The 70,990-nt window shown below is 51.4% G+C and overlaps 2 pseudogenes; both read left to right on the forward strand.

The window, feature by feature from the left end:
* Positions 1-11,949: 11,949 nt before the first annotated feature.
* LOC105707576 (potassium/sodium hyperpolarization-activated cyclic nucleotide-gated channel 4-like) lies at positions 11,950-55,849 on the forward strand (annotated as a pseudogene).
* On the forward strand, positions 13,927-14,909 carry LOC135271953 (rab-like protein 6; annotated as a pseudogene).
* Positions 55,850-70,990: the final 15,141 nt, after the last annotated feature.

Consider the following 70,990-nt stretch of genomic DNA (forward strand, 5'->3'; position numbering starts at 1 on the left):
CTTCTGAATTGACGGGATGTTCGGGGCAGAGGAAGGAGTCAGGAATAATGCCAGAGTTTCTGGCCTCAGCCACAGGATGATGGTGATCTCATTCATTAATCAGGAAGAGCAGAGGTCTTTGGAGAAGAGTGTGAGTGTTTAGAGGTTTGGAGTGTGTGCTGCTCATAATACATCCAAGAAGCAAAATAAACAGGTCTGGAGCCCACAGGAGAGATCTGGGTGAAGGCATGAATGGTAACTGAAGCCAAGGGTCTGGATAAGAGGGTTCAAGGAGAGAGATCCTGTGGAGGAAAAATAAGAGCATACAATAGAGTCAGAAATACCATCCATATGTGAGGGGCCAGTATAGGAGGATGGGACACAAAGGATTCTGAGGACTGGCCAGAGATGTAGAAAGAAATCAGAAGAGTGTGTGTCCCTGAAACCAAGGGAAGGGGGTATTTCAAGAAGTGGGAGAGTGTCAGCAGCATCGCATGCTGCTCTGAGGTCAATAAGGAAAGGAATAAAAGCTGGACTTTGTACTCAGGAGGACATTTGTAGCCTTGCTAAAGACACTATGGGTAGTGAAGCCTGACTGCGTGGCTGAGGAATGAGTGGGAGTTGAGAAAGGAAGGCAAATGAAGTCCACCCTCTTGCGAGGTTTAGATGTGATGGGAAGAAGAGAAAGAGACAGTGAAGTTCAAGGAGGACCCCTTTTATTTTTGATAGCTGAGATTTGATCAGGTTTATATGCTGATGGGAAGGATTCTGTAGGAAGAGGCTGAAATTTGGGGAGAAGTTTTAATTGGTTGCTATGGTTTGAATGTGTGCCCTTTAAGTTTGTGTGTTGGAAACTTAATTGCCGTTGTATTAAGAGATGGGGTCTTTAAGAGGTGATTAGGTCATGGGAGCTACTCCTTCACGAATGGATTCATGCCATTATTGCAGGAATGGGCTCCTGATAAGTTTGGTCCCCTTCCTCTCTCTGTTTCACATGCTTGCTTCTGCCCTCCACCCCTCCACAACAGGATGACCCTTACCAGATGCTATTGCCATGCTCTTGGACTTCCCAGGCCCCAGAACCATGAGCCAACTAAATCTCTTTTCTTTAAAAATTACCCAGTCTGCGGTATTCTGTCATAGCAACACTGTGCAGACTCAGACACCGACATAACAGAAGGAAGACATGGCAGATAAGGAAAACACAGTCAGATCACCAGGCACAGAGGCACATCAGAGACAGTGAACAAATCTGTGTGGCTGTGTGATTTTCTCTGGCTGCCTCTTAGGCTTGCTATAGCTGGTGTGCCTGCAGAGAAGGTCAGAGTTGAAGTTTCTAGGTTGACAGACAAAAAGAACTGTGAGGCAAGGAAATTGAGGACACCGGCAAGATAAGGTTGTGGTGTTAGATCTTGGGATCTAAACTGGGAAGGGAAGGGACTGAAGGCAGGAGGGGTGGATGTGCAGAACTTGTTACTGTCAACAGTTAATGAAGCTGGGCAGTAGTTGAAGTGCCAAGGAGAGATTTTATTCGGTGAAAACTATTGCAATAGGGAAAAGGGTTCTGCATGAACTTAGCTCAGCTTCTTCAGAACAAAAGGGAAGAGACCTTTTTAAAGTGGGGTGAGCCAGGTAACAGGCACTGAAGGGCAAAAACAGGGGTTTGCTCTATATGACCAGGCAAGCTAGGTTTGGTGGCTGGAACTTATCAAAGTTATGTGCTCTCCCACAGAGACTGGGAGACAGGGGCCTTCGACTGGAACAGACAATATATTCTTTTGGCCACCTTGAGCTTTCCCAGGAAGGGAATTTAAGGGGCTGGCGTCATCATCTAGTGGTCCTGCTTTGAGCTGTTAGAAACTTTGAGTTGTTAGAAACTAAACTTCTACCAAGTCTCTGGGCAAGGGTTCAGATGGAGTCATTCTGTGCTGAGAGTTCTTTTGCAGCTATCACTGCCCTTGATGAGCAGGTGTAAAGGGAGGGCCCAGAGAGCAGGTAGAAGGGGCAGAGGCTGAGGTCAGCCTAAATTTTAGATTTGAGATATAGAGCACCTCTAGGTTGAGGCCATGGGAGTGGGTGGCTGGAGGTGAGAAGAAGGCCACTGAAACCAGAAGCCAGGGCGAGGTTCACGTGGAGCGCCCTCCATGAGGGCAGGATTCAGTGGGAAAGATGGCTAGGTGACAGCCACAAGGGGACTGGCTGTGGGAGCCTCAGAGGATCAGGTAGGTGAAGAGGTTTTTGTTTTGTTTTGTTTTGTTTGAGACTGAGCCTTGCTCTGTCCCCCAGGGCTGGAGTGCAATGGTGTGGTCTCTGCTCACTGCAACCTCCGCCTCCCAGGTTCAAGTGATTCTTCTGCCTTAACCTCCCAAATAGTCAGGATTACAGGTACCCACTACCACACCCAGCTAATTTTTGTATTTTTAGTAAAGGCAGGGTTTCACCATGTTGGCCAGGCTGGTCTCGAACTCCTGACCTCAGGTGATCCACATGCCTCAGCCTTCCAAAGTGCTGGAATTACAGGTGTGAGCCACTGCACCCGACTGGGTGAAGAGTTTTATGGGAAGGTAGAAGAGAGATGGTCTGGGAGGAGTCATAGGGTGTTCCCACCTCAATTCCTGATCAAGGAACATCTGGGAGAATGAGGATCCATCCCTCAAGGACAGCAGGGGGCGAGGGCCTTCTCTGCACAGCCCAAAGTGGGATCCTGACCACAAGGTACCAAAACAACCCCAGTCTTTGAAATCGTTACAGCTATTCTGTGCTCTCTTAGGGCAGAAAATCATATCCTGCTTATCCCCAACTTAGTGACTCAGGGAGGGCAGAGAGAAGACAGAGTTCCAGAAATGCCAGAAGTGCCCACGGACTGAAGGAACGCTTCCCTGTGGGTCCCAGTCAATTCAAGTGTGAAGACCCCTTTTTCAGCGAAAACATGTTTGACTTTGAACTTCAAATGTATCTGACACAATAGTAGTTGTGATTCAAGAGAGTTGCTCATGGTGAGTGAGGACAAGCACCCAGACTGGGTCAGACAGAAGCGTCTTCAAACCCTGGCTCTTCGTCTAGCCTTGGGGGCTTGGGCAACTCAGTCGGCCTCTTTAAGCCTCAATTTAATCATCTGTAAAATCGGGAAAATATCACTTACATGACAGAGACCTAGTGAGGATTCCATGAGCTAATCCGTGCAAGGAATTGGCGTGGTACCTTGCACAGACCAAGTGCTCCATAAATGTTAGTTCCCATCATGACTATGAGTTCTCTTACGTTTTAAAACAAACTTGTGTTTCATTCTTCGCAAGAGCACTGCACACATGGGGGCGATGGTTGTTCGTATGTGTGGGAGGCGCATTACAGATTCAATCAGCCGGCTGTGCCTGGGGAGGCTCTGGAGATTCAGAGACCCCTGACAGTAACTTGGGACCCTCAGTCGGTCCACGTTTGCACTTACCACACTCTAATCTGATCTGTGCCCATGGTAAGCATTATCAAGGAACCTGAGACCCAGAGAGGGCCAGGAACCTGCCTGTGGACACACAGGCATCCATGGCAGAGCTAGGTGGGCGCCGGCCTCGCTCACCTCCCTCTTGCTGTCTTCCCACGGCAGCTGTAGCCTGCTGGCATCCCCACAAATGCCTGGGTCTGGCTGGGCCTGCGTGTTTGCTGTGTTGCTGCTGTCACTGCCAACTGCTCTGTCGACCGAGGGAGTGTAGGCCCGGGCTCCAGGAACTCTTGTCCCAGCTCTAAGTGTGGTTCCAGATTTAGTCACATTTCTGTCTCAGTCCCCATCGCAGTGCCTGTCACTGTCCTTATGAGACTGTCTGTCCCCAGTCTCTATCACAGCCTCTGTCACAGCCTCTGTCACAGCCTCTATCACAGCCTCTGTCACAGCCTCTGTCACAGCCTCCATCACAGCCTCTATCACAGTCTCTATCACAGCCTCTGTCACAGCCTCTGTCACAGTCCCTGTCACAGTCTCTGTCACAGTCTCTATCACAGCCTCTATCTTAGCCTCTATCACAGCCTCTATCACAGCCTCTGTCACAGCCCCTGTCACAGCCTCTATCACAGTCTCTATCACAGCCTCTATCACAGCCTCTGTCACAGTCCCTGTCACAGTCTCTATAACAGCCTCTATCCTAGCCTCTATCACAGCCTCTATCACAGCCTCTGTCACAGCCTCCGTCACAGCCTCTGTCACAGCCTCCGTCACAACCTCCATCACAGTCTCTATCACAGCCTCTGTCACAGTCCCTGTCACAGTCTCTGTCACAGCCTCTATCACAGCCTCTATCCTAGCCTCTGTCGCAGCCTCTATCCTAGCCTCTGTCGCAGCCTCTATCACAGTCTCTGTCACAGCCTCTGTCACAGCCTGTCACAGCCTCTATCACAGTCTCTATCACAGCCTCTGTCACAGCCTCTGTCACAGCCTCCGTCACAGCCTCCATCACAGCCTCTATCGCAGCCTCTATCATAGTCTCTATCACAGCCTCTATCACAGCCTCTGTCACAGTCCCTGTCACAGTCTCTATCACAGTCTCTATCACGGCCTCTATCCTAGCCTCTATCACAGTCTCTATCACAGCCTCTATCACAGCCTCTATCACAGCCTCTGTCACAGCCTCTATCACAGCCTCTATCACAGCCTCTGTCACAGTCTCTATCACAGCCTCTATCACAGCCTCTGTCACAGTCTCTGTCACAGTCTCTATCACAGCCTCTATCACAGCCTCTGTCACAGTCTCTGTCACAGTCTCTGTCACAGCCTCTATCCTAGCCTCTGTCACAGTCTCTATCACAGCCTCTATCACAGCCTCTGTCACAGTCCCTGTCACAGTCTCTATCACAGTCTCTGTCATAGCCTCTATCCTAGCCTCTATCACAGCCTGTCACAGCCTCTATCACAGTCCCTGTCAGTCTCTATCACAGTCTCTATCCTAGCCTCTATCACAGTCTCTATCACAGCCTCTATCACAGCCTCTGTCACAGCCTCTATCACAGCCTCTGTCACAGCCTCTATCCTAGCCTCTATCACAGCCTGTCACAGCCTCTATCACAGCCTCTATCACAGTCTCTATCACATATCACAGCCCTTGTCACGGAGTGTGTTGCAATCCACCCCAGTCTCTATCACAGCCTCTATGACTGCCCCTGTCACCACATCTGTCATAGCTTATGTGGCAATCTCCATTGCCCTCTCCCTGGCTCTGCCTCTTCTCTGGGTCCTGCAGGGTGGCCTGGGGGTACAGCCCTCATTACACTGTGGAGCTGTCTCTTTCTAGAAGACATCCAGCTGAAGGCTCATGTAATAGCAGGTCACTCAGATGCATGGGGCTTGTGGGAGGGAGGCTGGGCCATGGGGCCTGTACAAAGATGTGCTTTGCAGGGAGCCAGAGAAAGCAGATCTCTCAAACTCGAGCCCGGCTGTGGCTCAGTCCCTGTCCCTGTGGCAGTCAGAAGTCCAGGACCCTCCCTCTGGCAGGTTGTCTGAAATCATTTCAAAGCATTACTTTCATCTCTGTCACCCCACTGTGAGCTTCCAGGGGTGAGGACTGTGTTTTATTCTTTTCTTGCTCACTCTGAGCAGGGCTGAGTACAATGCTGGGCTCCCAGGTCACAACGCAATGGTCCTTCCCAAAGTCCTGGCCTGTCTTCAGTCGTTCTCAGCATTCCCCACTGCTTCCAGAGCCGACCCACCCTCCTGTCCTCACATTCCCCATGCCTCGACGCCCTGGGGCTGCGGTCTCCCAGGGCGCTCACCCACTCCAGGGCAGTGACTTCTCTTGGCCGCTCTTCTGCTCACTCTGGGCCTTGTGCCTGGCATGCCCCACCTCCCTGCCTCCACTTCTCCAAGTCACACCTGCTTGCTTCAAGACCACTTCAGACATGAGCCTCTCCCCTGCTCCTTCCTCACGCTCGCCCTCCTACCCCTCAGCTCTCTAGCCTCTTGTCCACATCCCGTGCTCCTCGTCCCTGGCTTTCTTATGTGAAGTCTTGAGTCTGTCTTATCCTTCCACAGCTGGAGGTGCCTGGAGATTAGGGACTGGGTCATATAGCATCAGATAATAGGTACTCCAGATGTTGAACAGAGAAAAGGGATGATGTGAAATTGGGGGAGGAAGAAAACGTAGATAAGTTGGGGAGAGGACTGAGGGCATGCCAGGGAAGGCTGCCTGAGCCAGGCTGTGTGGAGTGGAGGAGCCCAGTGTTAGTGGGGAACTGAGCCAAGTCCAGTCCCTGGGCCATCTCAGGGTCCCAGGAAAAGCCCCACTTCTCCAGCTGTCCACCGCCCCTCCTTCTACCACCACGCCCAGCCCCATTTGCAGAGCCCCTTGCCCCTCTCACAGTCCATTCTGTCTCTTCCCTCTTTCCCTCCCTGGTGCCTCCAGCCCAAACTGTGAAACCACCCCCAGAGGCCCCTGTCTGAACCCACTTCAACTCTGATATATCATAAATTCCAGACTTCAGACAGAGGAGTCTCTGGTCCTTATTTCTTGGCAGCTCTGCTCAGCTAGCACCTTGGGGCCTCCCGCTCCCAGTACCCCCTTCTCTGGCCTGGCTCTGAGTCCAGGTGGCCCAGACATCCTGGAGCCCCAGCAGGACACAGAGACACAGTCCAGACCTGGCTGAGCTGTCAGCACATCTTTCTCCAGGCTCCCTGGGGCTGGAAGGGGGAAGAGGTCCCACCTGGTGCCCTGGCAGAGTCCCCAGGGAAGAGCCACGTGTGCAGGATGCTGGGGAGGAGAGAGATCAAGGGCAATGCAGCTGGGGCTGGCCTGGAGATGAAAGGGCTTTGGCCTCTGCTGGGGTCCAGGTGTTCACGGGTGGAGTCCTGCACAGAGGCAAGGGATAGAGAAGAGGACAGTACAATAGCTCATGCTCCTAGATCCTAAAGAAACCAGGCAGAGAGAGCAATGGAGCGATCTCGGCTCATTACAACCTCTGCCTCCTGGGTTCAAGCGATTCTCCTGCCTCAACCTCCTGAGTAGCTGGGATTACAGGCATGCGCCACCATGCCAGACTAATTTTGTATTTTTAGTAGAGATGGGGTTTCTCCATGTTGGTCAGGCTGGTCTCGAACTCCCGACCTCAGGTGATCCACCCGCCTCAGCCTCCCAAAGTGCTGGGATTACAGGCGTGAGCCACTGCGCCCGGCCCCCTTCCAGTTTCTTTATCAGGAAGCCTCAGGACAGGAAACCTGAGAGCCTGCTGCTGGTTCCAATATTCTTTCTTGGAGGCCTTGTTTCCAGTTCAGGACTCCTAGCAGACTCCAGTCTCTATGTACCTGATCCCTGTCCAGCCCTGCAGAGCAGACCCGCCTTGGGGCAGAGGAGAAGGGCAGGACTATATCTACACTGAATGAAAAGATGAAGTGCCATGTATGTGTGGATACCACGCCCACCACCCCCAGACCTTCTCAGAGGGTCTTGAGCACAGGGTCAACAGTGTGGCCTCTGAGTCAGCGGCTGCCTATACAGCAGGAGTGTCCAATCTCTTGGCTTCCCTGGGCCACACTGGAGGGAGAATTGTCTTGGGCCACACAAAAAATACACTAACACTAACGATAGCTGATGAGTCCAAAAAAATCTCAAAAAAAAAAAAAAAAAATCTCATAATGTTTTAAGAAAGTTTGCAAGTTTTTTTTGGGCCGCATTCACAGCTGTCCTGGGCTGCATGTGGTCTGTGGGCTGTGGGTTGAACAAGCTTGCTGTAAAGCTTGGGACCAGGGCAAGTTCCTGTCCCAGAGAGAAGGAAGTCTGCCTTCCGGAGACCCAGTCAGGGTTTGTCAGGGATGGAGAGTTCAAAGGAAGAAATCTTGTATAAAACATCCCTTTCACCACAACAGAAAGTTTTAAGATGACGACATGACCTAAATTGGATTCCAAAGGCCAGGTGCCTTCCTCTCCATTGGGTAATGCAGGTTTCATACCATCATTTGATCGTTCATTCTCTTTACTGAGAATTTACTACAAAAGAGATGCCATGCTAGGTGCATTCATTTTCTCATTTAGTCTTAGCAATAACTTTTGAGATACATATCATTAAACCTATTTCACACGTGAGGAAGACTGAGGCATACACAGGGAGTAACTGAGAGAGAAGTATTTAATTCTCCAGCTTTTGCTTTTAGTCTCATGCTCTTGTTTACAACAAGGGTTCCCAGACTTTTGGAACTTACAGACCAATCACATTTCAAAAATGATTTTTGGGAACAAACACAGAACCCAGTGCCAACTTTTTATTTAGCCAACGACATTGCAAAACCTCCATCTTCCAGCACCAGGATTTCATAAAAGGGCATTTTAACACAGAGAATGTGGCAAGGATATAACCCTAAAATAAAGGCGGCCTTCTAAGAAAGGACAGTTGGCAACCTTATCCTAAAATAGCCTACATTGTTCTCTCTCCCTCTCTGTTTTTTGTTTCTTTTCTTCATTTCATTTCAAGCAGAACTGGCCAAAACTTTGGCATTGCAGGTTGTGGGAGCCACTGCCTTACCCCAGAGCTACCTCTTCAAGCAAGAAAAACGTCCTCTGCCCATAAGTAAATAAGCTTCCTGAATTTCCCATCCTCCTCTCAGGTTGATTTATACAATCAATTACAATCTCCACTCCTACTCCTAGCAAGTCTTCTAACTTTCCTTGATATCCAGTGTCCCTTCCAGGGAAGGAAACCCATCCTCCCCAATCCCTTCTCTCTTAGACTCAGATGTTTTTTAGGTTTGCATTCCAGGAATACCCAAGCCCATCTGTCTCCAAAGTCCCCTAGTCCCCACCCATGGTAAGAGTAGCAGGTCTTCTCCATATTTCAGTCGTAAGCCAGGGCCTTTCCCTTGCTGGGGTCCCCAGGTCCTGGCTACTGTGTTATCAGAGGAACCAGAGCAGACCCCAGGCCTCCTAGGCAGTGCTGGAAAGGAGAGGGTGTGAGACCCGGGTGGAACAATGGGGAGATTACAGAATGTGGGGGTCCTATTTATTCTCTCTCCATTCTTCACCTTCTCTCTCCTTCTTCCTCCACCTCTGCCTGTCCCCCAACCACCTCCATGAGCAGATGGGAAGTAGAGCAGAGCCTGACCTGTAGAGCCCTTGGTTGGAATTCCAGCTTCACCATTTTCTTGCTGTGGGGCATTTGGCAAGTCACTTAACCTCTCTGTGCTTTAGTTCTCTTGCCTGCAAATGGGAGTAAGAATGTTAGGTTGACCCATGTGAAATTGCTAAAATTTGACGATATTGGGCTCACAAAAATCAAAATTTCATGTGGTTTAACAACTACATTGTAAAGTGTTGGCTATATGTCTCTCATCAAGTCTGGCCCCCTCGTCCAGGAAGCCCTCCCTAGCTACTCCAAGGCCAGCAATAGCTCCCTCAAATCTCTCCTGGTTGGGGGCACGATTTAGTACACATTTCTTTCCTGTCTTGAGTTTTCCTGCTCTATTTTCATGCCCTATTCCTGAAAGTGAGTCTAGCTTCCTCACAACTTAAAGCCCACTAAGGGCAAGACCTGGGGCTCCACTTCGTCTGTCCCTTGGACTGCTGGCAAACCACCAATGTCCTCTATTAGGGTTTCCACATAAAGGAGACAGGAGAAGCCAGACCTCATCAGAGTTTATTTACCAAGGGCCTGATTTATCTAATAGTCATGGCTGCACACAAAGTTGGTCCTAGATGGTCGTGAATGGGTGCCACTAATGAAATTGAGGGTGAATGAGGTGCTGATGGGGAGAACTTAAGAGACCCTGACCCCTGGCCAGCCTGCTGTAGCACTACCCCAGGAAGCAGAATTTTAGTCTTATCCACCATCTCCTCCAAGCATCCCCTCCAATGCCATTAGCTAACTTCTGGAGTCCCTCACTCATCGGTAGAGTTAGCACTTACTGATCTGCTTTCTGTCCACCCTTGTGTTGGTGAAGAGGTCCCTGAGATAAGGCAGACCTGCTCTACCTGTGTAATCAGTGCTCAGGGTCACAGGAGCTAATGGGCCATGGGAACCACAGGCAGGGACAAGACCAAGGTTTTGGTGGTTAGGAAAGGGTTCCCAGAGGAGGAGATGTCTCTACCATAGGTCATGGGGAAGCCTTTATGGGCTGACTTCCTGAACGGAGTTAGGGCAGACTAACTCCCAGCTAGACAAAGAAGCCCAAAGAAGTGAGTTAAATGCAGATCTCTCCTGGGGCTGGTGGACCAGGATGGGCTGGGCTCATAGCTCTTTAAGAACACTCCTTCTCAAGGAGACCCAAGGACACTCAGGGATTAGGCCTCCAGCATCTGTGCAGAGAACTGTCAGCTCAGAGCTGCTCAAAAGTAAAAATGCCAGCTACCAGTGATGTCATCACCCTAGTCATTCCTCCCCTTGTGGGAGGTCCTGTGGTCCAGTGGGTAGACCAAAAGAGCCCCTGCTAGGCTGCCTGCCCCCCATCCTGCCTTCCAAATTCCTACTCTGCATGGGGGAAAGTGGTCACATTGGGCTAAGAATGAGAGTAAGAAAATCATTTGAAAAAAACTTGATGTTATTTCTCAGAGAGATGGCAGAGCCAGGGGACAGTTTTGCCTCCCTCCTGTGATACTTTGCTGTGGGTCCGCTCCAGCATGAATCCCGCCTCCAGCCTTTCCTGGACATCCCCCTCCGTGTTTCTGAGCTAATCTAGGTATCAGGCTGTCCTGGGTGTTGCAGACGGGTAGGGCTATACCGTAGGCTGAGCTGGTGAAATCTGTCCATAAGTCCAGACACTGTACACTTGGGAGAGACTGGGAGAGGACACACAGCTGGATCCTTGGCTAGGGGTAGGGAGCTGGGCTGCAGACTCGAACGGAGTGGGGGCTGTGCAGCTGCTTGGGGGTGGAGGTGGGGGTCTGGGTGGAGCAGAAACTCTCCCAGCGTGGGTCCACATAGGAGGTGTCATAATTTGGATGGGAATACAGGGAGAAGGGGCTCCAAAGCCAGTTCCAGAGTGCCAGGGGCGTTCGAGGAGACGGCCAACCGGCTCCCCGCTGCAGCCGGCTCGTCCCTCTCTGAGAACAATCCAGGGAGAGGTGCGTGCGGAGATCCGCATTCGCATCTCGCATCCGTAAATGTTGCTGGCGCATTTCCTCCAAGTCTTACCTCGAAGGGGTGTCTACCTGTTTCCCCACGCCCTCCTTGCCTGGCTGCTCCGAGACTTTGCAGGTGAAAGACTGGCGCGGGGTTCGCCCCCGTCCACGTCACTGGAAAACCCCTGGAACCTCCCAGACGCAGCGCATTTCCCGGAAACCGCCTCTCCAAGCAGGTTGCGGGAAGGCCGGGACGACTCTGCAGCCAGACACCCAGTCGCCTCCCAAGAAGAGGGTCGGGGCTGCTGGAGCCGCCCCTACGGCAAGCCGCGAGTTGGTGGCGGCTTCACGAATATTCTGGGGCGCAGAAACCCAAGCGCTGCCGGACGGCGCTCCGGGGGAAGCGTCCGCAGATGTAAGCCCGGCTGCGGCGGGAGCCCCAGGACGCGCCGGACAGGCCGGGCAGGGCCGGAGGAGGCGAGGCGAGCTCGCGGGTGGGACCTGCCAGAAAGCCCGGGCGGCGAGACAGACAGCCAACCCTCCCGCGGGATGCACGCCCGGGAGCCGCGCTGACCGAGCGCTCTGCGCTCCGGAGAGGTTTTTCCCAGTGCTGCGGCCGCCGCGCGTCTCCAGCCGGCGCCCATTGTTCCCCGCGAGGGCGGGGCGCCTGGAGCGGGGCCGCGCGCTGTGCCCCTGAACGCGCCGGGTGCCCGCGCCCAGACCGGCCGGGGAAGGGGCGCAGCGCGGCGAGGCTGGGGACTCGGAGAGGGACTGGGAGCCTCCCCGCGGCGCGCAGCCTGCCTAAGCACTGGAGCCTGAGGCGGCCCCGCGCCGGCGGCGAACGACGCGTCCCCACGGGCGGACTGACTGACCGGCGGGCGGACCTGGATCCCGTCCGCTGCCCCGCGCCCCTGCCTCCGGCCCGGCCCGGGTCCCGGCCCCTGGCGCCATGGACAAGCTGCCGCCATCCACTCGCAAGCGGCTCTCCAGCCTCCCGCAGCAGGTGGGGGCCAAGGCGTGGATCCTGGACGAGGAAGAGGACGCCGAGGAGGAGGGGGCCGGGGACCGCCACGACCCCAGCCGCAGGAGCATCCAGCTGCGGCCGCTGCCCTGCCCTCGCCCTCGGCGGCCGCGGGTGATGGAGCTCGGCCCCCGGGGCAGCGGACAGCGAAGGGCCAGCCTGCGGCCCAGGCAAGTCCAGCACAAACGGCGACTGCAGGCGCTTCCGCGGGAGCCTGGCCTTGAGGGGCAGCCGAGGCAGCTGCGCCGGCGGCACGGGGAGCGGCAGCAGTCACGGACACCTGCATGACTCCGCGGAGGAGTGGTGGCTCATCGTCTAGGGCGACGCTTCCCCCGGCGAGGACAGGATGCCCACAGGCCTGGCGGCCGAGCCAGTGCGCCCCGGCGCCTCGGTGCAGCCCGCAGTCTTGCTGCTGCTGCCCCGGCAGCCGCCGCAGCGGGCCTTCGCCTCCTGCGAGCAGCCCTTCGCGGACACCGCTATCAAAGTGGAGAAAGGCGCGGCCGCCGGCGACCAGATCCTTCCGGAGGCCGAGGTGCGCCTGGGCCAGGCCGGCTTCATGCAGCGCCAGTTAGGGGCCATGCTCCAACCCGGGGTCAACAAATTCTCCCTAAGGATGTTCGACAGCCAGAAAGCCGTGGAGCGCGAGCAAGAGAGAGTCAAGTCGGCCGGATTTTGGGTTATCCACCCCTACAGCGACTTCAGGTAAGGGACAGCGGCGATGATCCTGTGGGTGCCCTGCGTGGTCGCGGTCGCGGTCGCAGACATGCCTCCTCCTGACCCTGCATCCCAGCCGGAGTTAACTTTCCTTCCTTGCGCTGGGAGCTCCAAGAGAAGCAGGGCGCCTCTAGGCTCCGAGACACCCAGGCTGGAGTGCAATGGCACGATCTCGGCTCACTGCAACCTCCGCCTCCTGGGTTCAGGCAATTCTCCTGCCTCAGCCTCCTGAGTAGCTGGGATTACAGGCACGCGCCACCGTGCCCAGCTAATTTTTTGTATTAGTAGAGACGGGGTTTCACCATGTTGACCAGGATGGTCTCGATCTCTTGACCTCGTGATCCACCCGCCTCGGCCTCCCAAAGTGCTGGGATTACAGGCGTGAGCCACCGCGCCCGGCTTGTCTCCAAATTTTTTAATGATCGCCATTCTAACTGGCATGAGATGATATCTGTGTGGTTTTGATTTGCATTTCTCTAATGACCAGTGATGATGAGCATTTTTTTATATGTTTGTTGGACTCATATATGTTCTCTTTTGAAAAGTGTCTGTTCATATCCTTTGCCCACTTTTGAATGGGGTTGTTTGTTTTTATCTTGTATATCTGTTTTAGTTCTTTGTAGATTCTGTATATTAGCCCTTTGTCAGATGGGTAGATTGCAAAAATTTTTTCCCATTCTGTTGGTTGCCGATTCACTCCAATGGTGGTTTCTTTTGCTGTACAGAAGCTCTGGAGTTTCATTGGATCCCATTTGTCTATCCTGGCTTTTACTGCCATTGCTTTTGGTGTTTTAGTCATGAAGTCCTTGCCTATGCCTATGTCCTGGATGGTTTTGCCTACGTTTTCTTCTAGGGTTTTTATGGTGTTAGGTTTTATGTTTAAATCTTTGATCCATCTGGAGTTAATTTTAGTGTAAGGTGACAGGTAGGGGTCCAGTTTCTGCTTTCTGCACATTGCTAACCAGTTTTCCCAACACCATTTATTAAACATGGAGTCCTTTCCCTATTGCTTGTTTTTGCTGGGTTTGTCAAAGATCAGATGGTTGTAGATGTGTGGTGTTTCTTCTGGGGTCTCTGTTCTGTTCCATTGGTCTATGTCTCTTGTTTTGAGCCAATGTTTTTAAATGGAAAGATATAACATAAAAATACGGCTTTTGGCGCCCCCTCGTGTCCCTCGGAGCCGGCGCCAAGATGGCGGCGCTGAAGATGGCGGCGCTGAAGCCTGGAGAGCGGCGGTGTCTGAGGCTGCGCTCCACCGCCGGGACTCCGGCCTTCGGGACATGGTGCGAGTCGCGCCGCTTCCCCGCCGCCGCTGAGCTTGTTTTCCTCCCTGAAGAAGCTGGTGGGGTCGGAGCAGGCCCCGGGCCGGGACAAGAACATTCCCGCCGGGCTGCAGTCCCTGAACCAAGCGTTGCAGAGGCGCTTTGCCAAGCGGGTGCAGTACAACGTGAAAACAGTGATCGGGGAGACAGGAACACCGGCAAGACGGCACTGTGGCACCGCCTGCAGGGCCGGCCGTTCGTGGAGGAGGTCGTTCTCCCCACGCAGGAGATCCAGGTCACCAGCATCCACTGGAGCTACAAGACCACGGATGACATCATGAAAGTTGAAGACGTGGGGGACAAAGGAAAATGTAAAAAGTGAGACGATGGCTTGAAGATGGAGAACGACCCACAGGAGGCGGAATCCGAAATGGCCCTGGATGCCGAGTTCCTGGACGTGTACAAGAGTTGCAACGGGGTGGTCATGATGTTCGACATCACCAAGCAGTGATTTCGCAGAAGCAAGTGGCCGCTTGTGTACGGGGGTCCCCGAGACCTCCATCTTCCGTGACCCAGGAGGACCCACAGCCAAGATTCGTTCTAGCAAGACAATGTCAAAGCCAGCTAAGGGCAGCACACACAGGGCGATCTCTGGGGGACCAGGTGGAAGCCCCCAGAGGCCACTATGTGGAGTCACCTGGGACCCTCTCAGCTCCTCAGGGGCACAGTGTCCCCCAGGACACACTGGAGCCCCGGCGCTGGGTGCTGGGACACACACTGGGTGCAAGGCTCCTGGAAGAACGAGGCTGAGTGAAGACCAGCCTCCAGGTGTGGGCCACTCCTACCCACAGCAATAGGGGCAGCTCCTGCCCAACAAGCCTGACACACCCAGGTGTCCGCTCTTCCCAGCAGGGAGTCTGGCCTGGGGGCCTGGTCAGCAGCTTCTCTTACTTTGGGAAGACACCCACACCAGGGTTAAGCACGCCATCTGCCACGAGGCGCACACTCAGCACACATCAGCAACTCAGGCCTGAGGGGGCCTTGCAGCGCCTGGCTGACCATGCTCTAGGCCTCTGCCCACCTTTGCCAATGGTGGGAACCCTGTCTGCCCTCCTAGCCTGCAGTGCCATCACCAAGGACTGACCACAAGCACCCGAGGGAGAGCCCTCTGGAGGGTGTGGCACATAGATGCCGGGAGAACTACACATGGAGCCAGTGGGAGAGCCCTCTGGGGGAGTGGCACACGGACAGCAGGAGAACCACCCATGGAGCCCTCGGGAGAGCCCTCTGGAGGAGGTAGCATACAGCCAGCCAGCAGGAGAACCCTCAGGACTCTGGCGAACCAGAATGGAGCTGGTGGCCCCACACAGGGCAGGAGTCCGGTTCAGGCACACACACCGGCCTCACCTGGGCAAGCAGTGTTGCTCTCTCCTTGTGGCCTCTCCTGTCTAGACAGCAGGCCAGCCTGGTGGTTGGGATGTGGCTTTTCCCAAATGAAGCTAAGTGTGGACGCAGAGTGGCCTCCACAGCACCTCCCACCGCCACCATGGGAACGGCCTGGAGGAAGCTGCAGGCACCCGGGCTGCTGTGTGTGGAGTGGACAGGAGGGGCCGCGGGACTCGAGCCAGCCTAGGGAGACACAACGAAGGTGCTCACCTGTGGGCCTGGAGACCCTGTTGGCAGCACCAGCCTGGGTGAGCAATGCCTTTGGTAGCCATGCTTTGTCTAGAGCCCCTGGTGCCCAGCATGAAGGAAAGAAAACACCACTGGCTCCGACAGCAGCTTCAAGCACCACAAAGCCCTTCACAGCCATAAGAGGCAGGAGGGAGCCTGCTGAGGAGGACGGAGGTGCCCCCGGGCCGGCCTTGGTGAGGGGGCCAGTTTAAATGACTGTGCGAATAAAAGAAAATCGAGTTAGAAACAAACAAAAAATACAGCTTTTGGGCTTCTCTTGAAAAACTGGAAACTCTGGCAGCCCTGGCCTCACATTCCCACTCCACAGCAGGGAGCTGAAGGAGGAGACACCAGAGGCTGCTTCCTTTATGTTGGCTTTTGCTCTACAGTTTCAAATGGTCCCCAGCTGTCGCTAAGGCCACTGTCTTACACCCAACCACGTCATTCTTGTCATTTAGCTGCCTGACCTCTGTAGGTTCAGAGTTTACAGCCCTAGACTCAAATCAGCAGAGACTAAAGCCAGGTAGGTTCACAGATCAATAACCACCATTTACAAAGCACCTACCACGTGCCAGGCTGTGCTATGAGCTCTCTAGCTCCCATTTCATTTATTCTTCATGATGGCCCCCAAATAGTTTTATATCCCTAATTTACAGAATATCAGAACTGGAATTTGACACTCCTTTTATGTTAGCATTTAAAAATTTAATTACACAAGTCGTTCAAGAAAACATTCTGCTGAGAATTAAAACATTGAGTAGGGGCTCAGAAAGGGATAGTCAGCAGGCATAGGAAATCGATCAGGTGTCAGAACACCAGATTTGGAGAGGCCTCAGCAAGTCCCTGGCCTGGAGCCTTTGTTTTGTAGATGGGGAAAAGAGGAGCAAAGATGGGAAGCAACTGGCTCAAGGTCACAGAGTAAGTCCATGCCCAAGGTGAAACCAGAGACCAAGTGTGCTGTGTAATGTCTGTCTGCAAAGGTCTTCAAGCTTAAGTCCACCCCCAGCTTCCCAGCCAGAGTGTTTACGGGGAAGGCTTTTTCAGAATGGTCCTGTCAGTTGGAGCTTTTTCTTATCACTCTAGCTCCATACCTGTCTTTCTGAAATGATAGGTATTTTCAGGATGCCATCGTCATTTAGGCTGCTCCCATGAGAAGGGAGTCTTCCCCTTTCTGAAGGTGCAGATTCTGGTGGCTGAGACATGCTGTCCTGACCCCAGCTCTGGGGTTGCTGTTCCTGGGGATGCTGGGCTGGGATGCCTGCCCACCTTCTCTTCCTGGGGCAGATCCTGACTGCTAGAGACCTTTGGGGCTTGGGGACCATATCCAGGTGCCATTGATGCTCCTGTTGCTGGATGGGAGTGATTGGGGTCCAGAGGAGAAGGGGCAAGTGGCCAGTCGTATCTTTCTCTGATCCACCAGAGAAATGGTCACAAGATGTATTCATTATATACTTCAGAAAAGTCAGGAAGTGGAGTTGATCTGTGGTTTAGGACCCAGCATGTGACTAGAAGCAGGGTTTGTTCTGTGACCATGGCTAGAACTTAGTCTCTGACAAATGTTGGGGCTCAGTGTGTAACCAGGATTGAGGTTCAGTCTGTGGCTGGGGTCAAGGCTAAGTCTGTGGCCAAGGGAAAGGTTTGGCCTAGGGTCAGGAACTGGCATCCTTGTGCAAAGCCTTTAAGCCAATTTCAGTGCCCTTCCTGAGGTACCAAGGCTCCAGGCTCTACATTTGTGCCCCACCCCCCTTTAGGAAGCTCTCCCTAAGTTCCCTGAGCTCCTACACCTCTTAGCATCTGAGCCAGCTGCCTCTGGTCCTCTCTGGGAGGTAAAGTACAAATTATAAATAAACAACAGTGCCACTGCTGCTGACGCCAGAGCCATCAAATCTCACACGTGACTGCTCCCCACCCCATTCTGCTCTCATTATTTGGGGCTGGTGTCTGGTGTTCTCAGCCATGCAGTAAACTAGGGCGCCCGCAGGGTTGGGACTGGACCTAGAGCGGAGCCTGCTGGATAGTGGGACTCCCACTCACTGCACCCCCAGCTCTGGGCTACCACAAATTGCAGAGCGAGCAGCGGGGCCTCCAGGTCTGATCACAGCAGCTATGGGGGCCTGATAATTGGCTGCTTATGATTTTGTGTCTATGTAAGCATTTATCTGTGTGGGTGGATGTGTTATGTCTGTGTGAGCAAGGCTTTCAGAAATTAATATGTAATGGGGGCTGGCTAATACATTATCTTTTGGGTTTGGAGAGGGACTGCTAAGGGAGTAATGCCCTCCAGAATGCCATATCATCCATTCCAAGACTGCTTTCACCATTAAGGGGGCTGGGGGTGGCAAAGTGGAAAGTGGGGTCCCAGTTCTGCTCTGTGGGAGGGCAGATGAGCAATAGATCAATATGGATTGATGGTCAGGGAAGGCATCCTGGAGGAAGTGACTCTAAGCTGGATCAGAAGGAAACAGAACCATTTTGTGCACTTTCTTGGAAGCACACCTCTGGAAGCTTGAGCTAAGGGGTGCCCGGCTGGGGTGGGTGTTGGGAGGCACTGGGGGCTGCTTACTCAGAACCTGCCTTTTTTAACCTGCATGAGTTAGGCTCTGCCCTTCACCCTCAATGACTCTGAGCAGGCTGCTGCGGGCTGCCTGTGCTGCCATCTGAGTCTGAATGGTGTGTTGTGTGTGTGTGTGTGTGTGTGTGTGTTTGTGTGTGCACTGTGGTCCTAGCTGCACAGCCTTTGAGAAGACTCCCTTCTCCTGCTGTACCAGGCCCAGAAGTCAGGTGTTGCTTGCAATAATGTCACTGAGCGTGTGGCCTGGAGTCCAGAAGTAATTACCCTGTAGTTCCCCGTTGGAGGCTGGAGCAGCCCCTGTTAATGATTAATGTGAGTCCCCAGCCACTGTATGCCAAAGCCAGCCAGGGCTTCTCCCACCTCCAGTGTCCTCAGAGGATGTGAGGGTGCTTGTTCCCTTCCCCAAAGACAGGAAAGACCCTCAGGTCCACAGGTCCTATCCATACCATTAGCCCCTTTTAGAAGAAGCATGGTCCAGCAGGGGAGACTGCCCATGGGGCCCGGCTTCCTGCAGAGTAGGGGCTGGCCCACTCCAGAGCCCTGGGCCCTCCATCCTGAGCTAGCCTGGGCTGGAACTGCCCACCCCTCCCACCCTCAGGTTGCCCTCCTGACCCTCATCCTGTTCTGCTGGGTGACATCAGCAAGCTCCTCTCCTCTCTTGGTGTCCAGGGTCAGGGCTTAGTCTGAGGCTGAGAGGAGAGCAGAGCTAATTGGCCAAATAGGTATTGAGCCCTGAATCCTGACGCCGTTAGCACAAATTGAACCAACAGGGCGGGGACAGTGCTGCTGACCAGTAGAGCTTTTGAGAACCTCCCTCCCTCATGCTGGCTCCATCACTGAGGTCCAGCCAGGCACAGTCCTGGAGTTCTGCAGCTCCTGGGGGCCAGGGACATGTGGGAGATCTCTTATCTAGGGGCCTCGTTTTACAGAGGCTCTGCTGGCCCTTGTCCTGGGGAGTGGGGCTGGGGGTCTTCCAGCTTGTTGTATCATATTGGTGAGGCTTCTTGAAGGTCCTCCTTCCCTTAGATCATGGCCCCTGTGAAGTGGAGGTCAGGCTTTCTTTTCTTTGTTTCCGGGGTGTCCTTCCCAGGGAGTGATGCAGCAGGAGCTTAATGAAAATGAACTGAAAGGCCCTCCTGGAAAGGGCCTCAACCATGTTCTCCTCCCAGCTTCCCCTCCTAGGGAGCAGTCCCCTCCTAGACACTCAGACCTGGTCTCAGAAGAGCTCAGGGTGTGAGGGCCCCTGTGGACTGTGGGGCACACTCCATGACTGTCGGGGAGGGGCCCTGTGGGACGGGCCAGCGGGATCATCAACTTTGGGATCGGCAGAGGAAGGAAACAGGAAAAGCCGTTCAATGTGTCCCAGAGGCTCTGGGTCATCATTATCCCATTTGATTGTTCTGCAGCTCCTGGTGACAGAGTCTAGGGGACAAGCCTATGAATCTGGCCAGTAGAAGACATGGCTCTGTGCCACCCAGCTGTGTGGACTCAACTGAGGCCTCACCTCTCTGGGTCTTGCTTTCCTCCTCTGAAAATGGGACTGGAGAGGGGTTGGGTGTTAGCAAGATCCCAAAACCTAAATTGGCAGCTGCTGAAGAGTCACCTGGGTGCTTATGTGATCACAGATGCTTGGGCTCCCTGGGTGAGGCCGGGCACATACAATTTTAGGAAGCACTCAGTTGATTCTGTTTTCATCAGTTTGGGAGCCAATGCGCTGGGCATCCCTAAGGCCCCATCTGTGCTAACAGCTGCAGTTCCCTGATTGTACTGTGTTTGCCTTAGTCCTTCAGTGGCTCCCCAGAGCTTGGGGTAAAATCCTGCCTTCCTATCCCAACATCCAAGCCCATTGGTGGTAGGCTTCCCTCCCAGGGAGCTTTTAGCCCCTTTTTTCCTTGTGGGTTGTGAGGAATCAGAATCATAAAATTCTGAGGCCAGGCGGGACCTCAAAGAACATGGTCCCAGCTCACCTTCCTTGTTAGACTGTGTTTTCCTGGAGTGAAGGCAGTGTGTTCCCTCCAGCTATGTGTTCCCAGATGCCCTAGAGAACCCTAGTCATTTGACTGGCCCCCAAGCTCCATCCCATCAAAAGATGGTGGTGTAGACCCTCCCAGAGTCAGTATTTAGCTACCTTTTATGGGGAAGCCTTCCTACGGTCTCCCTTTTAGCCCCTTCCATGACCGATGCTACCTGCCCCAGGCCACGCAGTGTGGCTCACTCCTGTAATTCCAGCACTTTGGGACGCTGAGGTGGGAGGATCACTCGAGCCTAGGAGTTCAAGACCAGCCTGGGCAACATGGTGAGACCCTATCTCTGCCAAAAAGAAAAAGAAAAAAGTTAGCTGATCATGGTAGTGTGTGCCTGGCTGAAGCGGGAGGATGGCTTGAGTCCAGGGAGGTTGAGGCTGCAGTGAGCCAAGATTGTGCCACCACACTCCAGCCTGGGCTACAGAGTGAGACCCTATCTCAAAAAAAAAAAAAAAACAAAAGCAGAAAGAAGTTCTGCCCCATATCCATTTCCTGTGCTTCATGATGCCACTCAAGCCTGTTTCCTCCTCCCGCTGGCAGTGCCTTCCTGCGTGAGCAGGTGAGCTCTCCTACCTAATTTCCCTAGAGGCTGTGCTCCCGTGCTACTCCACAGCAATACTCTATTTTTGTTCCCATCTCCTGAGTGGGAGGACAGAAGGTTCCTGGGGGGGTGGTGTTGGAGCCTTCTTTGATTCTTGTAAGATGGACTGAGACATTCTCCAGCTGCTCGTTCCCTCCCCAATTTTCCCCAGTGGTCTTGTCAGCTGGGTGAAGCACAGAGAGGTTAGACCCTGACCTGAGGGAATGTGCATCGGGGCGGCTTGGAGCACTGCGGAGCAGATGGCCTCTGCTTTGCAGTTGAGGGGGGTGTGTGTGCATGTGCATGTACATGTTCACTGATGTGTCTCTGCATGTATGAACATAGGGTCTCCAGAGGAGGAATTAGCCCATCAGATAAACAGTGGGTTTCTGTCAGGGGCCGGTGAGAACGGCACGTCTGCTGGGGTCTCTCGACCTGCAAGAGGGTCCCAATACCTGGAAGAGAGAGTGCGCGGAAGAAAAGAAAAGACAGGACAGCTGGAGTCTGGAGGGCTGGCCCTAAAACCAGCAACTTTATTGTACACTGAGTTAGTATATATATCTTTTCCTACCTCATTTTACAGGAACAGTCTTTGCCCCACCTCATTTACATAAGCATTCTTAGTCCCATCTCAATTATCAGAACAGATGCCATTATCTTAATAAAGGGAAGAGAGAGCCATCCGGCTACAAGCTTAGGCAGCGGAAAACACACAATGGGTACAATCAAGTCACGCAGGTGGGTCTCATTATCAGGGTGAGGAAACCTATAGTTAAAATGTTAATGATCTATGCAAGTCATCAGAGAGGCGATAGACCCATTAACGATGCAAATAGCAGTCACAGGAACAAGCACTGGACCCATCAATAGAGGGTAAACAAAGTCATAAAACTAGCCCAGAGCAGGTACTTCAAGAAACAATGCCTAGTAAAACCACACAGCCTTCACTCAGCCTTTTAGGTCAGTGGACCAGAAATAGGCTTCTGCAAACTCAAACTTCTATTAAATCTCTTTCACTGGTCTCGACTGCCTCCAGGGGGTGGGAAACGTGTCCGGGCTCAAGCTCCATTATGGCGGGGACACTGAGTGGTCTCAATGCTGGAGCGATCCCCACAGGTTTCCATCTCAAAGTGTGTCTTTTGCCCAGGCCTGTCTTCACGGTGCTGTTGAGAAAGTGTGGTTGCAGTCCCTTTCTCAAGGAATTCTCTTCCTCTCACCTTCCCAGCCTCTCATGTACCCTGGAAGAGCTATGAGTTCTTAAGCTGGAATTCAGGATGTCTCCCAAATTCCCTTCAGAGCTGGGAGCTGAGGTGTCAGGGTTCCCTGAGATGCACATTTGTCCCTGAGTGAGCTGTCGATCTGGCCAGTTGCCCTTGGCTGACCTCTTTAGCCTCTGCACTGCAGAGATTCATGGAACTCAACATATCTTTAGAGATGTCTAGCTCCATCCTCGCGTTGTGCTGATGGGGAGACTTCGGAAGGGGCAGTGAGAGGAAGGGACTTATTCAAGGTCACACAGCAAGTTAGAGACAGAGATGGGACTAGAACTTGAGACTGTCAGTCCCCTGACCTGGACACCTTCTACTGCATAGCATGGGCCTCCTTCCTGTGACCCCTGGGATCCAGCCACAGTGCTGTCTCCTGACCAGTGGACCTACCTGGGCACCCACCTGCCTCCTCTTTGAGGCTTTAGTACCCAACAGGTCATGCTGCCCCCTGCTTCTTTCTGGAGCAAGCCTGGCTGAATTTCTCCGGCCCTCTGGCCATCCCCAGCCTATGGGACAGAATCAGAGATTCTGCATCGACCCTCTTATTCCCTTCCTTTGGCTCATGGCCCCATCTGCCCATGGAGCTGGCCTGGATTTTCAGTTCCCTTGTGGGGTGGATCTGTCCATCCTCTAGACTGAGGGCTTCTTGAGGTGGGATCAATTCATGTCTCTCAGGATCCTCCTAGCTCTTAGGCCAGGACCTGCATCTTAGTGGCTATAGAATGATGATGATGATGATGATGATGATGATGGCCAACTTGAGTGTTTATGCCATATAGCATATTGTAAATATTATCTCATTTGATCCTCCTAGAATCCTGTGAGGTGGGGATTAATGTCCTTATCCCACACATTAGAAAACAGACTCAGAGAGGTTAAGTGATTTGCCCCAGGCCTCATAGCAGAGCACATAACCACCATTCATCTGCTGTAGTCTGGCCACACAGAAATGTGGTCCCTGCACCAGCAGCCTCAGCATCACCTGCGGGCTTGTTAACAGTGCAGATGTTGGCCCCACCCCACATTGACCGAAGTCCACCAAATCTGCAGCTCAGAAAGATCCCCAGGTGATGTGAGGGCACATTCCAGTGTGAGGGGTGCTGTGCTGTATGGCTGAAGGATCGCAGACCAGCAAGAAGAGAAGACTGGGTCAGCTGTAGCCCTTTCACAGCTCACCTTCTTGGGGAGAGGCTGAGGCCGGCTCTGACTGCATCATAACAGGCAGGACCTCAGCCCAGGATGGGGAGATACCTTAGAAAAGGCAGGGGTAAAGGGTCATCATTGGGTTTGAAGAAAACAAACAAAGCAAAACAAATTTTGTTCCTAAAGTTTGGTAAACGTAGAAAAATTGGAAAATAAAGGTACACCCAAAACCAAACCACCCGCCTGTAAACCAAGCCCCAGATGCCCTTGGCTCTGAATCAGACTGTGTCCGAGGCAGACCTTGGCGGCCAAGGGAGCAGCTACCTGGAAGCCTGTGATTCTGAGTCAGAGATTTTGAGGTGCGTTCAAAATAGAGCCCTAGTGGCCAGGTGGGAGTGGGAGGAGGACAGCAATTTACCTCTTGTGGTGGGAAGACCCTGAGTTCAGGGAAGAACAGCGAGGGCAGGTTGGGCAGGAAGGAGACAGTGGGTAGGGGTATATTTCCCTCCAGAGACCTGAGCTGAGCACCCAGCCTGGCTCAAGAAGGCTGTGGGAGGTGATTGCAACCCTGAGGGTACAGTGGGGAGGCTAAGATGCCAGTCCCAGGACACAGGCAGGGAGAACTCCTACTCACTCCAGGGCAAAACACTCCCCTACCACCACCACAGAGGCAGCTCCTTCTGGGGTATGGGATGGTGAAGGGGGTGGCAGTGGCTCTGCCTCAGAAAATGGTAAAGAGGAGCTAGACAGGTAGTGGATGTGGAGGGGGAGTAATAGGTGCTCTGAAACAGTTATCAAGGTGGGGGGAGGGGAGGCAGGGAAGGCATCCTCGTGCGTGTCACATGTCTGTGTCATGGGCTGGCACACATGTGATGTTAAGCCATCCTCCTTTGCCTATTACACCTGCTCTTCAGACGACTGCCCTCTCTCCACCTTCATCACTGACCTCCTCCAAAACGTCTTCTCATCTTGACTTTTTAGTCACAGTAGTGACTTTGCCATATTTCTGCTGACCACTTAAGAGCTGTCTGGGGACCAGGGTTGTGTTTCTCCCTGAAACATGTTAGAGAAGCCCTCACAGCATGGGGCACTGGCCATTGCTTAAAGGTAGATGAATGTTTCTGATTATAAAGGTAATATCTGCCTGTTATGGGGAAGGGGGAAAAGGTAGAAAGGTGAAATGGAGAAACACAAAGTCACAGTAATCCCACACTTAGAAATCATCAGTGTTAATGATTTAGTAAATTCTTTTTCTGTTTTATTTTTGGCAGTCTTTTCTTCCTCTGGCAACATCATCCGCCCATCCATCTGTCCATCCATCCATCTGTCCATCCATCCATCCATCCATCCATCCATCCATCCATCCATCTGTCCGTCCATCCATTTAACAAAAAGATAATGTTACTGAGACTCCTCCCCACCCCTTGCCAACTGTGTGTTCCATCTTAGAAAAGGGAAGAGAAATCATTTCTACCCTTGGGGAGCTCACAGTACTGGGAGCTCTAAGACTCATCCTGTGTCTATCTGGTTGGGGGAATGGAGGGCGACTCTGGGAGAACAGTGAAGCTGCCTCCTTCATCCCCTCCCCAGGGCTCCTGGGTCTTGATACTAGGCCTATTTGGGAAGAAGGGAGAACCTTTAAAATCCCTTGAGTTGGAGGTGGTATGTGGGGGGTCAAGGGGGCATACCCATAATGAGGAGGCTTATTATGGGTGGTTGGTTCTGCCCCCACCACGTGCACAGCTCAGGCTGGAAATGCAGTCACGGCCTTGGTTGCAGTCTTCAGCCACAAGGTCCCCCCACCAGCTCTCTCTCATCCTATCCTGTCAGAGACCCCAGGCCCCCTGTTTCTTCTGGCCCATGTCTGTTCACCTGCCTTCTCCCCCACTTTCAATGCCTCCGCTCCTTCTCTGCCACTTTCCCACCATGATCCCTAGCACTGGGTGGGCCACCTGCTGAGGGCTGTTGCTGTGGGTCTTGGGGTTTGGATGTGCTAAGTTCTTCCCTGGTTGTCAGAGGCTTGTAGAAGCCTGGTGGGAAGCAGTCTGTTTCAGAGGGCTGCCCGCGTCATGTGGCTTCTGCTGGGCTCCCTGTCACTCAGCCTTTGGCATGCACTCCCAACGCACACATGGCATGTACTCATCTGTTCACCCATCCCCCATCCACTCATTCATATATTTCCACCCATTCATGTAATTTATCAGGACCCACCACATAAAACGTATTGTGCCGACTTCAGAGAGTCAGTGATGGCAAGTTAGACAGTCACACACACAGTTTCATTATAACATGATACTATACCATGACAGCGCCTGTGAGGGGAAGCTAACCAGATTTCCAGGATACAAAGGCTTCCCAGGAGAAGTGATACCGCCTGTGAACCAAGGGGGATAGGTGGGCACAAGTTGGGAGAAGTGTTTCAGGCAGAGATGACAGCATGTAGGAAAGCCCAGAGGCAAAGAAAGCACCACGTGTTGGAGACACCAAAGGCTGCTGAGTCTGTCTGCAGCAGAGTGTGCGAGGAATGGGGAGCATCAAGGGAGGAGAAGGAGGCAGAGTCCAGACCAGGAAAGGCCTTGGGGACGACAGTGAGGAATTTGAATTTCAGTTGGGAGGTGGCGGGGAGCGCAGAAGGATTTGTGGCTTGGCAAAGTGTGGAAAGTGAATTGGAGGAGGATGCTGACCCCAGCCCTGACTCTGAGGCATGTGAGGTCCTGGGATGGCCAGAAGTTTAGCTTGGAAGCCGTTGGAGTAGTCCCCGTAGTGGGTTGATGGGACATGTTGGTTCCAACGTGATGGTGTTGGAAGGCAAGGGAGATGGAAGAGTTGAGGATAACTCTGAAGTTTCTACAATTTGCCTTCGGGTGCCTGGTGGTACCATTTTCTGGGAGCACAAGAGTGTGGAGGAAGCTCTGAAGCTCTGTCTGAATATGGCAAGGGTGAGGTTCCTGTGGGAAATCCAGGTGTAGACATGTAGTCAGCAAGTAGATGCATGGGTGTAGAGTTCAAGAGAGGGGTCTGGTTTACAAGGCAGAAGAATAACAAGGCCATCGGAGTCAATGAAGTCACCCGGGAAGAGTGCGTAGAAGGGGAAGAGATGAGGACCCCAAGGAGCAAAAACATGAAAAGGTCATGCTGAGGAAAAGGAGACTGTTCAAGGCAAGGGAAAGGAGAGGCAGCGAGAACAGAGAAAAGCCAGTGGAGTGGGTCACCTGGGAAGCCACGGAGCATACTATCTGCAGGGCAGAACGATCTATGGGCCAGATAATGCTAAAGGCCAGGGAGGAAACGAACTGGAAAGTGACCACTGGATTTAGCAGTAGGGTGCTCATTGGTGACATGCTGAGTAGTGGACAGCAGCATCGCTCCTTGGCCTTTTGGCTAAGATCAAATGGAGTGGAGAGGAGCATTGGGTGAGGGACATGAAAGCGAGAGTATGGGGATGGTGACATCTCCTTCAGGGAGCCTGGGAAGAGATAAGACAGCAAGGGTTCGGGGGGGGATTTTTTTTAAGTTTAGAGAGCTTCAAAGGAAAAGCTGATGGGAAAGGATCAGTGGAGAGGGAGAGATGGAAGAGATAGACGAGAGAGGGAATCTTCTGTAGATTAAGGTCCCTGGGGAGGAAAACGGGGATGGTATCAAGAGGGCAGGTAAAAGAGCCGCTGATTCTCTTGTGACTGGGAGGAGGAGATGAGATGGGGGAGATGCTGCCAAGGTGGCAGAAAGAGGAAGGAGACACTCTGGTGGCTTTCTTTTTCTCTGTGGCGTAGAACGTGGTGTTATCTGCTGATACTGAGAGAAAAAGTGGTGGCTTCAGAGTTTTGAGGAGGGAGGAAATAATTTGAAATAGCAGCTGTGTGGGATGGGCAGGAAAGTTTACTAGGGTCTCCTGAAGGATGGGGGGACAGAGGTGAGGGCCGTTAATGAGACCATGATGAGGACATTGAGGCATGAGGAGCTCAGAAACTTGGATATTTAGTAGGACTGGTCTGAGACTCTGGGATTCTCTACACAGCCCCCATGTGAACATGCAAAGGGTTGATGGTGGTCCTCGCCTGGGGCTGGGATTTTATGAAGGTGCTGGGAGGAGGGGCACAGGAGTTAAAGGTGCTGGTTTTAGATAGGCGGATGAGCTGGACCATCATGTCTGGGGTAGGGGGTTGTTGGGAGGATGGAGGAGGGTTCTGATGGGAGAATCAGAGGAGTTGGCAGACTAGATATTCCCAGGACACTGAAGAACAGGTGCAGCACAACTGAATAGAAGAGCCAGGAGGAAAGGAGGGCAAGAAGTATGAGAGGATGGCAGAGATGCAGCAACTGGAGGTGGTGACATGGTCAAGGGTGCACTTTGGAATGAACCATTGAGGTGGGATTGTTAGAGTCAGGGAGGCAAGCTACCAAGAGGCCAGGGTGTTGTCTGGGTCGACGATATGGAGTAGAAGTCACCCAGGACAATAGGATTTGGAGTGGAACAGAAGGTTGTGAACCAGGTGCCAGCATTGCCAACGTCCTTGAGGGTGGCAGATGGATGAGGAGGGATGGCCAACAGATGGCAAGGATACCCAAAAGGTCTTGTAGACATTTCTACCACAGGTAAGAGGTAGTAGCAGTAGGGAGAGGGGAGGGTGCTGACTCACCCCTGACCCTGAGGTATGAGGGATTTAGGAGAGTGAAGTCCTTAGGACACAACTAGCGTTCACTTAAATGGGAGGCAGAAAAGTCTGGGAGTGAAGAAGCTAAGGATGCAGGTGCCATGGGAGAGAGGACGGGAGAGAGGACGGGAGAGAGAGCTGGGAGGGAGACAAGGAGTTGGGGGAGGCACAGAGTTCAGGAATAATAAATTACCACCAGCCAGATGGATATTTCTGTAGAGTGGTTAGAAAGTAGGCCTCTGGAGTCAGGGTCTTTGGGTTTGAATACTTTGGCCCACCATATATAGCAAATCTCTCAACTTTTTGTACCTCAGTCTCCTCATCTGTAAAATGGGCATAATCGTAGTATCTACCTCATGGGATTTTTTATGAGGATTAAATAAAGTAATCTAGATAAGGTACTCAGATTAGTGCCTGGCAAATGGTAAGTGCCCAGTAAGTATTGACTGCCATCCTTCTCCATGCTCACTGTCTTCAGTATCACCTTGGGCAGGATCTTTGCTGGGTCTGGAAAATCTGGGGAATGGGAAAGATAACCCAGAGATCATATGAATTGGAGAGGAAGAGAATGGAGGCTGGAGACCAGGAAGGAGGTGGGGGCAAAGGTCCAGGTGAGGGACAGATGCAGAAGCCATCACAGATGCAGCTAGACTTGACGTGGTGACTGCTGGGAGTGTTACTGTAGGGGTAGGTAGGAGGTAAGAGGCAGCAGTAAGGGACAGCTGTGAGGTTTTGAGCCTAGATGATTCATATGCAGACTGCCATTCAGCTTTGAGGAGGAGGATGCTGAGTTCAGCTCTGGACTTGTTGTCTAGGTGGATGCGGATGCATTTTGCAGGCAGGTGGGAATGCAGGTCTGGTGCTGGGACTGGTGCTGAGTGGGAGCCATCTGCAAAGCGGGAGCGGGTAACACATGGGGCACTGAGTGCACTGCTCACCTGGCAGAAAGCATGGAGACCCACAGGCTATAGTCAGCACTGCAGGGACATGGGTGTCTGAAACAAGGCCCCTGTCCTCCAGGAGCCCATGGTGTTTTAGGAAAGCTAAAACCAAGGCTCAGGCTGTGCAGAGCCTTTAGTGGTCAGAGTTGAAAAGATAGCTTGAAAGGTGGAGAATATTTGAATGACAGAACAATGACATTCTTCTTCTCCCAGCTGACAAGATTCCCAATGGATATCATTTGTGCCAAAATGTATGCAAGAAAGTATACATATGTGAAAATGGACGCATGTAGGAGGGTAAAAGACAAGACTGTGTTTATAAAAAATGTATTCATGGTATTGCATGTGTGTGTACATGTGTGCATGTATGTTCATGCCTGTTTGTGCATGTACACATGTGCAAGCATGTATATATGCACATATGTCCCCAAAGGCAAGCATGAGTGTATGTGGACAAGAAGAGGCTGAAGGAGGTCATCCCTATCTGGGACCTCCGATTTCCCTACGTTCATTCTGTCACGGTTCCCATCCTCTTTGGCCTCCAGGAAAGGAGAGGGCCCTTGATCTAGTCCTTGAGTCGCCGAGTTCAGTGTCAGCCACCTCCTGTTGTGTCTTTCTCAGCTCCCTTGAGGCTATGAACTTCCTCTTACACCAAAACATGAAATTTCCATATATCAGTGTAATGGGCTGCTCGGCTTTTTGCCACCCCCATTCTTTCTGCATATGGGACCTGCCCCCTCCAGTGTCAGCCTGTAGACTGCCTTGTCCTGCTGAGAGGCCACAAGCCTGGGTGGACCCATTGTTCCAGGTAAGGATTGATAGAAAACAGGTTTGGGAGCCTGGAGCTGAGCCTGGACCGGGGTTGCAGGGCCCAGTTGGTGTCTTGCTGGCCAGGACTCCTGTTAATTTAGAGTACTCGGCTGGAGGATTTTGAGAGACCAGGGATTTGGAGAGACCAGGGCCCCTAATTCAGGCATGTGCCAACTCCAGGATATCTGAACATGGCTGCGCCTTCTTCCCTGCCAGGGCTTTACACCTTGGATTGTAGGTTTTTTCATGAGGGATTCTAGGGGTGACTGGGTGATAAGGGAGCACTGGGCATTCAGCTTGGGGCTTCGGAAATGTTACTCTTCCTTCCTTTGTGAGCCTTCGTTTTCTCTTCTGTAGGACATGTGTGACCATGACCAACTGACTGTAGATGGCCAGGGTGCCTTTAGCACTTGAGAGGCATACTACTTCGTCTATGTTAGACAGCCCTAGCATCAGGATCATAGGGCCCCCAAATCCTCTTCGAAGTCTTCTCTTCTTTTTTGTCTCTGGAGCAGGGGCTGCACCTGCTGTGGTAGGCTGCTTTTCCATGGTGATGCAAAGTTGTCAGAAAGGCATGTCTGCCTCCCACTTCCACCTGGGGTATCCACAACCCCAAATATTCAAACTCTAGAGTCCCAGAGACTTCTCCTAATCCTGCGTGTGTCCCTCACTAGCTGTGTACTCTAGGTCAGACACTTCTCTCTGAGCCTCAAGATCATCATCTGTAAAATAACAGCAGCCACAGTGCTGGCATGAAGGATGAATGAAGTAATGCATGGAAAACCAAGTAAGTGCTCTTTACTTGTGAAGTGTTTTGGGGTCTTTATTAAAAATAAAGACTTTTCAGTCACCAAGGAGCTCCCAATAGCCCAGAGATTTTAAGGAATCACTTGAGATGCGTCTGATGGCAGGATTAGAAACGAAGAGAGGCCAGCAAGCTGAGGATGCCAGTTCAAAAGCTGTTGCCAGCTTCCCCAGGCTAAACCTACTGAATGGGGCTGGCAGGCATACTGGGCGCTGTCCGTGGTGCTGACTGTCATATTTGGCTCTGGCAGGCCCTGGCTTTCGGAGATTTGTGCAAGTAGCTGGCAAAGAGTAAGCAAGGTTGCCCAGGAGGCCAAAGGCAGCCTCCAAAACCCCATCTCCTCTCACCTCCTCCAGAAGCACTTTCCTGGCCTCCCCCTTCTAAGCCACCAGGATCCCTTTTTTACAGATACCTGGGCTCCTTGGGATGGTTTCTTACACCATTGCCCAATTGTATTCTATCCAATCCTTGTCCTCTGGCCAGACCATGAGTCTCTGGAGGTGAGGGCTTCTGTGTGCTGAGGAAAATAGGTCTGTCATCTCATTGCTGTGGGGACTCTGTAAGCTAGCCCTTGCCTCCTGCTACCGGCTCTCCTGGGTCTATTACAGGCTCCTCTGTGAGCCCTCTCTCAGCAGATGTTTTGCTTTGACTCTTCTCTGGGAGATTTGATCTTCTTCTCTCTTACCTCCTTCCCACAAATTTATTGATTCGAATGATTTATTTACTCATTTCATAATAGAGCTGGGCGTAATTCAGAACATTTGGCAGAAATTAATTGATTTCTTCCTTATGACAGTGCTACTAGTCAGGTATTGTGGTTATCCTCATTGAGCAGATGAGAAAACTGAGGCATGGCATGGTAAAGTGACTTGCTAGTAAACAATGGAGCAGGGATGGAACCCAGGTTGGCTGGCTCCAGGGCCCATCCCTTCTCCAACCATATTATGCTGTCTCTCTAGCAGCTCTCCGATGTTCCAGGGTAGCTGTTTGTGGGGAAGAATGCTCCAGGATCCCGACCCCAGCCCAGATCCAGTGCTAGAAGTATCCTTGAACATCTGGAAGCTGAAGATTGAAACAATTAGAGTGAGAGGAAATGGGTGGTTTTGCCTTATGCAATTTGGTTTTATGAAGACCACTAAATGCAATTAATGGTTATTACTGTCTCAAATTTGGACTGTAATTGAGGTAACTAGAGCTGGGGAGAGTGTAGGAACCCATTGGAGTGACAGGCCTGCCGAAGTCAGCATTCTCAGCCACCTTGCACCCACTCTGTTAACTTTAGAAACTCCTCCAGCCTGGGTGTATTATTAGCTTTATGTACAGAGGGCCACATGGCCCTCAGTGGCCTTTCTATGTACAGTTTTAAAAATTTGTTTTCTTTTGTTTTCCCAAGAGATTAAATGAAGAGGGATGACAGCAGAGTGTATAGAGGGGTGTTTGTGCACTGTGCGTGTGAATGGGGATACCTGTGCATGGTGTTTAATGAGTGTACACAGCTGTCTTTGAGTGAGGTTCATGTGGCTGGGTAAAGCGTGCATGGCTCTAGGGCACCCCATAGATGCTGAAACCATTCTCCTGGGTCCCATGACTCATTAGCAGATGTTCTGTGTTCTTTGTAGTGAAGTGTGAAGCTGAGGGTGGGTCCTCAGGCCTTAGCTGAGTTCTCTCAGTTGGCATATGGTTACTGGGACCACAGGAAGGAGTGGTGGGTCATGGGGTGGAGAGGAGCTGAAGTTGGCCTCTTGGCACCCAGCCTTATCCCCCATGAGGCCCTATCTTGAGGCCCTGAAGGACTTGGCTTTAAGCGGAGCTGCAGGAAATGACTCCCTGGAAATTACCCTTCGCCACACAGGGTGACGTAGGACAGATGTCTCACCTGCATGCAGTGAAACAGGCTCTACCCTCTCCTTGACTCACAGCCCCATTTTGAGTCTGGCAAACAAACAATTTGCTATGAAGTAATTTCTTTGCAAACCTGGAACTTTGCAGGCAGGGGTCCTTTCGTTTATGGTGGGACCCTCTGAAGACTCGAGGAAAGCTAATCTCTTTCTTTCCCACTTCCTTCCTCCTGGCTTCCCTGCAGTAAAGAATCAAAGATGGCAGAAAGGTTATTTCTCCCGGGAGAAGACATGCTTATTTCTGCCTGACTTAATACCTTTATCTGTTATTGTGTAACTATCTAAGTTAATAGCAGAAGGAAACAGCTCTGCAGTGAAAGTTTTTGGTCTTGGGGCCAGCCCTAGGGTGGGTGGTACTTGGTCCCTGGGAATAATTGGCCAAGCCTTCTGGATTGGGATCTTGGTTATCTGTGGTGTTTTCACACTCCAGAAGGCCCCCTGCTTGGTGAGTTGGGAGAAACCCAGCGTAGACCTGTGAGTTGGCATTGTGCCTCCTCCTCATGCTGCTCAACCTCTCCGGCGCTTTGCCCCAAGGCTACCTCTGTGAAGGACTTGAAGGTGCCTGAGGCCTTAGGAGAAATGATTCTGGAAGCCCTGGGCTGGTCTCTTTCCATTGCATTGAGTGGTCCCTCACTGGTGCCTGAAATCTCCCCGTTAATTCTTCTGCTTTTGAAGCTATCTCCTGCCCTCCACACCCTCATGTTAGGAGGCAAACCTCTAAGGGAAGGAGATGGTCAGACATTTTCTATTATAGGGGATGAACTAAAGGAGGGTGCTAGAGAACTAGTGTGGGAGAGGGCCAGCCCAGAATGATAGGACTCATTGTACTGTGGGGAAACTTAGACCCAGAGTAGAGGGGCCCTTCTGGATGTCACACAGCATGTTGATGACAAAGCTGGGGCTGGAGTCTGGGCCTCCTGCCTCCCAGGCACCTGCTTTGTGTCTGCACCTCACCTGCTCTTTTGTCATGGTCTGTGGCATGTTTTCCTGACAGCCTGACTCAAGCCACAAGTCCCTCAGGGAAAATGGGGCAGCCTAGGCTGAGCCTGGGGTGGTGTGGGGTGAGCTGCTCCTTTTGCTAAAGCAACCTCTTGCTTCTCTCTGAGTGTGACCGATTTCCTTTCAGCCTGACTCTCACTGTGGGGTGGGGATGGGAGGAGGAAGCTTGTCATTGGGGGTCACGGGAACACTCAGAAGGGCAGCACGAAGGGTATCCTCAGTGAATGAGGAGCCTCTTATTGTGTCATTCTCTGTGCCACTCTCCACATCTTGCCCTGGTACCCATGTGCCTATCTTCCTGTCTTGGAACCTCCCAAGACTTCTCTCTCCCAGTTGCTGTCCCTCAGATCTTCCTCTCTTAGTCTGTTACTTGTCTTCTCTCTCCTCCTGGTGACTGACGCCTGTGTCTCTAGGCAGATTTTACTGGAACCTGACCGTGCTGCTGCTGATGGTGGGAAACCTGATCATCATTCCTGTGGGCATCACCTTCTTCAAGGATGAGAACACAACACCCTAGATTGTCTTCAGTGTTGTGTCAGACACATTCTTCCTCATCAACTTGGTCCTCAGCTTCCACACAGGGATTGTGGTGGAGGACAACCCAGAGATCATCCTGGATCCACAGCAGATTAAGAAGAACTACCTGAAAAGCTGGTTCTTGATAGGTTTCATTTCCTCCATCCCGGTGGACTACATCTCCTTTATTGTGGAGACACGCGTCCACTCAGAGGTCTACAAGACCTGGGCTCTGTGCATTGTCCCCTTCACGAAGATCCTCAGCCTCTTACATCTCTTATGCCTTTCCTGCCTAATTTAATATATTTACCAGTGGGAAGAAGTGAGTGGTCAGTGTACACCTCTTGGGAGATGGGCCATCCCCTCCGGAGGGAGTGAGGAACTGGCAGGGAACCTCAGATCATTGGACATGGGCTGTCATATTGTGGCAGGCACACCTGCTCCAAGAGGACAAATACTAGTAATTTCTTGACCTCTTATCATATGCTAGATACTTTACATGCAGTATCTCAATGAAGTCCATAACATCTATAGAGGGAACCACATAGGTACATGTATATACTCATTTTTCACATGAAGAAGCAGAGAGACAGAAAAATTAAGTGACTTATACAAGGTTGCACAATTAGTAATTTGTGAACCTGGAACATGAACTTAAGCTGATCACCTCCAGAGCCTACATTGTTAACCACTGCATTATGTTGTAGGGTTTGTAAACCCAAAAGCTTGTTGGAGACAGGCAGGGAATGGGGATGGTTTGAGAAACATTGAAGAAGAACTCGGTGGGCCAACTCCATTCTGAACAAACCTCACTCTTTCATGGGCTGAAGCAGTTGTCTGCAGCAGAGGAGCTAAGGGCTGTGCTGGGAGAAAGAGCAGCTGACCTTGCCAAGGGCTTTGATCTGTGTCTACCACCCACCCAAGTTACACAACTTGGCAGCAGCGGCAAGTAGGCCAGACTGGAGGATCCACTGTCTCTGTGAGGTAGCCCACCTTGGGGTCGGGCGGTCTGTGGGCTGGACAAGCTTCTGTGGAGGGCCATTTTCTACCCCATCCCTTTGCCACATGACTGACTTCCCAGCTTCCAGGACCCTCTTGCCTGGGCAGAAGTTCCCATGCTCAGGACATGAAGCCCCCACTCCCACCCCCACTGACAGCCTGGGCCTCAGCTGGCAGCACCCATGGCTGATGGTAGAGACAAGGACAGACTCAAGTCAAAGGCGTCATGAACACACGTGCCACGGGAGAAGTGTGTGCACTAGTTTGGCAACGTCGCTCCATGGCAGAAATTCTCTCTGGCTTGGAAAATTTGCATTACTTATGCTGACAGAGAGGGGCTGTGACTCTCCCAGGTCATGCAGTTAGACCTCTGGTAGAACTGGGGCAGAATCCAGCTAGCTCTCTTGGCCCCCAGCATGTAGTGTGGGCTGTCCCTGCCCAGTAAGTGGAATAGCACATTTAAGACCCCAGTTAAAATCCCACACTGCCTAGCTTGTAGCTTCGGGTCCATGTTGCCTCTCTGTGCCTCAGTCTCTTTATCTGCAAAATGGATATAAGTAGTACCTGATGTTTATAAAGCCTTAGCATGAAGCCTGGTGCAGAACTGTTTAATATATGTCCCTTCCGGCCGGGTGTGGCTCACACCTGTAATTCTAGCACTTTGGGAGGCCAAGATGGGTGGATTGCTTAAGGCCAGGAGTTCAAAACCAGTTTGGCCAACATGGTGAAACCCTGTCTCTACTAAAAAAACAAAAAATTAGTTGGGCCTGGTGGTGAGTGCTTGTAATCCCAGCTACTCAGAAGGCTGAGGTAGGGAATTGCTTGAACTCAGGAGGTGGAGGTTGCAGTGAGCTAAGATCGTACCACTGCACTCCAGCCTTGGCAAAAAGACTGAAACTCCATCTCAAAATATGTATATATATATATGTGTGTGTGTGTGTGTGTGTGTGTTTGTGTATGTATGTGTATACTTTACATATACATATATATATATATATATATATATATAATTTGATTCTATTAATGGCTGGGGTGCCTCCATGGGGACTGGACTTCATTCAGTCCAGCCAGTGCTTGCTGGGCACCCACCTGTGCTGTCCTGGGTGGGCTCTGGAATCAAAGGACGAGGATGGCTGCTGGCGGAGAGTGGGAGGCAGTGGCCGGGGAGGAGATCTGTGTGAAAGGTTGAGTTGGAGATGCCTGTGGGACAGAGAAGTACAGAGATGTGGCAGGTGTTCTGAGGTGAGGACTGAGAGGGGACAGTGACTCTGGAGGATGGCAGCTGGGTCCACTCTGAGGGGCTGTGAAGGAAGGATTGAGGCATGTTTCCTGTCATGCCCTGACACACTTTTCTCCTGGTTTCCATTGCAGGTGGAAATATAAGACCAGGTTGGCTCCCTTAGACCCTGAGAAACCACCAACCTTCTGCGTGTCTTGGACCCACAGCTAGACTGCCATGAAAAGCAGAGACATGCCAGCCCTTTCCCTCCTCTGGCATCCGTTTGTGTCTCCAGGCCTCAGCCCCACCAGGGGCCGACCTTAGTCTTCCTGGGCCTGGGGGCTGTGGGCTTTTGTAGGAGTTGGCAGAGATGCCAGCGGCTGGCAGGGTGAGTCCTGGGTGGAGCTAAGCTTGTCTTTCATGTCCCCACATTATGCATCCTGGGAGCTCAGGCCCGGGGCTCTTGTCCCCACTGCCACCCTGCCCTGGCAACCCTGTGGGCCACCCAGAACTGGTCAGGCACCAGTCCTGGCCTTTCCCTGGGGGAGGCAGAGGCCCCAGGAAGCCTTGGGTCAGGCCTCTGAATTGGATGTGCTACCCCATCTTGTGGGCAGGAAGGAGATCCCAGGAGGCCAGGTGGATGACTCTTGCCCTTCCACACACACAACCTTATCTCTCCTACCAGCTGGGGAGAAAATTGCTTTGAGCTAGTTTCTGCCAGGCACACCGCCCAGCCTAGGGCTCTCACTGGACTCCTGGGATTGGGCTGGGGTTTCCCAACTGGCCCTAGGAACCCTGTCTCCAGGACCATAACAGGCCACTCTAGCCCAGGGGCTTCTCCCCCCTCTGCTAGGTCCAGAGGCAGCAGGAGAAAGACCCTTTGAAGCCCCAGGTCCACATAAGCACTGGGGAGAGAAATATTTAGCACAGAAAACCCTGCCCTAATCTCCTCTTTCAAGTCCCTCTGTGAGTCTCTTTCCTCTTTTGGGCCTCAGTTTCCCCACTTGTGAGGTACATGCTGATGTTCTCTGAAGCTGTGGCTCCCTGGGGCCCAGTCCCCAGCACCCATCTCCCTTGGCAAGGTTTATGTTAACTGATCCTGAAGACCTTCTGGTAGCTTACAGGGTGTGAAGGAGGATGCCCTGGGGTGGGGCTGGGAGCTTACCTCCCACAGACTGGGGAAAGCTTGCCCTAGGCTGCCTGGTGAAGCTGCAAGAAGCTAGGCTCTGACCCCAGGCTTCCACTGCCTCCCCTAGCCAGGCCTAAACCAGGTAGGCCCCCAGGAGATCTCCTAAGTGCTGGTGGCAGTCAGGCAGTCTTGCGAGTCAGCATAGCTGGAGTGGTCTAGGGCAGGTATGGACTGCCATTCTGGAGGACACCAGCCTCCGCCTCCATCCTGGGTGATCTAGGTTGGCAGACTCCCTCCCCAGCCTTTCCAGCTGTGCCTCCTCCCACCCTCTGAGGTGTGAGCCTGTTCCACGCACAGCGGCTATTGTTAGAAACCATGGTTACCGCTCTTTGGATGTTACCCTGCAAGGTCCAGTGGGCCCTAATTACCTCATCTCAGAATCTGGTGCTTGGCATCTGCGAGAAGTGGAGATGATGCAGAGGAGTGGTCCTGGGGCCTGGGTACTGGCCCTGTCTCCTGCACCCAGGAAGGGACCCAGCACGACCCTCAGTGCAGCTGCCTTCAGACTGCACCCAGAATGCATATGCACCAGCTGCCCTGCTAGGCCTGGGATTGCCGTCTTCAATGCAGACACTTGTTCTTGGGACACAGGTGGAACTTTCTTGTTCTTCCATGAAGAGAAAATGAATCCATAGGAGGGGATTCAACCAGGCCCCAGGAAGAAGCCTTGGTGGAAACAGCAGCAGCCTCACCTCCAATTTCTGGTCTCTCCTCAAGACTGAGAAATCAACTCTTTGTTAGGAGGGTTGGCAAGACAGGGAAGGAAAGGAACCAACATGTCCTGAGTGCCTACCATGTGCCATTGGTGGCTATGATCTCACCTGATCCCCATGATAGCCTTGAGAGCTGGCAATTACCCATTCCACAGATGAGGAAACTGAGGTTGGGGGTGGAAAAGGCAGTATCCACCCACGGTGGAAGATGGGTGGCTCTGTCCTTGCACTGCAGTTGAGAAACTGCAGAAGGACTGAGAGAAGGGCTTCCTCAAGTGCCATGTATGGCAGAGTGAGCTGCCCAGACCGCCTGCCTGGCAAGGCTTGAAAGGGCCTGGAAATGAAGGTGCTCAACCCCTGCAGTCAGAACCAACATCATTAAGAGGGAGTTTTAATGAAATATAAAGAGCAAGGCAAATCTTTGCCTGGTGCAACTGACTCTCGGGTAGCCTGTGGCCCCAGCCAACAGTGACACACCAGTGTTTAGCAGCCTCTCCCAGCAACGTCCAGCCTTGTTCTCAGCACCATGTCTTGGGTGCTGCAGAGTGGTGCAGGTGAGTTGAGTGTCCTCAAATCTAGGGCACCCCCTAGCCTGAATGGAGGTGCCCCACCAGCTCTTCCCAGGCAGCTCAGACTGTGCTGTGTTGATGCTCTAGCTTTGCGATGTCTAAAAACCATCTGCAACATGCCCCTCCAGCCCTCCCACCTGCACCCACCCAGTGCCCGCAGCCCTCCTCACTGCAGTCCCAGGCTTCACCACCACCATGCTCTCAGTAGGACACGGAAGTCTGGGTCCCCTGCAGGAGAAGGCACTTTTCTTCTCACAGGGACAAGGGCAGGTTCCCTGTGGACTGCATCTTCCAGAGTGGGTGCCTTTTAGTTCTTCAGATGTCTACACTAGCAGGAGCCCTGTCTACCACTATTCTTGTCACTGTCATCACCAACTTCACCTTCATCGTGAAGCCCTTCTCAGTTCCTGAAACGTTACCACACGCTCTGTGCCATGTTCACTGCTGAGATCACGGTAAAGGCAAAATTAGACAAAGACCCGATCTTGGAAGAAAAGGAGTGATGAAAAGAAAAACAAAAGTGATGCAGAAGGAAAGGAGGCCATTGCAGGAAAATGCACCCCCCTCGATGCTCTGTCTTTAAGGCCCAGGGTGATCAGTCCAAAAGAGCAGTCACTGTGGCCTGTGACAGTCTGGGACTCTTTCTAGCCATGGTCAGAGGCTTTCTTGAGCTCCCGTATGGTACCGACTCATTCATTTAGACATATGTGCATTTATTCAGGCAATCAGCAGTTACTTCTGATGCCTGCTTGTGCTAAGTGTGGAGGAACACAGAAGTGAGAAATGGAGAAGAGCCCTGCCTCGTGCAGCAGCACACAAGTCGGTGAATGTCATTTCAGATGGTGAGAACTCCAGGAAGGAAATATATCAGGGTGAAGAGTCATGGTGAGAAAGGGAAGGGAGGGCCCTTGGCTGTGTGACACACAGGGATCCAGTGTCCTTCCTTCCCATGGAAGTGGCTTTTGAGCCCAGACAGGATGACAAGAAGGAGCTGGAGGCAACACGCAGGCAGATGGAAGAGCAAGCCCAGTACTGAGGCCCTGGGGCAAGCACGAACTGGCCTGTGGCATCAAAGTCATGAAAGAAGGCCACTGTGGCCAGAGATGGCCTAGGGCAGAGTCAAGGAGGCCAATATTTGGGGACCAGGATGCCGAGGGCCACAGTCGGCAGTTGGAGTGTATCCACGGGTGCAGTGGGATGTCATTGGAAGGTTTATGGTAAGAGGGTGACATGGTCTGATTTATGTCTCCAAGAGGTCTTTCTAGCTGCTTGGTTGAGAATGACTTGGAGAGGTGGAAAGCCTCATCAAGCAGTTGGGGCCATTATCTTTGGGGTGTTCAGACTGGAGTCATATTGGGATTGGTGGGAAGTAGATGGCTTTAAGATGTCCACTTAGGCAGTGGAGCCAAAAGGACCTGGATTGCTGGTGGATGGGATGTGGGGAGGGGTGAGAGACTCATGACTGGCTGGTGGGTTTTTGTTGTTCAGCCTCACGCAACTCGACACCAGTTGTTAGATGGAACAGGTTTGGATGATGTGTTCATGTAAAGATAGACAGAGACAGCTGGACATGTGAACTCATTTGTGTCACTCTTAGAGTCTACTTGTGTGTCTCAGGCATGACAGAAGCAAGGAACTGGGGGTGTCCCAGGGCTTGACACAGGGGCACAGGGAAGTTTGCCTCCATCAGAGGAGGAGCATTGCCGATCTCCACAGGCCCTTGTGATGGGGCAACACAGTTGCATCCTGGGAGCTCCTCAGCCAAGGGGACCCCACTCAGGGTGCTTCCAGAGATGTCCTAGACTTTGATACCCTCAGCAGCTAAAGAAACCTTCAGCAGAATTCCTGCCACCTTGACGAGCCAGTGGTGGGAGGAGAACAGCATCCTTGCGACTGTGGGCTCTACCACCAGCTGTACTGCCCAGCCCCACAGCAACATCTAGGCTGCAGGTGCTCAGAGCCTGGACCAGCCTCTACTGACCTTGCTGGTGTGCCCTGTTTCCCTTCCTCTGTTGCTGGGTTTCTACACACATGTTCCCAAGTCCCTTTCCTGGGTGTGGCTTCCTTCCCCAGCCAGACTGTGAGCTCTGGGCAAACAAGGGCAAGATTTTTCTCCCTGACCTCCATATGGAGGGGGGCTTTCTTGGGCACGGACACAAGCTGACTTCCAGGGGGCATGGCATAGACATGTGGGTCCCTCTGAGGGTACTGCCCCAAGACCCAGGGAAGAAGGGCCCCGCTGGCCCACACTCCAGAGGGCTCCTCTCCCCATGGTGAGGAGTCTCGGTGGGGCTCTTTGCAACTCTTGACCACACTTGGGTACCCCGCATTTCTTGGCACAGACACCTCTGAGCTTGCTGCCAGAGCCTGAGCAGGCCCCTTCCCAGGCTGCGTCCTGAGGGGGCCATCCTGCCTCTGTGCCTGCCCCTTGACCTACTTACAAGTGGCTGTTCACAGGAGTGGCATGGATGTAGCTTGGCTGTGGGCCAGGGTCCCCCAGGGTAGGGGCACAGTCAGGGAAGAAAAGGAAGGTGGGGTGTGCTCAGGTGTGGTTTTCTAAGAGCTCTCATTTCAAGCCTGGCCCTCCAGGGTGTTAGGATGGCATCTTCTGTCAAGGTAGGAGGATAGAATATATTTTCTTTAACAGTCTGTTGGCTTGACTACGACTTTAAATATCCGAATCTATGGCTTGTGGAACTTGATTGGCCTCTTGTCCTGGACTCTTCAACTCTGGGGCAGGCCTGCCTCATTACCTCAGCTCAGCACTCAGCCACGTGCCTCAGGGAGGCTGCCATTCTGCTCCCACGGGCCCTCGTCTGTGCCTCTAGTGCCCTTGGCCTCCTGCGCCGCTTTCCCCACTGTGGCAGAGGGCCGGGTTCTGAAGGCTGCTGTCTCAGTCAGCTCAGCCTGCAATAACATAAACACCAGGGGCCGTGGGGCTGAAACAACAAACACTACTTCCCACAGCTCTGGAGGCTGGAAGTCTGGGTTGAGAGTCTCAGCATGGGAGCTTCCGGTGAAGCCTTTGTTTTCTGACTTGTAGACGTCTGCCTTCTCCCTGTGCCCTCACAGGACAAAGAGTGACTGTCTCTGTCTGGTCTCTTTATAAGGGCATTCATCGCAATCGTGAGAGTGTCAACTTCATGACCTGATGACTTCCGAAGTCCTCATCTCCAAATGCCATCACATCAGGGGTTAGGAATTCAACATAGGACTTTGGGAGGGACACAGGTGCAGTCCCAGCAGCTGGGAAGTGAAGGAGCTTAATAATAATGACCCGACCCTTGTGTCTGTGGTGGGTGTGCCCAGAGCACTTCCCTAGCTAGTTTAAGTCACAAGCAACCTTGCAAAGCCAGGGGCAGTTGTCCAGCTTGTTTGAGTTGGGGGTGCTGAAGTGGTGTGGTGGGGAGGTAGGTGTGGAGGATGGCCGGCTCTGAGACTGTGAATGGCGTTGTGTCGCTCGCCAACCCCCAAACCCCTGGTGTCTTAGCTCAGACACCAGGGTGTTGGGTGAGCTGGGGAGCTAGTGACATCCTGGTCAACCAAGACATAGAAAGGTTAGGATTTGCCCAAGGTCATAGACATGTCACGTTCACCTAAGTGTTAAGGAGGCAAAAGTCGGATCTTCCCCCAGGCTTGTGCTGGGGGCTCTGGTGCTCAGGGACCTCTGAGGAGAGCCTCAGGGCCTCAGGGCCTCAGGATCTAGGTCCCTGAGCACAGCCACAGAGAATGGACCAGACACCCCAGCTTCATACTCAGATCTGCTCTGAGTCCCAGACCCAGGCCCCAGCCCAGCCACAGACTAGCCTGCTCTCCAGTGCCCACCATTCCTTCCAGGCCATGACAGAGGCTGAGTGGTGTCAATTCAGTCAGGAGCTCAAACGCTGACAGCCCCAGAGCTGCTCTGTGCCCCAGTGGTGCTGGGCTGCAGGACACACAGCACCGTAATCATCGCCCTGTGTGCAGGGCCTGGGGAGGCAAGAAGCTGGGAAGTTCTCTGCCTGGCCTTGGGTCCGGCTTGCTCTGTGAATCTGGAGACATCATTCAGCCACTTTAGGTTTGAGTTGTTTTATTCACAAAATGGAACTACGGAGAGCTACCCTTTCCTCACTAGGTCAATCTAATAATCTCACATGGTGGCTACAGGCCTCAGAATCAGGCAGCCCTGACTCCAACATCTGGCCCTTCCACTGCCACTGTCATCTTGGGCAAGTTCCTTTACTTCTCTGAGACTTGGTATAAAATGGATGAACAAGATCTTCAGCAAAAGATTTTTGTGAGTTTTAATAGAGGGTGGCTACGGAATTTCATGTCCACAGTCAGGTGTGGCACTGTTGTCCCCTCTGTCACCAGGGCCACGGGGAAATGATGGGGCAAGCTTAAGCTACCAGACCCCATGAACCTTTTGCTGTCCACTTCATCCTGAAAAGACTCCCAGATTTGCAGCTGGAACATTCAGGGTCATGCCCTTGATCGGGGCCACAGGTGGGTATGACTGCAGGTGATGAGCTGGGACAAAAAGTATTCATATTTGGTCACTAGTATCAGAATATCCTGCCACTAGCTACAGGGCTGGAGCTGGAAGACCAGTAGACAGGGACTGACATTTCTAGGCTCTGTCTCTTTGGGCCTAGTTTCTACATCTGAAATGGGCTTAAACTAGGTGTCTGTGGCATTTGACTCAAGCCCCCCTCCGAGAGGGCTGTCTTTGCCTGGAAATAGGATGGAGGGATCAGAATGGGGGTTAGGTGGCTAGACTCATTCCAAAGTCTCCCAGGTCACAGAAGCAAGGTCAGAACTTCCAGAGACTTTCCTCTAGACTTGCCTCTACCTCTCCATCCCCCACTTCGCTGTCACCAAGGAGACCCCAGCATGGTAGCTTTGGAAGTGGGTGGGGATATGCCCACCTTGGCCCTGCCCAGCTACAGTGCAGCCCCCACCTGAAGCTGCAGGAATGGAGAGGTGCTGGTGACAGCGGCTGGGGTTGAGGGTGCTGTAAAGGAGAGCATTACCCCAAATACATATTAACTAGTCATGAAGATTAATTATTAATCACAACTTAGCAATCAATAATGGTTTGTAATTTATTGAACACTCCTCTACGCATTGCTAAGCACTTTGTATATATAATTTAATCCTTTGACAGCCCACTCAGATAAGAATTTTTATCACCATATTCCAGGTGAGAAAACATGATCAGAGAGGTTCAAGGTTACAGAGCTAGGAACTGGGAAAGACCTGGGCTTGGGATCAAGGTCTGCCTGAACTTGGGACCTGAGCCTGTGCTGCTTCCTCTGCAGTTCCATGCCTGCCCTGTGTGGGTCTTGAGAATTTAGTGATAGATTTAGGGAAACACATCCCTGGCATGTCTGCAGACCTTGGTTCCCTGAGGAGCCTCAGGGTGGCAGGCTTTTCTCCCTGGTGTCCTCACACTCCAGGCAAGCTGAGGAAGTGGCTTATCTGCCCACTTCTGGGCTGCATGCCGCTCTAGGTGTCCTTCCACATGTCCTGGATGGTTAGACCTTTCAGGAAGACCCCCCATCTGTACAGATGTCAGATGTCCCTGTGGGACCCTGCAGCCTGCAGTCTTCCTCTTCCGAGGCCTGGACTGATGCCTTCCCACCCCACCCCCTTCCTGGACTTACACCAAGCGGGTGCCCTGTGGAGTCCATGTAGAGCAGTGTCCACCAGCAGCTGCAGGGCAGGGAAAGGGGCCATTGCCCCTCCCGGCTGCTCACCTATCCCCGCCAACTTCTCCTCTGCCAGCAGATCTTCCACGTGATGTACAACCTGGCCAGCGCTGTGGTGCACATCATGAACCTCACTGGCATGATTCTCCTGCTCTGCCACTAGGACGGCTGCCTGCAGGTCCTGGTGCCCATGCTGCAGGACTTCCTGACGACTGCTGGGTGTCCATCAACAACATGGTTGGTGAGTGCGCCCAGCCCGGCCCTCTCTCTGGGCCATAGAAGGGCTCTCCAGAGGTAGGGAGGCAATGTGAACTTGGAACTTCTGAGTTCCAGCATGTAGGCACCTGAGTGCTGCCTGGCACTGAGGGGCATGTAGCTCTACCCAGTATAAGCCCAATCATGTGCGGCCAGTCCAGGAATCCATTCACAGCTCTGGGTTGGGAGCTGGTACCTCCACCTTCTCACAGCCTCCATTGCAACTGGGAGCCTCAATATTTGGCCTTGATTTTACCCAGGGAGACTAAGACCTGGCAGTCTCAGGTTGTACCAAGTGTGCTAATGCTGGGCTGGCAGCTCCTGCCCTCCTGCCTCTGACCCCTAGAAGCTAAGTCCTTAAAAGCTGAGCCTGAGGCTGGGTGCAGTGGCTCATACCAGTAATCCCAGTGCTTTGATTACTCCAGCGCAAGAGGATCGCTTGAGCCCAGGAATTGGAAACCAGCCTGAGCAACATAGGAAGACTCATGACTCTATGGAAAATAAATAGAATTTATTTTTTAAAAATTAGCCGAGTGTGCTGGCAAGCACATATGCCTGCTACGCAGGAGGATCCCTTGAGCTCACTTGCACTCCAGCCTGGGTGACAGAGCAAGATCCCATGTCAAAATGAATTAAAAAAAAAAAAAAAAAAAAAGTTGAGCCCAAGAAAACAGATGCCTTCGAGGGTACTATTTGCAGCCCACGCAGACTCCCAGATAGTGCGTGGCCACTTGCTACTCCAGCAGCAGAGCTGGGCTGCCCCCGTTCCCCGGCATATCCTGCTCCCAGGTGGAGTCCCACAGGGGACGGCAGGCTGGCTGGAGCCTGACCCCACCCTATCTCTGCAGCCTTGTGAGTGGGTCAGGGTGGGGAAGAGAAGTTGGACTTGGGGCCTCAGAAGCCACAGGGCAGAGTTTCCAGTCCTCCTGTGGATGAGGTGGGCTCCAGGCTGGATGGAAGACCCCCTGGAGCTATGAGCCTTTCTCTGTCTCTGGTGAACCCCTGCCTTTCCCAGGCTCCCTCCCAGTCAGTTTGGTTTTGTCTGAAGGCAAATTCCCAGGGCCCCAGAGGAGGAAGAATCAGCTTTCAAAGAGGTGAAAGAGACCCTGAGGCGTCTTTCAGCGTCAAACAGGCCTTTACAAAACAGCCTTTCGATGAGCTAAGTGTAAATGAATCAGCCATATGGATTGAATTCCCTGTTCCCAGAGGCTCCGCTGTAAAGGCCAGAAGCACTGACTGGAGGCTGCCGGGGGCCTGCCCTGTTCCCCAAGGCTGGGAACCTAGGCTCCTTCCACCACTGGGGATCAGCCCTGCTGGCCCCCACTCCGGTCTAGACTGAGCCACCAGACCCGAGGAGCCAGCTCAGCTCTGCTCAGGGCAGTCTGGTTGACCTTGAATATGGCTCGAGGCTCACGGGCTCCTGGGCCTTCCCCTGGGGACTGGGCCTCCAGCAGGTGCTCTGTGGGCCTGGGTAGGTTTCTGCACTGTGGCTCAGGCATCTGCCCTGTGAGCAGAAAGACACCATGAAGGTGGCCGGTGCTGGCATCTGTCTGGTTCAGCTGGCCTTCATTTGGGACAGTGTTTTCTCTGTGTGAGGGTGGCAGGCCCACACATGCACTAAATTCGAGATGGCCCTTCCCATCCCAGTGTTCCCACGCTGAGCCTTCCTTGAGACACTGGCTGGCTTTGTATACAAAAATAGCCAAGAGCTTCCCTCCTCCTGTCCCCACACCTTGTGTGTTCCAGAGAGTTTGCCTTGGGGGTAGTGGGAGGAGAACTGGTGGCCTCAGCCCTGGCAGAGGCAGGCAGGGTTCCTGCAAGAGGCCAGGTAGCTCATAGCTTTAACTTTTGCTCACCCAAAATGAGGACAGTGTTTTTTGGCTCAGTCTGCCAGAGCTTGTCCCCCCAGGGGGAAGCATATCTGGTTTTATAATTGAGGTCAGTGGGGAAATGGGCTTCACTTGGCAGCTGTTTACGGGGTAGGGGTGGAGCTGTTTTAGCAAGGGAAGGACAGCAGGGTGGCTCAGCCCTGGGCCTTTGCTATAGCCAGGAAGTGCCAAGCTGCCCCATAGGGACTGGGGACGGGGCCAGGGGCTGGCTTCCATACCTTTACTGGGGCTTCCAGTCTGATCCCTGCCCCCACTGCAAGAGGAAGGTGCAAGTCGGGGACTAGCTGACAGCACAGGCTGCCTCTGTGGGCCTCCTGCCCCTCACCCAAGGTTTTCAGCCAACAGCAAGGTCAGGGAGCCCTGGGCCCAGCCACTGAGAAAGTTAGGTTGAGGGGAGGAGGTGGCAGGGACTTTTCTTGCTAGTAAGAAGGGCCTTCCCTCTCATCCATTGCCACCACCCATCTGTCTGTCCACAGAACAACTCCTGGGGGAAGCAGTACTCCTATGTGCTCTTCAAGGCCATGAGCCACATGCTCCACATCTGCTGAGGGTGGCAGGTGCCGGTGGGTGTGTCCGATGCTCAGCATGATCGTGGGTGCCACCTGCTATGCCATATTCATCGGCCATGCCACTGCCCTCATCCAGTCCCTGGACTCCTCCCGGCGCAGTACCAGGAAAAGGTAGGTCCATCCAGGGAGGACCTGCACATTGGTCTCTCCCAGTCACCACACCCTGCAGTCCCCAGTGGCCAGGCCTCCACCCCAGACTCTCCTTCTGTCTGGGCCCCGGTGCTGTGGTTTCACCACCTGGCCCCACAGGCTCTGTGTCCGTCTTTGCACAGTGGGGCCTGCGTGGCATCAGCAGCCCCACCTCCTCTCTCAGATCCAGATGGTTTATTTCATGCCTCCCTGTACACCCCACACCCCTCATGCCTGGCCCTCTCCACTCCAAGCCTCCGATCTTCCAGACACCCAGGCCAGAGACTAGGAGCCTCTCTGTCATCAATGCCTACCTCAGAGCCACAGCTCCTTCTCTGCATCCCAGTCACCCTCCCCAGTCACCAGCCTCCTCTCTCCCTGGGGTCTCAACAGCAGCTCCCTCACCACAGAGAATGAGTCCCGTTTCAAACTTTAATTTGACCCAATATAATGATCTAATTCCATTGGAAGGAAGTAGAGAGGGAAGGGTGTGTGCCTGTGGGGGTAGGAGGGGGCTGTGGGAGGGGATGTAAGGGAACAGGACTGTCATTTACCCCGGGAAGAAGTCCATCATTCAGTTCACGCCTAAAATAAAAAAATCAAGAACCAGCAGTGTAAGCATTTTACTTAGAATCATAAAAGTAAATGTGAGAAGGAACAGCCAACAGACTCACATGGAATGCTTCTAGGGATGGGGATTAGGGCAGGGGACTGTCATTTTTCTTTATAAACCTCGTAATATGTTGAAATGTTTCAGGCAATGTCTACATATTGCATGGATGAAGTTTAACAATTAAGTAATAAAATCAGATGTTTTATAAGATGTCATTAAATTCACAAATTGGTTTAGTTTTGTTAAATCTTCTAGGCAACTTTTTTAGTAATTTCTTTTTTATTTAATTAAACTTTTTATTTTGAAATAATTGTAGATCCACACACAGTTCTAAGAAGTAAAACAGAGAGATCTTGTATACTTTGCCCCTACTTTCCTCCAAAGGTAACATCTTATAAAACTATACTACAATGTCACAACCAGGATGCTGACGTTGATACCGTGGAGAGACAGAACATCCCCTTCCTACCAGGATCCCTCACATTTCTCTTTTATAGCCACAGCCACTTCCCACCCAGCTCCCTCGGGGAGAGGAATCCCTGTCCCCACCCTGCCCTGCCCTCACCCACGGGAGCCGAGACCCTTACCTGGTCCACATTTCTATTAAACCTTAGTCACATTTCACCATTTTCATTTACTGTTATCATTTCAAGAATGTTATATAAATCGAATCATTCAGTGTGTAATGTTTTGGCGCTGGCTATTTCACAAGGCATGATTCTCAGCAGGTTCACTTAGGTTGATTCATGTAACAAGAGTTTGGTCCTTTTTCCCACTGAGCAGTATTCCATGGTATGGATGTACCATTGTTTGTTTAAACCGTTGAACAAATAAAGGTCATCTGGGGTGTTCCCAGTTTTCAGCTACTTCCTAAAGAGCTGCGATGAACTTTCATGTACAGATTTTTATGTAAGCATGTCTTCATTTCTCTGATAAATACCCAAGAATGCAGTTCCTGGGTCATATGGTAGTGGCATATTTAGTTTTTGAAGAAACTGACAAACTGTTTTCTGGAGTGCCTTTATCATTTTATATTATCACCAGCAATGCATGAGTGATCCAGCTTATCTGTATCCTTGACAGCATTTGCTGGTGTATTTATTTATTTATGTATGTATTTATTTATTTATTTATTTTTTTTTTTTGAGACAGAGTTTCGCTCTTGTTACCCAGGCTGGAGTGCAATGGCACGATCTCGGCTCACTGCAACCTCTGCCTCCTGGCTTCAGGCAATTCTCCTGCCTCAGCCTCCTGAGTAGCTGGGATTACAGGCACGCGCCACCACACCCAGCTAATTTTTTGTATTTTTAGTAGAGATGGGGTTTCACCATGTTGACCAGGATGGTCTCGATCTCTTGACCTCGTGATCCACTCACCTCAGCCTCCCAAAGTGCTGGGATTACAGGCATGAGCCACTGCGCCCGGCCTTATGTATTTATTTTTTGAGACAGAGTCTTGCTCTGTCACCTAGGCTGGAGTGCAGTGGTGCAATCTCAGCTCATTGCAATCTCTGCCTCCTGGGTTCAAGTGATTCTCCTGCCTCAGGCTCCCAAGTAGCTGGGATCACAGGCCCCACCACCACTCCCCACTAATTTCTGTATTTTTAATAGAAATGGGGTCTCGCTGATGTTGGCCAGGCTAGTCTTGAACTCCCGACCTCGGGTGATCCACCCACCTCAGCCTCCCAAAGTGCTGGGATTACAGGTGTAAGCCACTGCTCCCAGCTACTATTTTCTTTATTTTTATTTTAGCCATTCTGGTAAGTGTGTAGTGGTTTTAATTTACACATTGCTGGCACTCAGTTTTATGTGCTTATTTGCCATCTCTTTGGTGGAATATCTCTTTACTTCTGCCTGTTTGCTAACTGGAGTTTTTGTTGTGTCTGAGAATTCTTTGTATATTTTAGACTATTTCTTTGTCAGATATATAGTTTGCAAATATTTTCTCCCAGTCTGTAGATTGTCTTTTCATCCACTTAATAGGATCTTTTGCAGAGCAAAACTTTTTCATTCTGATGAATCCAACTTATCAATTTTTCTTTTTATGGATTTTCCTTCTGGCATCAAATCTAAGAACACTTTGCCTAGTCCCGAATCCTGAAAAGTTTCTATTATTTTTTGCTAAAAGTTTTATAGTTTTAAATTTTACATGTAACTCCATTATCCTTTTAAAGTTAATTTTTAAAAATCAGGTGTGAGAATTGGGTTGGGGTTCAGGTTTCTGTTAGGTTGGTTTTTCCCTGTGAATGTCTGATTTCTCCAGCACTGTGTTTGCTCCATTGAATTATTTTTGCACCTTTGTCAAAAATCAGCTGGACCTATTGGTGTGGGTTTGTTTATTCCTGGGTTCTCTCTTCTATTCCATTAATCCATGTAACTCACTCTCTACCAATGCTACACAGTCTTTATAATGGTAGCTAAATAATATCTTAACATCACATAGAGTGACTCCTCCCACTCTATTCTTTTTCAAAACTGTTTTAGCTATCCCAGTTCCTTTGCATTTCCGTGTAAATTTTAGAACATCTCTATCTTCAAAAAATCTTGCTGAGATTTTGATAGAAATTGTGTTAAACCTGAAAAGCAACAAGGAGAATTGATATCTTCCCATGTTGAGACTTCCAGTCTATGAACACATTATGTTTCTTCATTTATTTAGATTTTTTAAAATTTTCTTTAAATTTCTTTCATCACCGTTCTCTAGTTTTTGGCATACAAGTCCTGAACATGTTTCGTTAAATTTGTACCTAAGTATTTCATTAATTTTAGTTACTATAATTTTTATTTTCAGTGTCCCTGTGTTCAAGCTAGTGTAAAGAAATTCATTGGTTTCTTTGTATGTTTACATCTTATCCAGAGACTTTGATGAACTCACTTATTATTCATAGTTTTGTTTTGGTTTTGTTTTTTTTGCTTTTTTGGCCTTTTTTTGTAAATTTCTTAGAATTTCCTATATAGAAATTAATATATATATTAATATATATATAAATCATCTCATTAACAAACAGGGGAAGTTTTATTGCTTCCTGTCCAGCCTGAATACGTTTTATTTCTTTTTCTTGCTTTATTGCACTGTCTAGAAACTCTAGTATGCTTCTGAACAGAAGTGGCAAGAGAAGCACCCTTGCCTTTCTCCTGATCTTTGGGGAAACTATCCAGTCTTTCACCATTAGCTATAATTTAAATGTTAGGTTTTTGTCAATGTTCTTTATGAAGTTGAGGACATTTCCCTCTGTTCTTATTTTTCTGAGTTTCTTTATGAATAGGTGTTGAATTTAATTTTTTATTTTCATAAAATACACATAACTTAAAATTTACCATTCTAAGCAGTATAAACTGTACATTCAGTGACATTTAGGACATTTACAATGTTGTGCAACTATCACCACTGTCTAGTTCCAGAATATTTTCACCAACACAGAGGAAAGCCCAGACCATTAAACAGCCCATCATTCCCCATGCCCCCATCCCTCAAGGGTGCTGAAATTTGTCAAATACATTTTCTGCCTCAATGAATATGATTGTGTGATTTTTCTTCTTTAACCTGTTTATAAAGTGGATTACATGGACTGATTTTTACCTATTGACACTGCTTTTGCATCCCTGCAATAAAGTTCACTTGGTCACGGTTTATAATTATTGTTATATATTGCTGAGTTTTATTTGCCAATATTTTGTTAAGAATATATTCATGAGGAATATTGGCCTATGGTTTTCTTTTTTAAGACGTTCTTAGTCTGTTACAGACGAATCATGTCATTAGCAAACAGGCGCAGTTTTATTATTTCCTTCCCAGTCTGAATGCTGTTTATTTATCAGTCAGTTACAGACTAAGACAGACTTACTTTTTTATGAGAGTAATACTGGCAATAGTATTGGGAAGCATTTGCTCCTATTCAATTTTCTGGAAAAGACTGTATAGAATTGCTGTTAATTTGAATTCAAATTTACTAATGGCTATAGGCTATTTGAAATATCTATTTCACATTCAGTAAGTTGTAGTTGGTTTTGGAGGGACACACACATTTTATGTAAGTCGTCAAATTTACGTGTGTAGAGTCGTTCAATCTTCAGGGTCTGAAGTGATATCTTGTTTCATTCACAATACTGATGATTTGTGTTTTCTCTTTTTTCATTGTCAGTCTTGCTAAAGGTTTGTCAACTTTATCCATCTTTTAAAAGAATCTACTTTTTGTTTCATTTATTTTGCCTATAGCTTTTCTGTTTTAAATGTCATTGGTGTCTGCCTTTATTTTTGTTATTCCCTTTTGATTGCCTTGGGTTTATTTTGCTCTTGCCTAGATTCTTGAGGTGTGAACATAGATTAATGATTTAAGATGCTTCCTCTTCTGTGATGTAGGCATTTAGTGCTATCCATCATGCTCTCAGCACTATTTTAGCGGTGTCCTACTAATTTTCATTTGCATCTTCATTTTCATTTAGTCCAACATATGTTTATATATCCCTTGAGATTTCCTCTTTGAGTCATAAATTATTTAGAAATGTGTTGTTTTGTTTTCAATTGTTTAGAGATTTTCCTATTATCTTTCCATTGTTGGTTTCTAGTTGAATTCCATTGCAGTCAGAGAACATGCTCTACATCAGTTCAGTTATTTTTAAAGTTTTGAGGTTCATTTTAAGGCCTAAAAAAAGTCTATTTTAGAATAGGTTCCATGGGCATTTAAAAAGAACATGTATTCTACTGTTGTTGCGTGGGGTTTTCTCCATCTGTTGAACAGATAGTGTTCTTTGATGGTGTTGTTCTGTATCCTTGCTAATTTTCTGTTACTAATTCTATAAATTGTTGAAAGTAGTTCTATGTTGAAGCAGTAGTTCTAGAATTGTTGAAAGAGGTGTGAATTTATGTATTTCTCATTTTAGTTTGATCAGCTTTTGCTTCACGTTTTTTGTCTCTTGTTTGGTGCATACAAGTTTAGAATTGCTATGTCTTCTTGGTGGGTGACCCATTCATCCTTATATAATGTTCCTTTCTGTCTCCAGTAAACTTCTTTGCTCTAAAATGTACTTTATCTGGTATTAATATACTTATTATTCCGATGGATGTTAGCCTGAGATATCTTTTTTTCATCATTTTACTTCCAGCCTACCGATAGCATTATATTTGAAGTGAGTTTCTTATAGACAGCATATAGCTGGGTCATATTTTAATTTATTCTATCCAACTTTGTCTTTTAATTGGTATATTTAGACCATTTGTATTTTTATGTAATTATTGATATGTTTAGGGTTTAATTTGTCCATTTTATTATTTGCTTTGGTTTTCTGTTTGTTCTCACTATTTTCAGTTTATCTGAGCTTTTTTCCCCTTCCTATGGGTTATTTAAAGTTCTTTAGAATTCCATCTTGGTTTATCTATAATGTGTTTTGAGTGTATCTTTTTGTATAGATTTTTAAATGGCTATTTGATGTATTACAGTGTATATACATAATCTAGTGTACTGATGTTAATATCTTACCAGTTTAAATATAGTAAACTCATAACCCTTCACGCTATTGTACCCTCCTATATTTATAATACAGTCATCTTAAATATTTTCTCAGTATGCATACAGAAATACATCAGACAGAGTAATTTTTGTGACAACTGTCAAACATAACTTAGAAAAGTGACAATGAGAAAGAAATGTTGACCAGTATTTTTTACACTTACTGTTTTTCTCTTCCTTTCTGATGCTTTGAGATTTCTTATTTTAGTATTTTCTTTCTGTTTAGAGAACTGCCTTTAATTATCCTAGGGCAAGTGGCTATTGTCAAATTCTGTTACTTTTCCTTCATTTGAGAATATCTTAATTTCCTTTGTTCCTGAAGAATGTTTTACTGGAAGTAGAATTCTGAGTTGATAGCTATTTTCTTTCAGCATTTGAAAAATGAGCCACTTTTAACCTCTGTGCTTTCTAATGAGAAATCTGTTGTTATTCTTACTTTTTTCCCTATAGGTAGGAAGGGCTCTTTTCTCTCTCAACTGCTTTTAAGATTTTTTGTTTTTATTTTTCGGGAGTTTAACCATGATGTGTCATGGTGTGAATTTGGTTTGTCCTGTTTGAGTAAGTCAGCTTCTTGAATCCATAAGTGTATATCTTTTGCTAGATTTAGGGAGTTTCAACCATTGTATCTTTGAGTCCTTTTTAAGGCTCACCTCTTTCTCTTCTTCTGCTGAGACTCAATAACATGAATTAGATCTTTTATTACAGTCTCACAGGTTTCTGAGGGATTGTTCTTTTTGTTTTCATTTTCAGTCTATTGTAGCTTTGTTGTTCAGATTAAATAATTCCTATAGTTTCTCTTGGAGTTCACAGATGTGTTCCTTTATTCCCCCCGTGCTGCTGCCGAGCTCCTGTATCGTGTTATTTGAGCAGTATGTTATGAGACTCTGAATCTGAGTTGAAACCTTCTGGTTTAGCTGGCGGCTTCTGACACCACTCTGGCAGGCACAGTGTGGAAGGTGGGCGTAGGAGTCCAGGTTCCCCCGAGGGCTCCGGCTCCCTGTGCAGCCTCCACTGACACCATGGGGCGGAAGGGGCTGGTTATCGCCTGGTGGAGGTGAAGGTCCTGGCCCCTCACTGAGCCTTCTCTGATACCACTTGACAGGGCCACAGGGAGACTGGGCACCTAATTACAGCCTGGCCAGGGTGGAAGTCCAGGCTCCCCGCTCAGCCTTTGATGGTGTGAGTGGGAACAAGCCACTTTTTGCAGGGTGTTTGGCTGGAGTAGCTTGTTATTCTCTAAAATTTCATCTTTATTTTGCAGAGAAGAAAACAGAGAATTGGGGCCCGCGACTCTGTCCCAAATCTCACAGCTGGGAGGAGTGGAGCCGTCTTGATGGTGCCCAGCACCCACACAGCTCCCGGAGGAGTGGCTGGCTCCCGCAGCTGGAGAGCCACCTGCAAGCTCTCTGCTGAAAAGCCTCTTTGGGCCTCCTTTCTCCCACAGAAGGAAGTCCCACCTTCTCAACCTGGCATCAGGGGCCGCTTCAGACCGACTCTTCTGAAAGTATCAACCATGCCAAACTTTGCTTCAAATCCCAGTTTCCTGCACTGGGAATGGATCTCATGCCCCAGGCTGCATGTAGCCTTTGCATTTTCCTGGCTCACTCATGCTGGTCTTTCTTCTGCCTGGAACACTCCAAGCCCATTCCTGCCACAGGACCTTTGCTCTGCTGCTCCCTCGCCCTAGACAGCTGTCAGCACATCTGGCTTCTCCTTGTTAGCTACCTCGGCAGACAGGCTTCCCCAGCACCCAACTACATTTGCATGATGTCCCCACTGAACCAGCCCCAGTCACTCTCATTCCCATTACCCTGCTTTATATTCTTCATAGCCTGCATCCAGGATGGGTCATCTTCTGTCTGCCCAGGCTCAGTAAGTAGCTGCTGAAAGAACAAATGAACGTGTGCTCAGTGCCAGCTGGCTCCAGCCATGTGGATACCTCTGCTGGCCTGTCTGGAGAAGCTCAGACTGGCTGGCCATGGCCTCTGCCCTGGGAGAGTGTCCACATGGGGCCAGGGGCCAGGCTTGTTAGCAGGAAGTCCCAGTGAAGCCCAAGAACTAAGAAAGCTGCCACCTCCCCCGCCCCCACTTGCTGAGTAGATGCCATTTGTCCATCCCTGATGCAGTGTTGACCAGGGTCTTTGCCCCTCCTGGAAAGAACCAGCCTGGGCCCTCCATGCACAGATGAGTCCCACCCCTGGCCTATGGACTCCTTTGAAATAGGTGGGCGTGGGCCTCCTAGTGCAGGGTGGGAGCAAGGCCTGGTTTCTCATCCTGCTCCTGTGCATCCCTGGCCATGTGTCTTGCCTTCTCTGGCCTCCATTTGCTGCCCCGTAAAGTGAGGCATGAAGTCCCAGTGTTCTTCCAGTTCTCCAGGCACGTGCCTCACTTGCCAGCTGGATTCAAGCTGCCCAGAGGCTACAGCCTGGACAAAGCCGGCCCATAGCAGCTGAAAAAGGACAGCAGCTGCTCATTAAAATGGAGCTGCAAATGGGGTGGTGGCTTATACCTGTAATTCCAGCACTTTGGGAGGCCAAGGTGGGTGGATCACCAGAGGTCAGGAGTTCGAGACCAGCCTGGCCAATACAGTGAGACCCTGTCTCTTCTAATAAATACAAAAATTAGCTGAGCATGGTGGCTTGTGCCTGTAATCCCAGCTACTTGGGAGGCTGAGGTAGGAGAATTACTTGAAGTGGGAATTGGGAGGCGGAAGTTGCAGTGAGCTGAGATTGCACCACTGCACTCCAGCCTGGACTACAGAGAGAGACTCCATCTCAAAAAAAAAAAAAAAAATGGAGCTGCATGTTTTGGGTGCACCATACTGGGAGAGAAGTGAGGACATCTGGGCTCTTCTGCTGGGAGTCTTCGCACCCAAGCCAGGCCAGCCCTTTCTGGGCCTCCAGGTTCCTCTCTGTGGAGCTAAGTGAGTTCTGTGGGTCAATCCCCTCAGAGTCTGGGTGATCTCAGGGTCAGGAGCTGGCTTGGGAGGTGCTTCATGAGTGTCCTTCCCCCACTGCCATCTCCCCAGGAGACAGGAGCCCCAGAGTGGCGCCCTGCCCGAACCCTCCAATGCTGAAGTGGAGTCTGCACATGGTGCATGTGAGAACATTTGTCAGTCATGCACCGGGGTGGATGGAGCAATGAGTGGGTACAGACATGCTTGTGGGGGGCTCCTGGTCATTACTTAAGGGTTTATTGAGGATCATTTAAGAGTTGATTGATTGGCTGAGTACAGTGGCTCATGCCTGCAATCCCAGCACTTTGGGAGGCCAAGGTGGGTGGATCACCAGAGGTCAGGAGTTCGAGACCAGCCTGGCCAACATGGCAAAACCCTGTCTCTACTAAAAGTACAAAAATCAGCCAGGTGTGGTGGCAGGTGCCTGTAATCTCAGCTACTCAGGAGACTGAGGCAGGAGAATTGCTTGAACCTGGGAGGCAGAGGTTGCAGTGAGCCAAGATTCTGCCACTGCACTGCCCTGGCACTTCCTGAATCACACTGTGGCTTCTCATCTCCATGCCTTTACCCATGCCGTCTTCTTTACCTGGGATGCCCCCTTTTCCATGCACTCACTTGGTGAACTCCTACTGACCCTTCAATACCCAATGCAAGACACTCTTCCTCCAGGAAACTCACCCTCGCAGTTCAAGCTCATGCACCCTGGCTTCTCTCTCACCCAGATGGATGCTGTCCTGGATATTAGTCTCCTTGTTGCCTCTCTTGTCCCCTTGTCCCCTCTCTCCCCACATGGTGAGCTCCATGAGGGCAGAGCACCCACCAGGACTTCCTTAACCCAGTGGTTACCACTTCCTCTATCTAAACATAAAACAGATTAACACAGTTCACAGAACTTCAGAGAACTTGAAACAGCTCAAAACCAGCCTAGCCAACATGGCAAAACCCCATCTCTAGTAAAAATACAAAAATTAGCTGGGCATGGTGGCAGTTGCCTGTAATCCCAGCCACTTGGGAGGCTGGGGAGGGAGAATTTCTTGAAGCTGGGAGGCGGAGGTTGCAGTGAGCCAGGATCACTCAGCCTGAGTGACAGAATGAGACTCCATCTGGCTTACGCCTGTCATCCCAGCTCTTTAGGGCACTGAGATGGGAGGATCACTTGAGCCAGGAGTTTGAGACCAGCCTGGGCAACATAGAGAGACCCTGTCTCTACGAAAAATAAAAATGTTAGCCTGGCATGGTGGTGTGCTCCTGCAGGAGGCTGAGGGAGGACAATCGTTTGAGTCCAGGAGTTTGAGGCCGCAGTGAGCTGTGATTGCACCACTGCACTTCAGCATGGGCAATAGAGTGAGACCCTCTCCAAAAAAAATTTTTTTTAATAAATAAAATAGATTAAAGTGTCCCTTCTGTTGCAGTTAAGGAGCTGGAGGTTGTGCTGACCCTTTTCTACCTGCCTCTAACTCTTCCTCAATATGGCTTCCTCCATTTTTACTCGTTCTGTCAAGTACATTGATTAAGTAACTCCTTGTGCCAAGAACTGTTTGTGGCAACACAGAGCCAGCAGTGGGGAAGACGGGCTCACGGTGACTTAAGGAGAGAGTTATAACAGCCAGCAGAGGGCGCTGTGAGCATGGACATGCAGCCTACAGATGTGCGCTTAAATCATGATGGGCTTCTCAGGAGGGGTTTTTTAGGTTGGGTATTGAAGGGCCAGTAGGAGTTCACCAAGAGAGTGTGTAGAAAAAGAGGCATCCCTGATGAAGGGAATAGCATGGGGAAAGGCATGAAGATGAGAAGTCACAGTGTGAGTCAGGAAGTGCCAGATCAGGATATGTGGGATGGAGAATGGGCAGAGGCCTTTAATACCAAGCCTAGGGCAGTGTGGAGCCATAGAGGAGTTTAAAGCAGAAGAGGAACGTGGTCAGTGCAATAGTGGAGGAGTAGGCATGGGGCAATGAGCAGGGGTTGGGGGCAGAGGAGGCAGACTGGGACCTAGGCCAGACCCCCACACATGTCCCATCACCTACAGGCCCCAAAGCCCAAGAAGAAGGTGGAAATCTGGGAGCAGAGCATAGGCAGCCCGGGCAGCCGGGGCTGGTTGTGGTGAAGAAGGCAAAGGCCGATGCGGACCTCAGCAACAAGCAGCTGCAGGCCCCTGCCCCAGGTAAGGTCACCGAGTTTCCAGAGCCAAGAGTGGTTCCTATCGTGGCCTCTAGGTGGCAGTAGCGCTCCTGGTGCAGTTATGGAGCCTCCGTGGGGTGTGCTGGGGGGGTGGCATGCGATCCCCACAGGACCAATTAGTGGAGTGAGCAGAGAAGGAAGGCAGCTTCTTTTTGTCTTTTATTTACAAAAGGAGCCAGTGTTTGCTTTTAAAGCCCAAGTGACGTGGAAGTGTGTAAAATAAATGTCAAATCCGTGCTTCCCTACCCGGCCTTCGCTGTCAGCAGATGCCAGGCTGCCCAGTCTCAGCTCCTGGGTTCTCTATGGCATTTGCGTCTCCGTGGTCACATACCTGGTGCTCCATAGGGATGAGAGCCTCACACCCCCAGCCCTGGGTGGATGGAGGCTTGGGGTGGGGTCAGCGTTGCCAGAATTCGGAGTCGAGCAGCCCAGGGGCAGATCCCTTGCATCTCCCTCTGCTTGTCCCATGGCCTTGGCCAAGGGACTTTCCCTGCAGCGGGGCCTCAGTGTCCTGTCCTGTAAAATGCAGCTGAGGGGACTTACCTCACGTAGGTAGGATGAGTCAGGTTTGGGTTGATTCTGTGAGCAGTGGCACTTGAGTGGACTCTGGTACTCAAAATATCTGAGACATTTTTGTCAGTACTGATGAAAATTATGCCATTTGGTTGGGCGCGATGGCTCACATCTGTCATCCCTGCACTTTGGGAGGCCGAGGCAGGTGGATCACTTAAGGTCAGGAGTTCAAGACCAGCCTGGCCAACGTGGTGAAACCCCACATTTCTCTACCAAAAATACAAAAATTAGCCGGGCATTGTGGCAGGTGCCTATAATCCCAGCTACTTGGGAAGCTGAGGCAGGAGAATTCCTTGAACCCGGGAGGCAGAGGTTGCAGTGACTCAAGATCGTGCCACTGCACTTCAGCCTGGGCGACAGAGCAAGACTCCGTCTCAAAAAAAAAAAAAAAAAAAAATTGACCAAGTGCAGTGGCTCATGCCTATAATCCCAGCACTTTGGGAGGCCAAGGCAGGCGGATCATCTGCGATCGGGAGTTCAAGACCAGCCTGGCCAACATGGTGAAACCCCATCTCTACTAAAAATACAAAAATTAGCTGGGTGCGGTGGCATGTGCCTGTAGTCCCAGCTACTCAGGAGGCTGACAGAAGAATCACTTCAACCCCAGAGGTGGAAGTTACAGTGAGCCAAGATCATAGCATTGTACTCCAGACTGGGTGACAGAGCCAGACTCCATCTCAAAAAAAAAAAAAAATTATCCCATTTGTCAGAGGAAGAGACCGAGGGTCAGAGTGGCTTTCACAGCCGGGCATAGAATCTGCCCCTCTTAATTGCTTTAGTATGATTTTTCCTAAGGCGATTAAGTCTGCAGTGACTGGTCTTTGAACTTTGCACCATTTCCATTTTTTGCAGCACGTGCTGCCTTCCTGGGCAGGGGCTTCCATGGGTCATTGTTCAGAAGCAGAGCTGTTGAGTCCAGAGTGTGCAGATGTAAATCTGTGATTGACCCAATCAGGTGCCATCCAGAAAGGCCAGGCCATTTGCATGCCATCATCCCTGAGCCTTGCAAACCCACAGAGGTGGCCAGCCCCATGCTCCAGGCCTTGTCCCTGGCGTGTCTGCTCTGGAGCTGAGATGAGCTAACTCTCACTCTCCCCCAGGATCCCTGCAGAGCAGGAAGGAGGCTGACCCTGCATCCCCAATGCCCGGCACGTCCTCCCTGAGCCGCTGGGTGCATAAGTGGACAATGATGACAGAATGGTAGCAACTGAGCCCTCCTAGGACCCCCACACCAGGTCAGGCTCACAAGAGCAGCTTCAGCCACGTGGAGGCCGGCATTGCTGGTAGTCAGGTCAGGATGCTTGGGCATGACGGGGGCCCTGAAGGACAAGCGCCAGCATGCTCCAAGGGCATAGGGCCAACAAGGGCATCAGCCCCAGGATGTGGCTTCTCTCTGCCCTCACACGCCTCTCAACACCTCAGGGATCCCTGCTCCTCTTGCTGGCTTGGGGCGAGTCCACTGGCCTCTAAATGGCCTTATCTCTTCCTTCCACTAACTGCCTGGAACCAATGAAAGGAAACCTGCCAACCAACCTGGGCCCCTTCTCTCTCCCGGAGTCTGATGAGGAGGCCCCAGGACAAGGTCACTGTTAGCGTAATTCAAGGGTTATTCCATGGAGGCTTTCGTTTATTTTTTTTCTTTGAAACAGAGTCTCACTCCGTCACCCAGGCTGGAGTGCAGTGGCGCCATCTCAGCAAACTGCAACCTCCATCTCCTGGATTCAAGCGATTCTTCTGCCTCAACCTCCCAAGTAGCTGGGAACTACAGGTGTGTTCCACCATGCCCAGCTAATTTTTATATTTTTAGTAGACTGGGTTTCACTGTTAGCCAGAATGGTCTTGATCTCCTAACCTTGTGATCCCCTGCCTTGGCCTCCCAAAGTGCTGGGGTTACAGGCATGAGCCACCACACCCAGCCCACAGAGGCTTTTTTTTTTTTTTTTTTTGAGACAGGATCTCATTCTGTTGCCCAGGTTGGAGTGCAGTAGCACATTCTCTGCTCACTGCAGCCTTGAACTCCCAGGCTCAGGTAATCCTCCCTGGACCCACCTCAGCCTCACCAGGTCTCATCTGGGACCTCAGGTGTGTGCCACCATTCCTGGCTAAATTTTATATATTTAGGAGAGACTGGGTTTCACCATGTTGCTCAGGGTGATCTTGAATTAATGGGCTCAAGCGATTCTCCTGCCTCAGCCTCACAAAGTGTTCGGCCTCACACAGGCAGGAGCCACTGGGCCTGACCCAGATTTTTAGACTTAGTTATCGCCTGAGTGTGCCCAGGCTTACGGTCTAGGCCTTTTTTCTTTTCTCTTCTTCTTTTTTCTTTCTTTCTTTAAAAAAAGCAAATTGAGGCCCCATGCAGTGGCTCACGCCAGTAATCCCAGCACTTTGGGAGGTCCAGGCAGGTGGATCATGAGGTCAGAAGTTCGAGACAAGCCTGACCAACATGGTGAAACCCTGTGTCTACTAAAAATACAACAAACTAGTTGGGCATGGTGGTGCGTGCCTGTAGTCAGAGCTACTCAGGAGACTGAGGCAGGAGAATCACTTGAACCCGGAAGGCTGAGGTTGCAGTGAGCCGAGATCAAGCCACTGCACTCCAGCCTGGGTGACGGAGCAAGACTCTGCCTCAAAAAAACCAAACCAATTGAGAAACAGGGTCTGCCCATGTTGTCCAGTCTGGACTCAACCTCCTGTCTTCAGCCAGCCTTCCTGCCTTAGCCCCCAAAGTCCTGGCATTATAGGCACATGCCACAGCTTCTGTTCTGAACCAGGCTTTTTTTTTTTTTCCCCCTTTCAGGCAGGATCTTGCTCTCTCACCAAGGCTAGAGTGCAGTGATTCAGTCACAGCTCACTTCAGCCTCAATCTCCTGGGCTCAAATGATCCTCCCCCCTCAGCCTCCCAAGTAGCTGGGACTAGAGGCAGAGCCACCACACCTGTCTAATTTTCTTTTTTTTTTTTGGTAAAGAAAGAGTCTCAATATGTTGCTCAGGCTGGTCTCAAACTCCTGGCCTCAAACAATCCTCCTGCCTTGGCCTCCCAAAGTGCTGGGATTCCAGGCATAAGCCACCACATCCAGCTGGGGTCTGGGCTTTTGAAGCACAGCATACCATTCCATTATTTATGCCAGAGTTCTGCCTTCCCCTACCGGGGACATTGGGTTCATTCCCCATAATTTTGCTGCTAAACAAAGTGTCACAACAAACCTTCTCATTGGTGTTTCCTTATGAATGTGGGAAAATACCTCTTCAGAACACACAGCCAGAAATGGAACTGCTGACTCAAAGAAGGTTAATATTGTTCTTTTTAGAACATTCTACAGGCCAGGCACAATGGCTCATGCCTGTAATCCCAGCACTTTGGGAAGCCAAGGTGTGTGGATCACCTGAAGTAAAGAGTTCAAGACCAGCCTGGCCAACATGGTGAAACCTCATCTCTACTAAAAATACAAAAATTAGTTGTGTGTGATGGTGGGCACCTGCAATCCCAGTACTCGGTAGGCTGAGGCAGGAGAATCCCTTGAATCTGGGAGGTAGGAGTTACAGTGAGCTGAAATCACGCCACTGCACTCCAGCCTGGGCAATAGAGTGAGAGTCCATCTCAAAAAATAATTAATATTTTTTTAAAAAGATATTGAAGTTTGCCTTCAAAGGGGCTGAGCTCTACATACTCAACAAGGGTGGGACTCGCCTGCTTTATCAGTGGAAAGCTCTGGCTGGGAAGTCCCTCCTCGGAAGGGGTAGCACAAGGAGTTGGCAGAGGGAAGGAAGGAACCTGTGTTATCAGATGTTCCCTGAGCACTTGGCAGAAACAAAGTTGAGCTCCCACTTCTGACACTCCCTCTTATTTTAATGTTTTTTAAATGACAGAGTCTCGCTCTATCACCCAGGCTGAAGTACAGTGGCACGATGATCTTGGCTCACTGCAACCTCCACCTCCCAGGTTCAAGTGAACTCTTCCCTCAGCCTCCAGAGTAGCTGGGATTACAGGCACACACCACCACACCCAGCTAATTTTTGTATTTTTACAAAGTGCTGGGGTCACAGGCAGGAGCCACCGGGCTTGCCTCTGACTGACCCCAGCACTTTATAAAAATAAAGAGACGGGGTTTCACCATGTTGCCCGGTTAGTCTCAAACTCCTGACCTCAAGTGATTCGCCTGCCTTGGCCTCCCAAAGTGCTAGGATTACAAGTGTGAGCCGCTGCACCAGCCAAAAAAACTTTTATGTACATGAATCTTTAGGTCCTCCAAAAGAAAGAAAGAAAAAAACCTTTTATGTATTAAGTTTTACAAATAAATTAATGTATACCAAAGGTGGTGATGACTACGATGAAAATAAAGCAGGTGAGTTCTAAGGGTGTGCAGAGGGGATGCCTTGGGGGCTGTTTATTGCCCATCTCTCCCTCTGTTTTCTGGTGCTGCATAACAAATTGTACCAAAATTGAGCAACTTAAAAACAACAGCGCTGGGTGTGGCTTCATCAGGTCTTCTGCTTTAAGGTCCAGCAAGAATGCTATTAAGGCAGAGGCCAGGCTGGGTGCGATGGCTCTTGGCTGTAATCCCAGCACTTCTGGAGGTCAAGGTGGGCAGATCACTTGAGATCATGAGTTAGAGACCAGCCTGGCCAACATGGCAAAACCCTGTCTCTACAAAAAATACAAAAATCGGCTAGGCTTACACCTGTAATCCCAGCACTTTGGGAGGAAAAGGCAGGTGGGTCACCTAAGGTCAGGAGTTCAACACCAGCCTGGCCAACATGGAGAAACCCTGTCTCTACTAAAAATTGTAATTCCAGCTATTCGGGAGGCTGAGGCAAGAGAATCGCCTGAACCTGGGAGGCAGAGGTTGCAGTGAGCCAAGATTGCGCCACTGCATCCCATCCAACTAGGGTGACAGAGTAAGACTCCATCTCAAAAAGATTGGTGCCTGCATCCCAGCACCCCAAAACCATCTGGCATGTTGTGGGTGCTCACAAATGGGCTGAGTGGTGATCACCCCATTCCCTAATGAGGAAACGGGTTCAGGGAACCCCAGGTTCCACCTCCTCCCCCAGACACACACCCACTCTTTCATATGCCACTGGAATTTTATTTCTTTTTTTCCCCCGGGAAGCTTTGTTTTCTCACCCTGTGTTTCATCGGCAGTTCTGCTCTGGGTCCGCAGTTCCCTCATAGGGGTTCCCAGGGCTGTGGGAGTAGAGGAGCGGGCACAGCCATGCATCGGGCTCTGTCCCTGCTGATCAGCAAGGGGACCCCTCCCTGCCCTGCCCCACCTCCCAGGGCCGCCTTCCCTCATCCTCTGAAGCCTGCCCTTGCCCCATCCTGCCAACAGTACCTGTTCCCCACCAGCCCGCGTCTGTCATCCTGTCTTGGGAGCCGTCAGTCCTCATCCCAGCTCTCCTCCATCAACTCCTCCGGGGCTGCCTGGCTGCTGGAGCACATCAGAGGGATGGGGAGGAGGGGAAGAGTCTCCATCAGACTGGAGACTCTTGAAGAGAGGTTTGTGTCTCCTTCATCAAACTGGGAACCCCTCAAGGTAGGGGCATATCTCTCCCATCAAATGGAAGCCCCTGAAGTCAGAGCCACAACTCCTCTCTCAGACTGGGGGCTTCTGTGGGTGAGGCCATGTCTCTGCCATCAGACTGTGAGTTAAGGAAGGCAGAGCTGGCTGGGCACAGTGGCTCATGCCTATAATGCCAGCCCTTTGGGAGGCCGAGGCAGGAGGATTGCTTGAGCCCAGGAACAGGAGACCAGCTTGGGCAACATGGAGAAACCCTGACTCTACAAAAACTACAAAAATTGCCAGGCACGGTGCCTCACACCCGTAATCCTACACTTTGGGAGGCCAAGGTGAGTGAATCACGAGGTCAGGATTTCAAGACCAGCCTGGCCAACATGATGAAACCCTGTCTATACTAAAAATACAAAAAATTAGCAGGGTGTGGTGGTGGGTGATTGTAATCCCAGCTGCTTGGGAGGCTGAGGCAGGTTCACTTGAACCTGGGAGGCAGAGGTTGCAGTGAGCCGAGATCGTGCCATTGCACTCCAGCCTGGGCAACAAGAGCAAAACTCTGTCTCAAGGGGGGGAAAAATGCCCGGTGAGGTGGCTCGTGCCTATAATCCCAGCATTTTGGGAGACCGGTGGATCATGAGGTCAGGAGTTCAAAGACTAGCCTGGCCAAAATGGTGAAACCTTGTCTCTACTAAAACTACAATAAGTAGCCGGTCACAGTGGCAGGCACGTGTATTTCTGGCTCCTCTGGAGGCTGAGGCAGGAGAATCACTGGAACCTCGGCGGCAGAGGTTTCAGTGAGCCAAGATCATGCCACTGCACACCAGCCGGGTGAAAGAGTGAGACTCCATCTCAAAAAAAAAAAAAAAAAAAAAGCTGCAAAACTAGCTGGGCATGGTGGCTGAACCTGTAATCCCAGCTACTTGAGAGACTCAGGCAGGAGAATTGCTTGAACCCAAGAGGCAGAGGTTGCAGTAAGCCGAGATCTCACCATTGCACTCCAGTCTAGGCAACGAGAGGGAAACTGTCTCAAAAAAAAAAACCACAGGCCCCAGCGTGAATGTATCTTGAGGACATCAAGTTCAGTGAAAGATGCCAGACACAGAACGCCACACAGTGTATGATCCCATCCCTATGAATGTCCAGGACAGGCTCATCCACAGAGACAGGAATTAGATTTGTGGTTACCAGAAGCAGAGGATTTGGAGAGATGGAGAGTGACAGCTAATTGGGTTTCAGGTTTCCTTGAAGGGCGTGGAAAATGTTCGGGAATTAGATAGCGGTGATGGTTGCACAATCTTGTGAACACACTAAAAACCCTGAATTTTACACTGTGAATGGGTGAATGGTAGGATCTGTGAGTTATGTTTTTTGGGTTTTTTTTGAAAAGGAGTCTGGCTGTCTTGCCCAGGCTGGAGTGCAGTGGCACAATTGCAGCTCACTGCAACCTCCACTTCCTGGGTTCAGGTGATTTTCCTGCCTCAGCCTCCTGAGTAGCTGGGATTACAGGAGCTCCCCACCAAGCCTGGTTAATTTTTGTGTTTTTAGTAGAGACGGAGTTTCACCATGATGGCCAGACTGGTCTCGAGCTCCTGACCTCAGGTCATCTGCCCACCTCGGCCTCCCAAAGTGCTGGGATTACAGGCATGAGTCACTGCACCCAGCCGATGTGAATTATATCTCAAAAAAAAAAAAAAAAAAGCAACGAGGCCAGGCATGGTGGCTCAAGTCTCTAATCCCAGCATTTTGCGGGGCTGATGCAGGTGGATCACAAGGTCAGGAGTTCAAGACCAACCTGGCCAACATGGAGAAACCCCGTATCTCCTAAAAATATAAAAATTAGCCATACAGGGTAGTACACACCTGTAATCCCAGCTATTAGGGAGGCTGAGGCAGGAGAATCACTTGAACCCGAGATGCAGAGGTTGCAGTGAGCCAACATCGTGCCTCTGCACTCCAGCCTGGGTGACAGAGCTAGCTAGACTCAGCCTCAAAAACAAACAAAAAGCAACAAAGCAAAACAAAAAGAAACAAAATCAGTGCCTGGCCGTAAGCGCTTAACAGGAGCGAGCTCTTATTCTTTCATGTACCAGGTGAGAAAACATCCTCGTCATCAGCCATTATCTGACAGGCTGGGATTCTGGAAGCCGGAAGAATCTCTGCAGGCTGGTTCCCTGGGCCCCACCCACCCTGGAGGAGCCCCCCATCAGCTGCCTCTCAGACTGTGAATGCTGGGGAAGGAGGGTCCCACTGTCCAGCCCACCTCCTTGTTATTGCCCACTCCATGACCACCTCCTGGTAGCCCTCCCTGGTTTCCCTCCTCTCCTGGTCAGAAATCCAAAGCTCAGAGTCAGGGGCAGTGGCCCAGGCCTGTAATCCCAGCACTCTGGGAGGCCGAAGTGCTGGGATTACACTTCCAGCACTTAGGGAGGCAGGAGAATCGCTTGAAGACAGGAGTTCAAGAACAGCCCAGGAAACACAGCGAGACCCAGTCTCTCCAAAAAAAATTAGCTGGGTGTGATGGTGTGCACCTGTAGTCCTAGCTACCAGGAGGCTGAGATAGGATGATTGCTTGAAACCAGGATGTTGAGGCTGCAGTGAGCTGTGATTGCAACACTACACTTCAGTCTGGGCGAAACAGAGAGACCCTGTTTTTATACAAACAAAAAATTACTGGGGTGTGGTGGTATGCACCTGCAGTCCTACCTACCAGGAGGCTGAGATGGAAGGATTGCTTGAGCCCAGGATGTTGAGGCTGCAGCAAGCTATGACTGCAATGCTGCACCCCAGCATGGGCAATAGAGTGAGACCTTTCTCAAAAAAAAGAAAAAGAGAAAACTCAAGCTCACAAGTTTATACAGCTGATTTAAGGTCACAGGGCAAGGTGATCGGACCTCCAGCCTGGATCTCTTTCTCCTTTACCTCCTTCTGCCCCTCCCCACAAGGCTCTCCCCACTCCCCTGCTTTGGGTGGGGTGAGGGGGCAGCCCCAGGAGAAGCCAGCTCCAAAGCACAGGAAAGTCAAACGTTGTTTGATTCTGGTCCCGGGGTCTCTGATTGCTATTCCTAACACAGACCGTAATTAGAAGACCCCTTTCAACTATTTATACCTCAGATATCTAGTTCTATCCGGCAGATGAGTCGGATTTGATGAGATCTGTCAACAGCTCATCTCCCTACCCTGGAATTGCCTTGCAGCTGACAGAAAGCAGGACAATTACCCACTGTGCTCCCTGGCTGCACCAAGGGTACACTGCCTTGTCAGGGATGATCACTGATCAGAAAGGGTAGGGCAGAAGCGGGGGTGGCCGTGCACTTCCAGAAAGAGAAAGGAGTTCAACAGGTTTGTGTTGGAGGACACAGTCAGTGCAGGGAAGGGAGGAACAGAAGGGTCTAGATGCCTGCGGCCTTCAGGGGCTTTGCCTTGCTGGCTCCAGGTCTGTTTCCCCATCTGGAAAATGGAGCTCATCGTGGAGAGGAGTTGCAGAGCTGATTCCCTGAAGAGACACCAGGCTGGGCGCGGTGGCTCATGCCTGTAATCCCAGCACTTTGGGAGGCCAAGGTGGGTGGATCACCTGAGGTCAGGAGTTAGAGACCAGCCTGGCCAACATGGTAAAACCCCGTTTCTACTAAAAATACAAAAATTAGCCGGGTGTGGTGGTGGGTGCCTCTAACCCCAGCTACCCAGGAGGCTGAGGCAGGAGAATTGCTTGAATCTGGGAGGCGGAGGTTGCAGTGAGCAGAGATGGATTGGGCCACTGCACTCTAGCGTGGGTGACAGAGTGAGACCCAATCTCAAAAAAAAAAAAAAGAGAGCGAGAGACTCCAGGGCCACCTAGGCCAGTCCCCATGGCGATGTCCAGGCAGAATGAGCTGTGGAGTAGCTCTGAATAAGTCCCTCCCAGCTCTGTGCCTCAGTTTCCCCATCGGTAAAATGAGAAAGCTGAGTGATAACTTGCTCTCTTCGGGGATCCTTCCTCAAGCTGTCTGGGTTTTCCTGGTAGCAACCACATCTTTCAAATAAGGAAACCAAGACTCGGTGAGTGACAGACCCTGACCCCAGCCCCGGGTCCTGCCAGGAGGCCCAGTCATAGCAGTGTTGGTTCTGACTTCTTTCTTGTCCTCCAACTGTCCCCTCCAAGCTATAACCTGTACCCAACCAGGGGGATGGGGATGGCCACAAGATGAGAGAATCTGGGGTCCCATCCTTCCTGACCACCCCTCTCTCACTCCAGCCATTAGGAGGAACTGGGCAAGCCCCCTTATGGGGAAGGAAAAAAAAAATGGTTCTGCCCTGGAAAATTGGCCAGTGGCTCCCCTTTCTCTCCCACCCCCAAAACCTCTCACTCTCACCCACAGACAAGGGCGGCTGACAACAGGCAGCCAGGACAGGCCAGACCCCTCTCACTTCTGCCCCTCTTCCCCTGCTCCCAGAAGCCACAAAGAGACAGATGTCCAGGACAGGCTCCAGACACAGATACCATCTCCCTTCTCCATGCCAGCTGCCCCAAACCCTTCCCCTGTCCGTAATTAGTCCCGGGGTGGGGGTGGGGGTGCAGAACGGAGCCCTCTTGGAGGAGGGGAAGCCCGATCCCCATCCTCCCTTCCTTTGCCCGCCTCTTCCTTCTCGCTGAGTCAATATCAGTTCAGCCAGTGACCTCTCCACCAATTTCCACACCCCCACTCTCCTGGTCAGTTTCATTCCCAGACATCGGTTCCATTTCGACCTTCCGTGTTGGCCATTCCCACCCACCTCTGCGGGCTGTCACCCCTTCTGGCTGTCAAGTCCAGTCCTCCATTTCCCGGTCAATTTCCCCCTCCCCTCCATCTACCCCTCCCCAGCTGTGTCCCTCCCAGCGGGTCCCCACCTCCGGCGCTCCTCGCTGGCTGCGGTCAGTTTCGGGCCTCAGGGTCAGTGTTCAGCCGCCGTGGCCTCAGCCCCGGATACTGACGTCCCCGGCCCCCTTTCTCTCCGCGGGCAGCGACTTCCTCCCTCCCCAGAACAGTTGAAGGTCTCAGTCACCTGTGAGGGGAGCGCAGCGGGAGGGGAGAGGCGGGGGATGCGGCAGAGGGGAGGCGGGGGAGCCTTGACGCTGCTGCGCCGGACGCGGCCCGCGGCTGGTGGGAACCTGGCCTTTCTCCCGCGCGCCTCCTCCCCAGCTTCCTGCGTGCCACCTCCCGGCCGCGAGCCGGCGGAGGCGGGGAAAGTCTCTCAGAAAGCATGAAGAGGGATTGAAGGAGGTTTTTATTTCTCTTTGCGCGGGTGGCTGGGGCCGGATCGAGGCGGCCCAGCCGGTGGCGGCGGGATTGGGGCTCCCCGCTGAGCCGAGAGGAGCGCGGCAAAGGATGCTTCCCGCTGGGGTCACCATCTCGGCTCCCCAACTTTGCGCGCGGCGCCCGCGCCCCTGGGGAGCACCCCCGCTGCGCTGAGATCCCCGGCGTCCAGGCTGGGCAAGGGGCCGGGAGCGTCTGTAGGCGGCGCTGGCCCCGATCTCCGGAACCCAGGAAGGGATCCCGGAGCTTCGAGGAGGCGGCGGGCGGCCGAGCGGCGCCAGAGAACCGCGCTGCCCGCGGAAACTCCGCGCGCCTCCGCGGATGCCCCTCGCCCTGGCCCCCAGCGAGAGGGGCTCAGGGCCTTGCGGGGCACCCCTTCCCCCGCGGTGCTTCCCCAACCAGACTAAGGTGGGTTTGTCCTCCACCCTTTTCCGTCGCCTCCTTTTCCTCCTTCTCGTTCACCTTTTCCTTCCCTCTATCCATCCAGAGCCCCGCCAAAGGGCGCACCTGACCTTTCTCCTCTTTCCTGTTCTTCCTCTCATCCTCCTCTTCCTCCTCCTCCCTGGGGAAAGGGGCCCGGAGAAGCGCATATGGGGGTCCCTCTGACAGTGGCCGGATTGGGGGTGACAGGCACCCAAATGGCCAAGTGGCTACCCGACTACCTGAGCTTTGGCTATCGGAGGCCGCCTCCGCAGCCGCCCACCCCGGACGACACCGAGAGCGACATCCTGAGGGCCTACCGGGAGCAGAAGCACCTGGACTTCAAAGACCCCTATGAGGACGGCGGAGAGCCTTTTGGAGCTGGATCCCGCGGGCCCAGGGGACTCCAAGAACCCCGGAGATGCCAAGTATGGCTTTCCCAAGCATCGGCTTATCAAGGTGGAGGCTGCGGATACGGCCAGAGCCAAGGCCCTTCTGGGCGGCCCCGGGGAGGAGGTGCGTGGCTGGGTGGCCCCAGGAGACTGGGTGGAGACGAGGCTCAGGTTGGGCTCCCTGGATCGTGGAGAGAGAGCTTGTTTTATGTGTGATCACAGAGGGGACGGGGGCACCAGACAGGCCCTTCCCAGTCCTCCAGACCTCCACCTGCTTGGAGAGGTCTGTTCTTTTTTGTGTGTGTTTTGAGGCACAGGAGGGTCTCCCTCTGTCTCCCAGGCTGGAGTACAGTGGTGGGATCTTGGCTCACTGCAACCTCTGCCTCTCAGGTTCAAGCAAATTCTCTCACCTCCATCTCCCAAGTAGCTGGGATTACAGGTATGCACCACCACGACCTGCTAAGTT

This window comes from Aotus nancymaae, unplaced genomic scaffold (assembly GCF_030222135.1).
Source record: "Aotus nancymaae isolate 86718 unplaced genomic scaffold, 86718_ANA_hifiasm-v0.15.2.pri h1tg000099l, whole genome shotgun sequence".
Classification (NCBI taxonomy): Eukaryota; Metazoa; Chordata; class Mammalia; order Primates; family Aotidae; genus Aotus; species Aotus nancymaae.